The sequence below is a fragment of the Solea senegalensis genome, linkage group LG10, assembly GCF_019176455.1.
Source record: "Solea senegalensis isolate Sse05_10M linkage group LG10, IFAPA_SoseM_1, whole genome shotgun sequence".
NCBI classification, from domain to species: domain Eukaryota; kingdom Metazoa; phylum Chordata; class Actinopteri; order Pleuronectiformes; family Soleidae; genus Solea; species Solea senegalensis.
In genome coordinates this window covers 1,191,689-1,251,631 of record NC_058030.1, presented here as the reverse complement: position 1 = coordinate 1,251,631, position 59,943 = coordinate 1,191,689, and the positions used below count along the sequence as shown (strand labels likewise).

General features: G+C 40.4%; 3 protein-coding genes across 6 annotated transcripts; all 3 read left to right on the top strand.

The window, feature by feature from the left end:
* The first annotated feature begins 3,279 nt into the window (after positions 1 to 3,279).
* tead1a (TEA domain family member 1a) lies at positions 3,280 to 40,404 on the top strand. 2 transcript variants are annotated; one of them, XM_044035279.1, is made up of 12 exons: positions 3,280 to 3,530; positions 22,819 to 23,315; positions 30,964 to 31,028; positions 32,491 to 32,553; positions 33,911 to 34,042; positions 34,190 to 34,239; positions 35,374 to 35,435; positions 35,704 to 35,831; positions 36,827 to 37,000; positions 38,515 to 38,655; positions 39,238 to 39,390; positions 40,245 to 40,404. In XM_044035279.1, exons 2-12 carry the CDS (start codon positions 23,111 to 23,113, stop codon positions 40,356 to 40,358), a joined length of 1,287 nt encoding a protein of 428 aa, XP_043891214.1. In that variant the 5' UTR covers positions 3,280 to 3,530; positions 22,819 to 23,110; the 3' UTR covers positions 40,359 to 40,404. The 2 variants fall into 2 exon arrangements, with proteins under 2 accessions (XP_043891214.1, XP_043891217.1); XM_044035282.1 differs by lacking the exon at positions 3,280 to 3,530 and adding an exon at positions 7,486 to 7,503.
* Positions 40,405 to 46,987: 6,583 nt separating this feature from the next.
* On the top strand, positions 46,988 to 51,661 carry LOC122776379 (uncharacterized protein C7orf57 homolog). 3 transcript variants are annotated; one of them, XM_044036884.1, is made up of 8 exons: positions 46,988 to 47,075; positions 47,228 to 47,265; positions 47,768 to 47,917; positions 48,030 to 48,129; positions 48,983 to 49,091; positions 50,084 to 50,184; positions 50,437 to 50,534; positions 51,119 to 51,661. In XM_044036884.1, the coding sequence occupies exons 1-8, from the start codon at positions 47,065 to 47,067 to the stop codon at positions 51,121 to 51,123; spliced, it is 612 nt and encodes a 203-aa protein (XP_043892819.1). In that variant the 5' UTR covers positions 46,988 to 47,064; the 3' UTR covers positions 51,124 to 51,661. The 3 variants fall into 3 exon arrangements, with proteins under 3 accessions (XP_043892819.1, XP_043892818.1, XP_043892817.1); XM_044036883.1 differs by having other exon boundaries at positions 47,198 to 47,265; positions 50,093 to 50,184; XM_044036882.1 differs by having other exon boundaries at positions 47,198 to 47,265.
* A 585-nt stretch (positions 51,662 to 52,246) lies between these two features.
* Positions 52,247 to 58,497, top strand: dkk3b (dickkopf WNT signaling pathway inhibitor 3b). Its single transcript, XM_044036880.1, has 7 exons — positions 52,247 to 52,602; positions 53,185 to 53,313; positions 53,929 to 54,003; positions 57,037 to 57,129; positions 57,340 to 57,484; positions 57,565 to 57,715; positions 58,281 to 58,497. The coding sequence occupies exons 1-7, from the start codon at positions 52,417 to 52,419 to the stop codon at positions 58,315 to 58,317; spliced, it is 816 nt and encodes a 271-aa protein (XP_043892815.1). The 5' UTR covers positions 52,247 to 52,416; the 3' UTR covers positions 58,318 to 58,497.
* The last annotated feature ends 1,446 nt before the right edge of the window (positions 58,498 to 59,943 follow it).

The window sequence follows — 59,943 nt, the reverse complement described above, 5'->3', positions numbered from 1 at the left end:
ACTGTTAGCTGCTGATAATCTAGATGTTAGCTGATGATAATCTAGATGTTAGCTGCTGATAATCTAGATGTTAGCTGCTGATAATCTAGATGTTAGCTGATGATAATCTAGATTATAGTTGCTGATAATCTAGATGTTAGTTGATGATAATCTAGACGTTAGCTGCTGATAATCTAGATGTTAGCTGCTGATAATCTAGCTGTGATAATCTGATGATAATCTAGATGTTAGCTGATGATAATCTAGATGTTAGCTGCTGATAATCTAGATGTTAGCTGCTGAGAATCTAGATGTTAGCTGCTGAGAATAGATGTTAGCTGATGATAATCTAGATGTTAGCTGATGATAATCTAGATGTTAGCTGATGATTATCTAGATGTTAGCTGATGATAATCTAGATGTTAGCTGATGATAATATAGATGTTAGCTGCTGATAATCTAGATGTTAGCTGCTGATAATCTAGCTGTTAGCTGCTGAATCTAGATGTTAGCTGCTGATAATCTAGATGTTAGCTGCTGAGAATCTAGCTGTTAGCTGATGAGAATCTAGATGTTAGCTGCTGATAATCTAGATGTTAGCTGCTGAGAATCTAGATGTTAGCTGCTGATAATCTAGATGTTAGCTGCTGAGAATCTAGATGTTAGCTGATGATAATCTAGATGTTAGCTGCTGAGAATCTAGATGTTAACTGCTGAGAATCTAGATGTTAGCTGCTGAGAATCTAGATGTTAGCTGATGATAATCTAGATGTTAGCTGCTGAGAATCTAGATGTTAGCTGATGATAATCTAGATGTTAGCTGCTGAAAAACGAGCTAGTTAGTAATTTATTTCTCCACTTTTCCTTGATAACAGAACAACAGAATTGTTATTGTTGTTGTTTTTAAAGCTGTGCTCATGTTTGCAGCACCATGATCACATGAACTCTGATATAATCTCCGATTTACTGGTTTAAGATTTTCATACATTCTCTTTTTATCACGTCACGTTATGTACCTGTGAAGTCCGACAAACTGGACTCCCATGTTTCTCTCTCTCCGTCTCTCTGTCTTTCTCTCTCTCATGTCACACACCCAGCATATTAAATCAAACACAGATTACAGATTGATGCTCAGATTACAGGCCTCCAGTTGCCCAAAGTAGAGCTCCTCTGCTGCTCCACAGATGTATTTTTGTGTGGAGTCAAACTGGATCGTCTTTTTATCGTCACACAAGCCGACATTAAAGTGTAAATCTTAGTGAGTCCATTTTCTTCTTAGACTCAAGTATCTGGCTCTTTCAGAAGCCTGTGAATATTTTTTTGTTTATGTATCTTTGGTATCTCTTATAATGAATTTTACACCTTTATACGCATTTAAATTCCCCGTTTTAGTTGCTAGTGACTTCATAACTTCATATATTTTATCTTTAATGAAGTCACAAAACAACACATTTGACTTTAGATCAACAGTTTCTCTTTCTTGGACTCATTTTATATTTTTTTATATATTCATTGAAGTGAGTTTACATATCCTGATGTTTTCCACTTTTGTATCTGGTTTTTCTTTTCTTTTTTAAAAATCATGTATTATATTTACAGTTCCTCTTTACTACGTCTAAGTAAATAAAATAATGATTTAAAAACATAAACATAAATAAATAAATAGCAGACAGTTTGAACAGAGGTGAGGTCAGATTTGAGGTCAAACTGTTGACCTTCAGGTCAGTGAAGTTTTACCAGCCTGTTCTGAGTGAGTGAGTGTGTGAGTGAAAATAATGACCACACACACACACACACACACACACACACACACACGAGTCAGCTGTGTGTGTGTGTGTGTGTGTGGGGGAAATGTAACTTTGACAAAACACCCACGCGCTGCCAGGTGGAACGCCGGTGCCGGCAGTGTCAGGTGTCGGGTTACCATCGTGGTGTCCCCACCATATCTGTGTTTGTTTTGTGTCGCGGCCCCTCCCTCTGTCTCCCCCTCCCTCCTGTGAGATGTCAGTCCTGCGGAGCCTGAGGGGATGAAACCTGAGAAAGGCCGAGGTTCACAGTAAACAACAACCTCTTTTATGAGGCGGCCGAGACAAAGATGTCCAGGTTAGGGCTGTGGCCGAGTCTGAACGGGGGTCCCTTAAGTCCCCCGGGGGTCCAGCACAGGACCCTACAGGACCCGGGGTGGAGGTGGGGGACAACATGTCAGCATCTAAACACACATTTTTTATAGCCTTGTCACTCACACAGATTTAAAAAAATAAATAAAAAATGGTTGTATATATGCCAGGCCTGTAGGTGGCGCTGCTACAGAATTACACCCAAAACCATATATGTATATATTACATTACAACATCACATTATTTATGTATATTTCCTCAAATTATGACTTTTATTTGATAAGTTCAACTTCATTTTCAGTTTAATTTAATGAGTTTTTGTCATAACTTGACTTATAATTCTTAATTGTGTGTTTTAATTATCAATAATCAAATGTGTAATTATGGAAACAAGGCTTAAATCTGTTATTTTATTCACTTTTAATGACATTTACGCCACTATATGCATTTAAAAGGTCAGTTTTAGTTGCTAGTGTCTTCATAACTTCAGGCATTTGAGTTATTTCTAGTGACTTTGACATCACTTTATATACTGTGTATATATATATGTGTATACATACATATACGTATATACACATATATATGTATACATCTAAAGTGTTTTTGTTGTTAGTGACTCATTCATTTAAAGAAAATATGATTCAGCTGTAAAGTGACTCAATTAAAGTCACTTTACTAAATTTAAGTGACTTTATAAAATAGATACACAGACACACTTCTATTCTTATGTTGTGTGTGTGTGTTTGTGTGTGTGTGTGTGTGTAGTATAGTAAGTTTGTGCTGAAGTGCAGCTGTAAAAGTTGTAACTGTGTGTGTGTGTGTGTGTGTGAAACAAAGCCTTTGTCACTGTAGATTCTGCGTAAACTTTTATTTGATTCGCTGCCAGCTGCTCCTCACACACACACACACACACACGTTTTATCTGTGTGTGTGTGTGTGTGTGTGTGTGTGTGTGAATAGAGTTTGGTCTCTCGTCTCTTTTGTTGTTAAATGCAGCGCATACAGTCCAGACCCTCCCCCTCCTCTCTGTGTGTGTGTGTGTGTGTGTGTGTGTGTGAGTTTCATCCACGGTGACGCCAGCCCCTCTCTCTCTCTCTCTCTCTCTGTCTCTCTCCCTGTCTCTCTCTCTCTCTCCCTGTCTCTCTCTCTCTCACCCCGCCCCGCCCCGCTCCGCTCAGTGGACTGCGTTCATTTCATTCCTGCTCTTCATTCCGCGCATACTTCGCATCCTTGGAGAGACTGCGGCGCATTTAACGCACTCAGCGCGTAACGAGGAGGTTTCGCCAACGGAAAAAAAAAAGAAAATACTCCAAACACGACAGGCGCGTGCTGGAGTTTGCGGCGGCGGCTTCGCAGGAAAAAAAACACGTGGATTCGTGGGAGGAAAAGTGTGGGAATTAATCCATTTAATAAAGAGGCGCACGAAGCAGCGAGGTAAGTTCCACGGAGGAGTCACTCCTCTCTCTCTCTGTGTGTGTGTGTGTGTGTGTGTGTTTCTTCTTCTTTCTTGTTGTTGTTGTTGTTGTTGTTGTTGTTTAACGCGTGCACTGACAGACAGCACTGGTGTCACTGTAGCCGCTGCTGCTGTCGCTGCGTCCGTGGATCACAAACAAGTCCAACAACAAGAAGAAGAAGAAGAAGAAGAAGAAGAAGCGGATTTTCACCGCGTTCGATCCTCACTTTCATTTCATTCTCTCTCTCACTTCTCTGCCACTCAAACAACACACACTCACCCTGTCACACACTCATGTAAGGCGTTAAAAATAGACGGGGAGGCGGATGAAAACATGAATGTTGAGCTTTAACAAAGCTGCTGCCAGTGAATGGAGGACTTGTTGCATCGGCGGGTTTTTCCTCCTCCTCCTCCTCCTCCTCCTCCTCTCTTCTCTCCAGGCCTCACTCACAGGCCACAGACTGAGAACATGACACACACGCACGCGCACACACGCACGCGCACACACAGCTGCCCCTTTACTGAAGAAATCCATCATAACAAGGCCTAAAAATCTGTCATTTCATTTGTCTGTGATTGTCATAAAATGTCCATTTTAGTGCCAATTTATGTCCTGACTTCATATTTTTCTATTTTCAATTGTGAAAACAAGTCATTTAAATCACTTGTAATGACGTTTACACCATTATATACATTTAAAACATCAGTTTAGTTATTAGTGATGTGCTGATGAAATATGTTTTCTCTTTACTCGTGAAAACAAGGCTTAAATCTGTCATTTCATTCACATTTACCACATTATATACATTTAAAGTGTCAGTTTTAGTTCTTATTTATGTCCTAACCTCATATTTATTTATTTTTTGTGACAAAAACGAGGCTTAAATCTAATTTCTGATTAACTGTACGTCACTATATTCATTTAAAATATCAGTTTTAGTTGCTAGTGTCTTCATAATGTCATATGTTGTGTTTAATTATGAAAACAAGGCTAAATCTGTCATTTAAGTCATTTATGTCCACTTTTAACACCCTATATACATGTATTTCTGTTGGATGTCAACCCCATATATATATACATATATATGTGTATATATATATATACGTATATATATACTTTTGAAGTTTAAAATTTCCACTTAAATTGTGAAAACGAGCCTTAAATCTACAATTTTAGTCTTTGTTTTCATTCTTTCATCTGCCACATGTTGGGTTTATTTATTGATGAAATTGTGGTTTAAATTTACCATTTCATCGATTTATGACGACTGAAACGTCATCGTACGCACGTTTAAAAATGATCGCTTTAGTTTACGATGGTTTTAAAGTTGTTAGTGTCAAACAGATCGGTTCCTTTTTAAATCATTTTGAATCGTAAAGCATTTTGTTGAATTCATTAATATTTCATTTTATTTGCGTTATTTTAAATATATACAGAGAAATTAATGGAAAAAAATTTGGTGACCCCAAAAAAAATCGCCAATGGGCCATTCGTGGGGCCCCGACCCAGAGGTTTAGGAACTTCTGATTTTAGAGTACCAGTTCTATGTTCTCTGTGATATCCGACGTTTCTACTTACATTGCAAACATGGACTTATATATATATGTGTGTGTGTGTGTGTGTCAAAAATATTGTACACATTTGTTATTTTATTATTTTTTATTTCGACGAATAATTTTAGGCCACTTCTTGACTTCCTGCTCTCCCCCATTTTCCTCTTTATGTTCCACATATTTAAGTAAATACGGCTAATAATGCAACATTTTATTTAAATTTGTCATTTTATTCACTTTTAATGACCATTATATACATTTAAAGTGTCCATTTTAGTTCTTATTTACATCCTAACACCATATTTGTTTACTTTTTGTGACGAAAGCTTAAATCTGATTTTTAATCAATTGTACGTCGCTGTATACATTTAAAAGATCAGTTTCAGTTGCTAGTGTCTTCATAACGTCACATTTTGTGTATTTAATTATGAAAACTAGGCTTAAATCTGTCATTTGAGTCATTTATAACCGCACACACACCATTAATGGATTAAATCTTTTATTTTACACCATCATACACATACAACAACATCCGATTTGTGGTTCTTTTGGCGACTTTCCACTTTCTTCCTATTTTTACCTCTGTAATGTCGCCATCCTATAATATCCTGCACATGGTCTCCTATAGTTATATGTGTGTGTGTGTGTCATGATTAAAGGGCACTCCTTTTTTATAACATGAGATACGGAGTGCGACTCGGACCAAAAACCACATAATAATATTCTAATGTATATTATAATATATAATAATAATAATAATTGTAGAGAAAACAACGGCGTTCAGGAGTAAAAATAATAAGATTTGAATTGAAGAATAAGACGTTTGTGGGTCATTTTGCTTTTAATGGCTGAAAGATGTTGATGATAATAAGTGAGACGAGCGTGGTCGTGATTTGTCGCAGCTGTGCGAACTCTACTGTCCTCACACATTTATGCTTCTTTTCCTTTGACCAAACAAAACCACAACTGCATGTTTCCTCTTTTAGGCTGAGATGAAATGATTAATGACTCCACACACACACACACACACACTCTTTATCGTCATCTGTGTGTGAGTGTGTGAGTGAAAGGAACAGGATGAAAACAGTAACATATTTGAAGGACTTTATGAAAGAGATTCTGCCCTGTGATGTCGCCATTTAATCCGACGTAGCAGATTTTTACAGCAGAAAGTGGCGCAGAAGTTGTGTTTTAATGATCAAATTGTGTCTAAAATAAGGTAAAAAAAAGCTACTGTTTATTCAGTGAATGGCCTCCTCTACACTAGGTGGCGAAACACCGCCTTCCCCGCAGTAGCGGTAGGCGTCGTCCACTTTGAGTCGATTGAACGTAAAAAAAATTGCGATGTCTAATCCGAGTTTAGCGAGTACAATTTCCTGTATTTTAAAAGCACAAATACTTTTTGACCTCGTCAAGACCAGTAGTCCTCATTGCAGACCCTGCAAAACCTGGTCCTAATCTGTGGGCAGGTTAAAGTTAAAGGTGAGGGTTAGTCATGAACTGGTTATGGTTAAGGTTAGAGATGAGGCTGGTCAAATGAATGTGTGTGTGTGTGTGTGTGTCGGCTGGTGAGTGTACAAAGCTTTGCTACTCACTCTGGGTAAACAGAGCACCCCCCCCCACCACACACACACACACACACACAGTTCCTCCCCTCCTCCACTCCTTCCTTCTCCCTGTGTCTCTCCCTCTCTCTCCAGTCCGTTGACATCTGTTTTGAGTGTTGTGTGCACCTGTAGAGACCGGGAAGTGTGTGTGTGTGTGTGTGCGTGTGTGTGTGTATGGCGGGAGAGAGGGAGGAGGAGGGAGGAGGAGGAGGAGGAGGAGGAGGGAGGTGAATAATGCAAATCCAGGCGTTTGTTCTGGCCTGAGCAACACAGACTGACTGACTAACGACCATTTGGTGTGTGTGTCTCTCTCTGTGTGTGTGTGTGTGTGTGTGTGTGTGTGTGTGTGTGTGTGCCTCTTGCTGTCCAGGCCAGGCTGAGCCCATTGTTGCGGCAGCAACAGGCGTGGTGGATGAGGACGCACCATATGGCCTCTGTGTGCTTTAGTCACCGCCACTGTGTGCGTGTGTGTGTGCGCGCGTGTGTGTGTGTGTGCGTGCGCGCGTGTGCGTGAGAACACGCGCATGTGTTCATCAATGCTGTGACAATATGGTGGAGTTTCGGCCGCCGCCTCCTCCTCTCCTCCTCATCTGTCGTCTCATTTCTTGAGAGAATCCGGCACACAGATTTTTATGGTGATGGGATTAGGAGGCGTAATCCCCCCCCCCCACCACCACCACCTCACCGCCGCCTGGCGTGAAATGACGTGACACGTCGACAGATGTTTTGCTAATTTTGAATGTAGCTGTTGCGCGAGTCGTCTCTGTGCGCCGCTTCAGCGTTGAATCAACAGGTGACGCAGTGAAACTGTAGTAAAGTCAAGCCCTCACTTTCTTTTTCTTCTCTTTCTCAGCAGATTATTTAATCTCCCGCAGTTTTGCAAAAAAAAAAAGTGTTGATTTGCCACCTGTTTGCTGTTTTTAAACCTGTCGCATGTTTTTTGTTTTAAAAGATTTGAAGGGAGCCGGTGTGTGTGTGTGTGTGTGTGTGTGTGTGTGTGTGTGTGTGTGTGTGTGTGTGTGTGTGTGTTGTGAAATTTCAGGAAGTGGAGCCGGTTTTTATTAAGAGCAACAATGCTGAGCGTGTGTGTGTGTGTGTGTGGGGGGTCAGGGGAGAAAGGGTGGGTGTTTTGGGGTGAGGTGGAGAAGGCTTTGTTTAGGTGATGGGGGAACAATAGGCGTCCCCCTGGGTGGGGTGGGGTGGAGTTGGAAGGGGGAGCACTGTCGCTCCGTGGCTGCAGGAGGCGAGTGGAGCCTGTACAGGCTTGTCTGACTGGGCTCGACTCCCCTCTGTCTCCCCCCCGTCTCTCTCTCTCTCTTGTGTGTCCACACTCAGGCCTCTTTCACACTAAAATTAGTGCCCAAGGCCCAGGGTGTTTAAATTCGGTGACGCTGCTAAAAGGCAATTAACACTCAAATGCATCTTTTATTCTTTATCGTTGCGAACTAAACAGGGTTAGTGGATTTGAAAGAAAGATTTCAAGGCTCTAGTCTTCTTTACAGCAAGCAAGAAGACCCCAGGTTCGAGCCCCGGTTGGAACAAGGGTTCTTTCTGCATGGAGTCTGCATTTTCTGAAAGTGAGGGTGAAGGGTTGTTTGTGGCCCTGCGATGGACAGGTGAACTGTCCCAGGTGAGGCCCCGCCTATCACCCTATGTCAGCTGATGCACAGCATCCCCCGTATGACTCTCCGGTGGAGGATAAAAGTGGTAGAAAATGGATGGATGGATTTCAAGGTCTTTGAAAGTGTTTGAAAATTGCCCCCTCAATAGACAGCGGGGTCATTGAAAGAGCTTGAATTTTGTGCCAGAAAGAAGTGAAGTTGTTATTTAGGGTAAATGTGTCACCTTGTTCGTTACGACGCCACCTACTGTTTCACGCCCCCTGTGTTGCTTGATGTATGTAGACGAGGTCTATGCAGGACAGCTGTGGTGTCGTGATTACTAGCAGTGTCCTCTGTCCTCTGTCTCTCTTTCCGCTGTTGACATGAGAGGCAGGTTAGAGACCAAGTTAAGACCAAGACCATCATGGACGAAGACGCTCTAAGTTGTCTTCCCATCTTAAGCTGTGTCAGCACATTCAGTCCTTAAATTTGAGGGAATTGGTCCTGGAAAGTCCTTGAGTTTGAAGGTGTGGGAACCCTGTTACCACAGTCTCACGTTCCAGCTGATGCCAATCAGAGCTGAAGCTGATTAAAACCCACGTTCAATGCAGAGTAAATCTGGTATTATTAGGTATTATTTTTTTGTCCAGACTATATTGTGCTAAAATTAGCATACACAGGATGTTTAATCCTTCTGTTATCGTTTGTGATGTCTAGAAAATAAAAACAACTACAGGAAAGAAGAGAAATAGAGCGCTGCGCCCATATACTTGTCATTACGGTAGAACATCAGGACTTCCGCGGAACGACCGTCCAATCACAGACGAGGTTCACTAGCGTGTCACATGTTTGTGACATCAGCTTCTCAGTACTGTAATTCCTAAACGGTTGACTTCCAGATATTGAAAGTGAAAGAATATCACGATGGACATGAAAGGGTTAAACCCAGGAACCCAGGCCTTATCCACAAGGAACCAGAACTTACCCTACACGACCCTTTTCTTAATCAATCTGACAAAATTTTAGGTAACTTCAGCTTTGCCTGAAACTTTACCCAGCAGCTAATGCTAACAACTATGCTAATACCAGAACATGAATGCGCATGAATGAAAGGATTATTGAAAGTAGGGATGAAAGGATCACTGCAGATGTTAATGCAGATGTTAACAGCGATGCATGTCGCAAATGTCCAGAAATGGTACAAGCAAGCATAAATAGAGAAGATGAAGAAGAAATTGTTGTGTTTACCTGAGTCTTTTGTTCCCAACGATGCTAATCAGAGTGAATGCTGAATAGAAAGACCCAGTTAAACCCGGGATTATAGTGGTGTTTTTTTCCAGTGGGAATAGGCCTACTTTACAATGAAATTACTGGGTATGTCCAGGATTTGTGAACCAGCTAATTAAAGGCGATTAAAACCACTCCCATTGCCAGTGGTTCGTCTGTTTTGTGGTGGGTTTTTTTCCCTCACTCTTGTGTCTCCAGTGTGAATTGTCATGTGCTTGAAACGAAACAAATTCTAAAAGGACAATCAATGATAAAGTTGTGATATATGCGATCTTTTACTTTGGTCCCTCTTTCAAATGAACGTTCAGTTGGAAGCGACTGATGAAATAAAAAATATTAAGCACTGACCCAAGTTTAAAAAAACAATAACGTTTGCTGAAAATGTTCAATGCTAACAGATATGCTAACAGTCAGAATATGGTTGCATGACTGGAAATGTCCACACTGCCCTGGTATTTTCAGAACATCCAATGTTTTAGTCTGGACTGACAAAAAGAAAGACCTTTCAAGCAAGACCTACACCGGATGTATACCGAGACCGAGGCAGGGCAAGACTTGTACAAAGATCGAGGCAGGGTGAGACCAAGTTAAGACCAAGACCAATATTGGACTTGTATCAAGACCAAGGCAAGGCAAGGTTAGACCAAGACCAAGACTAACAATAGACTTGTACCAAGATTAAGGCAGGGTGGGACCAAGTTAAGACCAAGACCAATATCGGACTTGACCAAGACCAACACCAGACTAATACCAAGACCAAGGCAAGGTGAGACCAAGTTACGACAAAGATCAAGACAAAGGCAGGGTGAGACCAAGACCAGGCTTGTACCAAGACCAAGCCAGGATGAGACCAAAACCAGGCTTATACAAAGACCAAGGCAGGATGAGACAAAGTTATGACAAAGATAAAGACCAAGGCAGGATTAGCTCAAGACCAAGGCAGGGTGAGACCAAGTTGCGACAACTTCTATCAAGACTATGGCCTGTTGGGATCAAATCAAGACCAAGGCAAGGTTAGACCAAGACCAAGACTAACAATAGACTTGTACCAAGATCAAGGCAGGGTGGGACCAAGGTAAGACCAATATTGGACTTGTATCAAGACCAAGGCTAGGTAAGACCAAGACCAAGACTAACAATAGACTTGTACCAAGATCAAGGCAGGGTGGGACCAAGGTAAGACCAAGACCAATATCGGACTTGACCAAGACCAACACCAGACTAATACCAAGACCAAGGCAAGGTGAAACCAAGTTACGACAAAGATCAAGACAAAGGCAGGGTGAGACCAAGACCAGGCTTGTACCAAGACCAAGCCAGGATGAGACCAAAACCAGGCTTATACAAAGACCAAGTTATGACAAAGATAAAGACCAAGGCAGGGTGAGACTAAGACCAAGGCAGGATTAGCTCAAGATCAAGGCAGGGTGAGACCAAGTTACGACAACTCCTAACTATGACTATGGCCTGTTGGGATAAAATCAAGACCAACACCAGGCTTGTACCAAGACTAAGGTAGGACAAATAGTGGACTAGTCTCTTGGTCTCTTCAAATCCTCAGGTTAAATCACTATGGTCACTATAATCTTTTAATTGTGTGGTCTGAACTTCAATCACTGAGCAGTGAAAAGGGCGAGACTGCCTGACTCTGCAAGGGAAGTCTGAATCAGCCTCAAGCTTCCTGATCTGGGCAGGAAGTGAACAGGAAGTCTAGATTTCTACTACTTCCTGCTTATGTTCCTGGTTCTGAGGAAGTGACGCGGTGACCAGGGCAGAGCTGAGAGCAGCTGATACTGTAACAGTGGAAACATGTTTCACTGCTGTCTTGTGTTTTTGTTTTTGACGGACGCTGATTGCTCGCTTGTTTGTTCTGTCGCTCTCTGATAGCAGTTCTGGTCTCGGGTGTTTGGAGCACGGCGCATCCTTTCGGAAACCAGAGAATTTACTTTAAATCGGACAAGAATGTGTTCTCCGGTGCTGCCGCTAAAATAAATGATTAATTTCCAGTTAATCTGTTGAACATTTCAGAGAAATCGCAATTAGATTTTGAACTTGAAATCACAGAACTTGACTCGTGAGGAAATGCTGAAAATTTCTTGTCAAATTTTGACATGAAATTAGGAAAAAAAATAGAAAGGAAAATCATAATAAGTCACAGTGTCAGAAGGACAAATGGTTGTTGGATATTTTGCCCCCAAAATTGCTCAGCTCTAATATAATATTTTACACTGTAAAATAACAGGGGGTAGAAATTAAGTCCATGAAATTTAAAAGTAGGGATGTAATGGTAAAAAAACCCACGGTAAAATTCCAGTTGCTTAAGGTTCACTTCAATTATCGAAAATTTGTGTCAAATTTTGACATGAAATTAGGAAGAAATAGAAATGAAAATTGTATAAAAAAGGCAAATTATTAAATTGCAAGGTCTGCTACTCACAAGTCCATTTTAGTTTTTTTCGGTGCAAAGTTTAAAAGAATATAACATAAATCCATTATAGTGAATATTATAAAATCATAAAAAGTGCAATCATAAAATAACAATATAATATTGTTTACACTGTAAAGTAGTAGAAATTAAGTCCATGTATGTAACGCTTAGCGGTGTCACGGTAAAATCTCCATTGATTTAATCACCATGGTAACTACTGTCGGTAACCACGTCGTGGAAAACTCGCAAGATGTTTTAATTTAAACATTTGAGTTACTCATGCAAGGTTTTATCAGTGCAGTGATGATTATTAACATCTTTTTTAAACACATTTTAACAATACTTCTGATAAATCAATAACATCTGGATGTTCCGTGAAAGCTCCAGCTTCTGTTTCTTGTGTTTTGTGTTATGTTATTTGCATAGATATATAACAGCAGGTTCTGTGTATCCTGAAATAAATATATAAACAACCACACACACACACACACACACGACGTGTAGTTCATCATCGGCCACAAAAACTCTCTGCCTCCTGACCTGCGTCTGTCTAAATAAAGCCGGACCTGAGTCTTTAATGGACCGCAGATGGAAAATACAGTGCAGGGGCTAATTCATTTTCTGTGTTTGTGTGTGTGTGTGTGTGTGTGTGTTGCCAGCAGAACAAGAGCCTGTGTTAGATGTAGAAAATGTCATTTTAGTGGTGAGTGGATCGACGGAGAGTTCACTGTTGCACAGCCATACGATGTACTAAGTCTAAAATAGGACACACACACACACACACTCACACACACACACACACACACACACACACGCACACACACACACACACACACACACACACACACTCACACTTATTAAATGGTGTTGGTATTGTTGTAACCCTGGCAGGCCTCTCTTTCTACTGCTGTGTGTGTGTGTGTGTGTGTGTGTGTGTGCGCAGTTCTGCCACCCCCGAGAGGCCAGATAATGGGTCGCGCTGACTCAGCAGAAAAAAAAAAAAAAAAGAACATGTGGAGAACGACAAAGAACAACAGACGGATTGGGGATGAATTGTAGAACTGAAATAGAACCGGGCTTCACAGCATGAGGGGAAAGCACGTGATACGCGTTGGTGAAGATCGTGGATAGTGTTTGTTGATTGTTTGTTTGCCAATAGTTTGCGATATCGAGAAAAGTCTATGGACTGGCCATCTGTCCAGGATGTGACCCCACGCCTTTCACCCCAATGCTAGCTGAGATTACTTGTACTTGTAGCAAGTATTGAGATTTTTTCTCCTACTTCCGGTATTTTCAAAATAAAAGCATTACTTTTGAACAGATGACCTACCACAATAAAAGTAAGACAAAACTCATTTACTCCACTCAACCAGTCATTGGGGTGATTCATCTTTTGATTATTTTCTTGATTAATCGAGTCATCGCTTGGTTCATAAAATGTCCTAAAATGTTGATTGGTGTTTCTCAAACCTCGAAAGGGATTTTCTCAAATGTCCCAAAAATGGTTTAAATGATTTCTTTTGTGAAAATCACATTTAAGAAATTAAAAAATCTGAAAACTTGTTTTGATTTCTTATAAACACTTAAACCGATTAATCGATCTGTCAAAATAGTTGACGATTAATTTAGCGGTGGATTAATCGAGTAATTGGTTCAGCCGCGAATTTAACGACGATTTATCGGCCAACCGAAACTAGCACAAGGAACAACATACGTTTATCGCACTTAAAGCTGACTCTGCGTTATGTATATACTGTATAGTTTTTGTACATGTAACAGTTGCACGTGTTGATGACACTGAGCAAGCTGCAGCTGAAACCTGTTACCGCTGTAATTTCCAGGAGGAAATAAGCACTTCTTCACTCCATCAGTCTACCAATCTGTGACAAATGACTCAATGTGTGTGTGTGTGCATAAATGCTAATGTCTCTGTGAGAAGAGATGGTGAAATAATGAGGAAATAGCGCCGTGGCCTCTTCATTGCTCACAAAGCAAACTTTCTCCGTCTTCCTCAAGTGTGTATTAGCGATGGAGTAAAAAAACAACAAAAGAAGCTTCGCCGCTCTCTTCTCTACTCGTGCTGCTGCTGCTGCTGCTGCTTTTTCATGCACTGAATATGTGTCTTTGTCTTTCACATAAACTCAAGACCTTTTCATGTAGGTGCGATTCCTTTTTCCTCTCGACGAGATAATTGGTAATGGATTAATTGAAAGTGCGATCGTCAGACTTCAAAAGAGCGCAGAGACGTGCATCAGCAGCACCCAGACAAAAATCTTTAGTGATGGAGCACGGAACAGAACAAAGTCTGGCACCAGAGTGTGGATCTGGTTAGCAAAGTGTTTTTTCAGTGGAGACAAACACAAACCTAGAAAACTAGTGAGCAAAGACTGTGCCTGGGTTCCAGTTTCAACGTCATTTGAATGTGAGGAGGAACAGGGAGGAAAAAAAAACAGAACCAGCCGCCAACATTTCCAGGAACTTATTTACCTGCAGGGGAAAGAATTCCCGCTAATCTGTATCTGTGTGGTTTGCGTTTCCACTGCATCTCTATGGGGTTTCATTTGTTCCAATAATATTTGTATATGTGCTGATCCACACGTATTTCTTCACAATTGTAACTTGTATATTGATTTTTACAAATAACATGACATTTGTAAAACTGAAAATTGCATTTGTGAATTGTGATTCTGCATTTGTGGATCGCCAGCACACGTGATATTTGTCTCAACGATGCCTCCCTGCATCAGCAGGTGGCAGTGTTTTACAAGCACAATCTAAGTGACAATGCTCTCCATGGCATAGCTAGATTGTACTTGTGACACAAAGTGACCACACGAGGCAGCAGTGGAGTTTTTACCAACTTTTCTTTGTGTAACGGTGATAGAAACTAACACCCACCAGTGGCGGCTGGTGACGTTTTATTCTGAGGGCATTCGGCAAGTCAGTTTATCAGGCATTTGAATTTTGCCTTCTCTATCACTCGTTTGTTCACATAGTATTTTCCATATGTATCCTTGTTTGTTTGTCTTTATTATTATTATACTTCAGAGAAATGTTTTAAGTCTGTATTACCTGTCTGAATCCAGGCTTGTTCAGTGTCCAGCATCTGAAAGACGAGGGAAAACTAAACATGGCACTGGTCTGAGTGCAACCAGTTAGCCACTCCTTCTTCTCATACCAGCTCCGGTCTTTGGTTTTCTGTTTTATGGTGACGTTCGGCTGCTCAGGTCCAGTTTTTCTGCAGTGACAGAAAGTTGTTTGTAATTTTTTTTCACGATGAAATCGGCAATTAAGCGCTGGTAAAGTTAGCACAACTTACAGAGAAGTGAACGTTCCGCCGTGTCCGCCGGCATGAGGCCGTGGGAAGTCTCAGTGACGCATCAGTGCGTGTGACGAACTCACGTTGGGGCGAGGCCTCCCGGAGCCCATTGAAATGAATGGTAGGGTCCAAAATGAGAAAAAAAGAATCTCAACATGTAAGTCTATGAGAGCGTCTGGGGCCATTTTCAATCTGACTGACATCGTCCCAAGGGGGTGTGGCTACTGGGGGGAGTGAAACTCAGGCTGCTGAACGTCACAGCGATATTCAGGCTGCTGATTGGACAATATTATTAAGAGTTTTTTCTCTCTTGTTTTCACTGTCGCCCACTATGGGCCAGCCGCCGCTGACACCCACCCACATTTATATTGATCTCCTATAAGCCCTGATGTTCACCGTGAAGACAACAATATTCCTCTGTTATCTTTTATGTTTTTAACCTCACAAAAAGTAGCAGCGTCCTCACCGGTGCCTGCGTTTTTACAACAGTAATCAAAGAGCAACCGCTAGGGATATGATGGTCAAATAACAGTTTGTGACTGTGTGTTATTGGAAAGGATGGTGCGTTATGATTTTTTATTATTATTATTATTGTTGTTGTTGTTGTTGTTGTTGTTGTTATCGCAGCCTTGTTTCTCCCGCAGTATTTTCAACAGCTATGGTCTTGCTTCATGGTTTGCTCGAGGCGTTGACGGAGAGAGAGAGAGAGATGCAGTTTGGTCGTAAATGGTCGGCGCTGTCACATGCTTGTGTTGCCCTGTGTGAGAAAACAAATCACCCGGTTATTATCTGTTGTGTGTTTTAGATCTGGCTCCTGCACGCAAATCAAACGCTGCCCTAAAATAGAACCGTGCATTGATTACGTCACACTCACTCCAGAGCTCTCGCTCTCTCTGCACGGACGGACACGTATCCTCATACGACCGTTACCGCTATATGAGGCCATGACAAACCGAACAATGCCGAGGTGTAGATCATTTAAAAAGATTACGTATCATTCCAAAATCTACTTATAGTTCCCAAATTTACTTATAGTTCCCAAATTTACTTAAAGTTCCAATATCTACTTATAATTACAAAATTATATTAATAATTACAATTTCTAATTATAATTTCAAAATCTACTTATAATTCCAGATTCCACTGATTGGTCAGAGTGTGGTCACCCACTTACTAAGAGTAAGGGACCGTCCTATGCATCATTTTTTTGTCAGAAAGGCGTTCCATCCACACGTAGACGGCATTTTAGGGAAAACTGAAATCTCAAAACGCTGGCCTCGCGTTTCTGCGTAGACCGACAATGACATCATATTACCCAGCTCTCTCTTGCACTGTCACTCATTGTCTTGTGTTTGGCGATTGTTTGACAGTGTTACCAACTGAAGTAAACTAAAGTCAGCCTGAAAAGACGCTCGATATCACAAGGACATGTCCTGTCTTTACAGATTTCACACACGGGGCTGAGAATTGTAAAATAAAGAGAGGAGAAAACAAAACCTTATTTTATACTTGAATAAACGAAACAGATCAGTGATTGTTCCACACATAGTCGGTGATGTGTGGATGGATCTCACTAATGCAACAGAATTGTGCAAAGTCGCTAGATTTGTCGCCAGTTGCTTTTTTGAAGCCAGGTTTCTGTAAAGTGACTTTTTTCCCCGTAATGTGTACAACGTCTTCTTCTCTAGTTTTGGTGTAACGTTACAGTGCCACTTACAGTCCTGGCATATGTACTGCAGTGAGTCGCTTTGGTTTTTTTTTTGGTTCCATGCGGACGGAGATATTTCCTGAAACAATGCGTTCAAATACGGTCAAATACGGGGTAAAACTGCTGTTGAAAACAGCAAAGAAAATGATCGTTTATGTTTCGTGCCGTCTGGATGTGGCCTAAGTCTCCTGGAAATTAATGTAAGTCAATGTAATGTCCTCTGAATTCATGGAAACCAGACTGTGTGTGTGTTGGAAGCAGTTAAAACAGATGCCGTTGAATGCTCCAATAGAAGAATGAGTGAAAGGAACTGACCAGCCTGCGATACAAACAGCCTGTCTACCAACGGGGGACCCCCTGCTGACGCAAACACTTATGTTTGCACACACACACACCAGTGCATTTCTTAACAACCTCACTGGCTTGCGTTGGAGGATATCGAGGCACGGAGCCATGCACATTGCATGGGCTCAGGCTCATACATGTAGTTGGCGTGCGGCGGAAGCCTTTAAGCTGTAAGACGAAGTGAGAAGAGGAAGAGAGGCGTCACAGAGGGAGAGAGTGCGAGTCCAAGGCAGCTGCAGGATTGTGGCGGTCTGCCCTGTGTTTTCTCCTGAGTGCTGGCACTGACACCATGAGGCCTGCTGTTCTGGCTGCAGCGGCCCGGGCCTGCCTGGTGAGGGGGGGGCGCAGAGAGGACAGGGATTGTGTCCACAGTGAAGACGAGTCACCCAGTTGTCCGTTGATTGTTGTATCTCTCCAGTGTCCATCTGCTCCTGGGCCCCACTCGCACTCGCTTGTCTCCAAACTGTACAGTGGCTTCGGATATTAATCAACCCCAGGAGCTACTTCTGTTTTCACTCTTTGTTGTGCTTCAGCTTTGCATTAAAGCTGATAAAATTGTGGTGTTGACCCACTTTATTTGGTATACAGTACATCAGCCATAAGAACTGTGAACTCCTGTTTTGAAGTCTTGAGGTGTGGGATCTGCAGTTGGTACGGTATGGTATGTTTCAGTTTGGTACAGCATGGTATTTCTTTTGGGGGGGTTGACCAACAGTTTAAAACCTGGGCAGCCCGTGGCCTAGTGGAAATGGAACTCGGCTTTCTTGGAATACAGACAAGGCAAGGGCATGAGTACCTCTGAGCAAGACACCCAAGTTACCCATTGATTGGCTTAAGTGGAAGGCGTGTTTCCACCAAGTGGAACAGTTTGGCACAGTGCTACTGTTTTACGCTTCCATTAGGAATAGTACCAAATTAAGTGGCCCCAACCGTTCCATTTTTCTGTACCCTTTCCCTGGGGTACCAGAGTAATGGTACAGGAGGGAGCTAGACCCACGACAGTCAGAAACGTTCCACTCCCGGTGTTTCTTCAACGCCCCGCAGTCTATTCTCACACCAAGCTTGACATGGCGCTGGACTGGTACAATGTCACGTTAAGTATCTCGCTGACCGTACCACCAAACTGTACCATGCTGTACCCATGATGGAAACACGACTCTTGTGCCGGTCTCAAACCCCGGATAAATGGGATAGTTACATCAGGAAGGGCATTCGGTGTAAGATATCTCCGTCAAACCACAATATCTCCAAAATAGCAGGTGATCCACTGTAGCGACCCCTTGAGAAGATGAAAGATGAATTTGAAAGAAAAAGAAAAAGAAAAACCCAACAATTTAAAACCAAAACATCGTTTATAAAAGTATTCCGAGCCTTTTCCGTAGCTCTGTTATCAGGTGCATCCTGTTTTCTTTAATTATCCCAGAGCATGACTGGAATGCACCTGTGGCAAATTAAATTGATTGGACATAGTTAAGAAAGTGCATGCTTGTGTGTGTGTGAGTGTGAGGTTCCTTAATTTGCACTACATGTCAGGACAAAGACCGAGCCATGAAATCCTTGAAGGTCCTTGAAGAAAATGTGTCTTAGCGTGTGCATGGGTTCTCCCGGAGCATACTGCTGGAGAGCCTTTGGGGACAGATCTGTCCTCGAGTGTCCCAGCCAAAGAACCAGACACAGGCTGCACCGTAGAACATCTGCAGAGAGACGAGAATGTGGCAGTTCTCACGCGACCCACTCTAACTGACAGAGCTTTGCAGCGTCTGCCAGGAGGAGTGGGATCCAGGTGTGAACAGAGTCAGAGCCGGAGCTGCTGCCAAAGGAGGTTCTGATGCACTGAATTAAGAGGCTGAATATGAATGTTCGGATTTTAACAGTGGTGTGTTGGGCGCGGCTACAGCCATGGTTTTGTTTAGAAAAACATTTTTATCTCACAATCATGACTTTTTTATCTTCCATATTAAACTATTATATTATGTCAGATAGAGGAAACATCTAATCTGCTGCCTGATCTATTTTAACATTTCCTTGTTTACATTTCTGCGTTGTATTGCAGTAGTTTTACTTTATTTTTTAAGAGCTCGTCCACGACCTTCTTTGCCACGTTGAAGTTTGGTATCGCGCACATGAAGAGCGCTGAAGTGCTTCTGCCGTAACGGCAGCGATTCAGCCTGGATTCTTTCCCCCACGTGAAGGTCATTGCAAGCGTGATTGAAAAATAATAATAACACTTTTGAGTGAGCGCACACAATAGAGACTAAAATGCAGCCGCGGGAATTTAAAGTCCCAGTCGGTGGTTCATTGTCGCCCCTTCAGCGTGAGCTTTTTAAACAGGTCAGATGTTTTGTGAGTGGTAAAATGGAGACACATTCAGATCATGTGTACAAGATATATTCTATATTTCGGCGACCTGAAATCATAAAGCGTCCGACTCCGCGCCTACGTCGCCCTCGTTTATTGAGTATCTTTTCAAGGTGATTCCATAAAGATGATTTGAATGTGTCGACTCGCTTTTATGCTCCAAATACATCGACTGAATTACAAAACAACCCCAGCGACTTTTATTTTGGTGAAGAAACTTTTGACACTAGCTCATAAAAAAAAAAAAATAAAGATTTATTGATTGATGTGTTTATGTTTTTGGCTGTTTTTTGATGTGTTTATGTTTGAAAATGGGTGGAAAATTCATGGTAAAATTTCAACATTTTCAAAGAACACTTTTTAAGAAGCAAATACAATATTGATTTAATCATTCATAAATATTTTTTGTTTTTTTGTTTGTTAGATATTTACAATTATTTTGTCAGATGTCGACAGGGAAAACTTGGGGAACGAGTCGTTCCAAAACTCAGTAGCCAATCAGCAGGCAGCTCCATAAGGCCCGCCCACAAACAAAAAACCACGGCGCAAAGAACAAGTGCATTTTCAAACAATAAAATACAATATATTTGAATGATTCAATCTGTATTTTATTTGACACAAATCTAGTTCCATATTATCGAGAGCAGTTACCATGGTGATTAGAGCTAATACGGTAGCCTTAACCGACGGGCATTTTACTGTGGTTTGCACCATTAGTCCGTTGTTAAAGTCTGTAAATGTAGAAAGAGTCTCTGTGTCAAACAACTGTCCTGCTTTCACCTCCAGGCTTGACCTTAAAAACCGGCTCTGAATCACGAGTTGTTTCCAAGCGTTCTCGCCTGTTTTTAAGTATCACTTTTGACTGTTCTACGTGTGACGTTGGATACATAATATACCAACACACCACACACTCTGAAGAGGAAAGGGAGAGAAAATGAATGAATGAATCAGTCGCTGTTTGTATGGAAAACAGCTGGAGCAGAGCAGAGGAAAAAGGAAATGAGTCTAAATGGAACACGGGTGAAGAAGAGAAGCTGAGGACAAACTTGTAAAAAGCAGCGGTCATTACACACACACACACACACATGCACACACACACACACACATACACACACACACACACGCACACACACGCCCGACTCGCTAACAGATGTTTTCCCATGGCCTTGTCGTGTTTTTTACCCTCTGGTTGTAATAAATCCTCACAGTGCGTGGACCGGGGTTAAAAAAAAGAAAAAGAAAATGTTGCCTGCTGCTTTGCATGCTGCATTTACGTGTGTGTGTGTGTGTGTGTGTGTGTGAGAGACACACACGGACACTCACACACTCACACATTTACAGGCTTGTACAAGCTGTGGCAGGCGACAGTGCAGGGGAAGTGTGAACCGTAGAAGACCAGACAAAATGACATGTGTTCGCCCCAGGAGCTGGCACTGTAATTGTGTGTGTTTCTGAAGTGTGTGTGTGTATGTGTGCATATGTCAGAGTGTGTGTGTGTGTGTGTGTGTGTGTGTGTGTGCAGCGCCAACCCTGCTGTTTACCGTGGGGGATTTTAGAAGAATTGTAGGCAGCTGGCAAAAACCCACTCATTTCTTTTTTCTTCTTTTTTCCCCCTCTTCATTTTTAAATTTGTGTTTGTGTTTGTGTCGTAGTCAGTCCGTCCGTCCGTCCGTCTGTGTCCCTCTGTCTGTCTTGTCCCGTTCACCTGTGGATTTGATGCTCTGTCGCTGCAAGAGTTAAACAAAAATAGGCTATTTCATCCATGAAAAGAAGCAATAATGCACCTGGGGACGTGGCAGGCTCGCGACAGAATTTTAAAGCTGGACCAGGGATAGTAAATAAAATAAAAAAATCTATCTCGGTGGACAAAGATCAACATGAATCACAAATAAATGAAGATAAAAGAGAACGACCTCTCTCTTTTTTTTATATGGCCTACTGCAATTTTGAAATAAGATAAGATAAAGATATTTTATTATTCCTGCAATGAGGAAATTTACATTGTCACAGCAGCAAAGTAAGACAGTTAAGATCAAGATAATGAATAAAACATGATAAACGTAAAGTACAATATTGAAAGATAATAACAATACAACTAGAATGTACGGTATAGACAATTACCACAATATATACAGTATAGTTCATGAAAATGTCAAATGATTGACACATTTTAGATTAAATATTGTCCTGATATATAGACATTATTATTATACAGAATGAAGAAAACATGGTTGTTTCTCACACATCTGCACAAATATGACACAGTAACCATTTAAACATGATGAGCGTCTTCTTTTCGCAGTTTCAGTCAAAAATAATCACAACCTTCCAGCTCTACTCTTCTCTAGTTACCTTGATTTTGAAATGGAATTCTGGATTTGATTTTGACCCTGAAACCACCACCGACGTGTACAGCGACGTTTGCCTTGTATCGTCAGGTCAAACTTCTATTGATTGATTTTGTCACAGATGAAGGTTTTATTGATGCTGGCGCCGCAATCAAATGAAGTAAACGCTCTTATTTTGTGATGCCAGTTTTGGTTTGATATGCTATTGTGCATTTAATTAAGGTTCAAAAGTGCAATACAGTACAATTCATTTTAACCTAATTAAATTCAAATACATGATAATGTCAACATTTTTTTTGGATTTAGGGTTGAAATTAATGGTCAAATATTTTTGATTAATTGGTTTGAGTGTTTATTAAAAAACATTTATTTTTCTTAAATGTGAATATTTTCTGGTTTCTTTGCTACAACTAGTCGATTAATTGAGAAAACAATTGACAGATTAATCGACAGATTCGATCGTTCTTTGTTTTATTCTTGAAAATTTATTCCCACAGAATTATTAGTATTCATTTATGTTCGTAGTCCAAGAAGTCACAAACATCTGCCTGTTCTCTCTCTCTCTCTTTCCACCAAATCTGTCCTTTTATTTACTTTTGTGAAGCAAACGGAGCTGAATTCACTCATTTTCGCCGTTTGTCTGTTGAAAACGTAAAAAAAAATACTTTAAAATTCAAATGTTAATGTTCATTTTTGTCTTTGTTTAAATTTCAGGGTTCCCTGCTGCTTGGCGCTGGATGTCCAAACACCTTCCGGACTTTTCTGCAGTCAGACGACAAATTTGCTGTGTCGTCATTGGTAGCTAGCATTTTAAGTCACTGCTGTTGAAGCACCAGTTAGCATTAGCATTATACTTATATTAGCCGACATCTGGCTGCTCAAACTGGAAGATTATTATTATAATTATTATTATTATTATTTTTACTGGTAATAACTTTAATTGAGTAGCTTTTTTTTAGCATTTGTGCTCCATACACGAGTTGGCTAGTTAGCGTTAGCTGCCAGGATGGATCGCAGCAGCTGGAGCGGCAGCGAGAGTGCCGGCGAGGACATGGACAGAATGAGTGACTCGGGAGGTGACAAAACCATGGACGGGGACCCCGAGGGCGTCTGGAGCCCCGACATCGAGCAGAGCTTCCAGGAGGCCCTGGCCATTTACCCGCCGTGTGGACGGAGGAAGATTATACTGTCGGACGAGGGGAAGATGTACGGTGAGTGAGCGGCGGACATTTCACTACATACGTTACAAAAAAGAGGTCACAAAATATAATGTTTTTATGATATAAAAAGCAAAAAAAAAGCGCTTTTGCTCAGTTATCTCTTGTTTTGGAAAGTAGATTTTGAAGTAGTAGATTTTGGAATTGTAAGTAGGTTTTTTAAGTCTTTTTAAATGATCTACAGTTGGACATTGTTGGCTTTGAATCTTGCGCTCATGACTCTTCAGTGATGACACTCTCTGACCAATTTTAGTATTAGCTCAGCTCACTTGGAACCTCATCAGATCAGGTACTAAAAATAATGGAGACCTGGTTTAGAGCTAAGATTTGAATTGTTGTTATGGTTTAAGTTAGAGTTAGAGATTTGCTTACGCTGTCTCAATGAGTGGAAGTCAATGCCGTGTCCTGAGAAGAATAGCTGCGTGTGTGTGTGTGTGTGTGTGTGTGTGTGTGTGTGTGTGTGTGTGTGTGTGTGCTAATAAAGTGATGAACAGATGGTCCTCTGGCTGCCACCAGCTGTGCCTGTGTTCTCTCAGTATACAGAGTGCACTCTCCTGATTTCTTTGCACTACTTTAGTCTTGGGTTTAAATTTAAATCAAAACTCCGCCCCAGTAGCAGATACTTTTTAACCTTCGAGGCAGACTGATTAATCAGTGCCTGTTGCGTCTTCAAAATAAGTGGCACTGATGTCATTACAAGGCGAATAAAAATAAACTTTACATGTAATTACAGATTTCTGTGGATTCTAGCTGTGACTATTTTGGCGAATGAAACATTATTATTTGGACTCTAAAATAAAAGATTTCTTCATGATAAATGTAGGAATGTTTTGTCTGATGAGGGAAACAAATGAAAGGATGAACTCCAGACGGTTACCGAGCACACGCGTGTTGACATATACAGTAGTGCACTCATATAGGAGCCAATCAATGGCTCTCATCCTGTCCTCTGCCTCAGTGGCAGTTTGTTTAGCTTGTTGACTCTGTCTCCGCGCCGGTGACACGTTCATCACCGAGGCCCTAATTGCATTTGAGAGCGCAGAGCAGACGAGCTACTTTACCGCTCTGTGTTGCTCTGAAGGTCCAGCAATCTGTTTTTAAGGACCCTAAATCTGACCTCTGACCTCCAATCATGTGATTCTACATGGAAGGAAACACCTTTGTACTCAGATGTGACCTCCTCCGTAGAGTTCCAGTACATGTTTAAATCCAGGGGTTTTCCACCTCTGAATAAGGTCACATGACTGATGCTACAAACACGTCTGTAGTGCTAGTTAGCATAGTTTACGCACTGTGGTTTTCAACAAAACTCACGGGGGAACGTGGAAAATATTTCCACACCGGGGGGAGGGGTTCGAGTTCAGTCGATGTGTGGCCACCCAAATCTGCAGTTGCCGTGACAGCAGCTTTGGGTTAGCAGGAGGAGCTAATGTGTAGTCGTGCTACGGCTAACGGCTACAACCACAACAGTGCGGTTTGTTTTTTTGTCCCCTCTGACACGTCTGCTTTTAACAACATTGTGAGAATCTGACGTTCGTTAACAATGTGTTTGTAAATAGAAAAAAAAAAATGCCACAGGAAGTCCAACATGACCGACTTCCTGTTTAGTGAAAAGACAAAGAAAAAGTGCTGTGAAAGGTTTTTCCTCAAATTCAAGTGACTTAACTTCTCTCCAGATCTTATCCCTGTGCCAGCATGGCTACATTTTCTTCTACACACACCGTCAACTCAGCTCATCTTACTCTCAACCTGGCCTTCAAAATAAGAGCCACTGACTTCACATTTGTACTACTTCCTGTTCAAAGCTTTTGACATAACAGCAATAAAAGACTAGATTAGTGATTCTTTTCTTAAAAAGAAAAGATGTTTTCATGTTACCTTTTTAGTTTAGTAGTCACTACACGACTGACGCAAAACATTAGCGCTAACAGGAAGTAGCCACACTTTTGCACATGCCCAGAACAAATTGTGTTTCAGGTACGGATCGGATCTGTTACAGAGGGAAACAGTTTCTTCTTCTTTTGTGGGTTGTTGATTCTAATGATGCCTGGCAAACCAGTTAACAGGTGCATTACTGCCACCTACTGAACTGGAGTCTGGATAAACAGAATACAGTCAAAACAGAAAAAGTCACAATCTTGTCATATTTTGATCGTAACACCCTTTAAAAACAGCATCTTGTCACAGGCGGGAACAGGATCACATATATTGTCTTTTGACTTTGGATGAAACATAAATGCCTTTTTGATGATTTGTTTTTGAGTAGAAACTGATGCAAAACCCAACCTGTAAAAGACGTCCTCACTGCACACTTCAAACCTTTAATTAAGCAAAAAAAAAAAAAAGGGCGGCTAACAGGTGAGTAGTGCTGCAGAGAAGAAAGAGGTATAATATTTGATGGGGCAGGGAATCTGCGTTCTTCTAAAAATACCCCCCACCGGCTACAGGCTAAATGGGCTGAAATGGAAAAGAAGAAAAAGGTGCGCGGGATGAATTCACATGTAAAAGGGAGAATTGAAAAGGTGCATAATAGCACTATTATCCTTGGCAAAAGTACACGAGGTGTAGAAAGTAATGGGCAGTGGCTATGTCCCCTATACAAACATGGTATGGATTTACGGGACAAGTTAATGGCACTGAACCTTCGTCTAAACGTCTAAAGCAGCAGATCAGGGACATGGTCCAGAAAACAGACACATTACGTGAAGTCTACAACATACTGTGACTGTTAATGGAGGGAGAGCAGGCTGCAGCATCGACATAAACCACAATTATTATTCAGTAAGTGCCTTATTAAAGTGTTTTATTCTGCGTCGTCTTATAAAATATTCCTAGTTTACAGAGAGAAGTTTACAGACGCCGCCTGCAGCCACGATACCAACTGTCAATTACACTGGTGACCACCAGGGGTCAGAATCACAGCGCAATATGATACATGGTCTATGATACCAATAATATTACGATACGATACATCGTGATGTCCGATACCAACGCGTTAGCGTGAAAAGTTAAAAGTGCAGGATCTTTATTGTTTATTCACAACATACAGAACAGAGGTCATAAAGTCTACGTATTAAACGTGGATGGGGTTACCGTAGCTTTCTTCACCCTTCATTCATTTGAGCAGCGCCTTCATGAGGAGACATGAAGTAGCGACTGTTTTACTTTTGAGCGCCTTCATTTGTTAATTAATATTGTTGTTTATTACAATATTACCATGTCACCTGACCGAACCCAACCCCGAAAACCAATCGATTCCCAGGCTTTGCTCTTCAAACCAGAACCCATTCTTTTTCTTATGGTTTTTACTTGCCAACCCAAACTAGGGATACTGTTTTTCTTTTAATGTCCAATGCTGATATCACAAACCTGACCCTTGTAATCCTCTTATGACCATCATGATATTCAGGCTGCCTGGATGTATCTGGATTTTTATGGCTGTAGAATTGTCCAAAAAAAAAAGGTTCAGTGAGTGAGTTTTTCCAAAGATAACTTTCACTTTTCCATATCCGGCAGTTATTCAAGCCTTTCGGAATTACGGTACTGAGAAGCTGATGTCACAAATGTGCGGCACGCTGGTGAATATCATCTGAGATTCTACCGTAACGACAAGTGTATGGGAGCAAAAAAAGCTCTATTTCTCTGCTTTCCAGTATCCATCCGTCCGTCTTCTACCGCTTTCTCCTCTACACGAGGGTCGTGATCTCAGCTGACATACGACGACAAACCCTGGACAGATCGCCAGTCCATAGTTTGTGAATTTTCTACGATAATGAGAAGAACGCATGCTTGTTGGCGACATGCTAACAGAAGGGTTAATCCGCTCAAACAGGAACATGTCCTAAATGTCACCCAAAGGGAGTCCAAAACGCTTGAGGGGGTGCTATAGAGCCAATGTGCCATGCCCAATGATCTTGACCAGTATCACCCTGACAGTGATTATACCGAGTATTGTATATGATCACTTCTTCTCCCACTGCAGATTTTAAGGTTGTTTTCCAACAAATAAATCATTATTTGTGTTGAAAAAGACAAAGAAACAAACAAATGAAGGACACAAACCCCATCGTCCCTGATCGAGCGCCCGGGCCTCCTGTGGTCTCCAAGGTCTGTCCATGCCACACAACAATGTCCATCCACTCCACTGCAGCCTTGTTAGCGAGCGCAGTCCGCAAGGCTTTGACCTTACTCTGAGAGAGAGAGAGTTTTCTGTGTAAAGCAGCTCGGGCTCTTAATCACTGCACTTAACTGAGAGTGGTGAGTGAAGGTAAACCACTGGAGCGCTGGCTGGCTGGCTGGCTGCAGGAAAAGTGAAAAGAAGAAGAAAATGGTTTCCACACAGTGAAAAAAAGTGCTTATTTGCTAAGTGGTCGTTTGTCTCAATGCTGCCTCAATGACAAGTGACAAATGAGATGATAATTGGTTTCTAATGCTGCGTTTTTTTCCTCGTGCTCTCGGCCTCGTCGCTATTACATCGTTCCAGTCAGAATTCCATCGCTTCATTTGTTTTTAACTTTATGTCATGTTGGGTTTGCAACCTGTGATTAGTTTGTGTCTATAAAGGCTGGGACGTAGGCTGACATCGTTGGACGTCGGTCAATAGTCATTTCATTGGACTTTGTTGGACACTATGCCGTGTCCTGCATGTTAGGCGACCTTTGGTTGTCTTTTTAGAAGATTTGTGATCTTGAATTGTTGGCGGGGAACTTTGTAACCGATTACCCTTAGTAAACGTTTTACTCCTGTTAAAAATTATTTAATTTCTGTCCATAAAGAATTTTGAAAACACAACTATTTGGCTTCTTCAGGTGATATTTTATCCGGGTATTTGTCAATGCTGGTTGATTTGAAAGGGTTTTCAATGGGGATACTGGTCATTTTTGCTTGGTCTTATATTGAACCTTTGTTGTCAAAGACAATACCAACATATATTTTACAAGATCTTGGTCCAAAGTTGCAAAAATGTAAATGTTAATTCAGTGTATTTGGAAGTGTGTTATCATCTCACTCTGTATCTGCTCGCACACAGAGTAGCTACAGCTTGGAGAAATGGGGCAGTGTTCGGTCACAGTTAATGACCATCTGACTTTGGCCTTGAAGTCTTTCACTGGGCAAAAAGAGAAAAGAGAGGGAGAGACCAAGAGGAGAAGAGGGAGGGGAGCAGAGGGGAAGCCCATTCACTACAAGAGGGACAGAAGAGGGGAACAAGGGATCAGCCAGAGGATGGATGGATGGATGGGGGTCATCTGTGTGTGTGTGTGTGTTGTTGGAGAGTTTTGGAGGAAGAGGGAGGGAGAGAGAGAGAGAGAGAGAGGGATGTGTGCCGCAGGGTTAGTGAAGGATGATAATTCACCGTTAAGCCTCCTAGAAAGACCAGCTGGCCCCTCTGGAGTCAGATGTCAGCCTCCGCAGCCAGGACCCACTCTGTGTGTGTGTGTGTGTGTGTGTGTGTGTGTGTGTGTGTGTGTGGCACATGCGTGTGTGTGTGTGTGTGTGTGTGTGTGCATGTGCCTGCGTGTGCTGTCGCCAGTCACGGCTTTGATTGCTAGAAGGAAAACACCTGCACGAGCTGTAGATTTTATCACTGTAAGCTCCCTATCTCTGCGAGAGTGGTCAGAGCACACACACACACACACACACACACACACACACACACACACACACACCATCTGCTAGTTAGTTAGGGCTATTGTTGTGAGCCATTTGGGTGGTGAGTAGAGGTTTTGGCTTTGTGCTGATCTTGACCATCAGTTGGCCAGCTGGCCTGACTTTGGTTTTCCACTTGGTTTGGAACAGAAAAACAAGCCAAAAAGAGACAAAACCAAAGTAAACGGAGCCACAACAAGAACAACAAATAATAAACAAATAATAAATAAAAGCAACAACAACAAAAAAAATTTTTTAATTAACCACATTTTTACAAGTTGGGAGTCATAACCTGTTTACAATATTAAACCTAAAAGAAAAAAAGTCTATGACATTTAAATTACTTTAAATGTTTTGACGTTAGCAGCTATGCTATGCATGCCATGACATTTGTGTTTGATGTTAGCTTTGGTTGCTACACTCTGTGGCATCAAAAAAAAAAACAGCTATGGTAATCAGATACCATGGCCTGAGTGTTAGCGGCTAGCCACACAATCATAGCATCAATATTTGATGTTAGCAGCTATGATAGCCACACACCATATAATTAGTGTTTGATGTTAGCAGCTATAATAGCTACACACTGTAGCATTCATGTTTGATGTTGGCAGCTATAATAGCTACACACTGTAGCATTAGTGTTTGATGTTAGCAGCTATGATAGTTACACACCGTAGCATCGATGTTTGATGTTAGCAGCTATGATTGCCACACACCATAGCATTCATGTTTGACATAAGCAGCTATGATAGCCACACACTGTAGCATTAGTGTTTGATGTTAGCAGCTATAATAGCCACACACTGTAACATTAGTGTTTGATGTAAGCCGCTATGATAGCCACACACTGTAGTATTGGTTTTGATGTTAGCAGCTATGATAACCACACACCGTAGTATTGGTTTTGATGTTAGCAGCTATGATAACCCCATACTATAGCATTGATGTTTGAAGTTAGCAGTGATGATAGTATCATGCCATAGCATTGATGTTTGACATTGGTTAGCTAACGTCACACACTAGGTAACTAAATGCAGTGGCTCTGGTGTTTGACGTTAGCAGATATTGACATTTAGCTACGATAGCTGTAACTGTGATTCCACAGCTGCTTTTGTGTAGCAGTAAAAGTTGCTTCATCTTCAGGTTTTCACCGCCGATAAACAAACAAACAAACAAACAAACAAACAGTCAGACCATTGTGATGACATCACCTTGTAAAGATGGCTGCAAATGTCATCTCATTTTTTTTGTTGTTGTGCCAAATCTCATTTAAGGTAAAATAATAAGAACAAACCGCAGTGGTTATTGCTCGGTGCTTCATCTCCACTTAAGCAACACTGTTAATCTGTTAACTAATCTGTGTGTTCACACTCACACACACACACACACACAGTGTATTACAAAGCCACGTCTCTGTAACAGGTTTTCTGGATGTAACAGCAAGGTTTTCTTCCTCCTCCTCTGCCTGACTAATCTATACTAGCCAGGTCATGCTGAGTCTGCTGTGCTCCCCATTGAATGGGTTGAATTATTCAGCATTGTAAGTGTGTGTGTGTGCGTGCGTGCGTGCGTGGCTGTGTGTGTGTGTGTGTGTGTGTGTGCGCACACGCATGGGTACAGCTGGCCTGCTGGTTCCTTTAATCAGGGGACAGCCAGTCTGCATGAATGCCTGTATTGTTGGGTCATGTGTATTCAGGGCCTTAGCGTACGTGTGTGTGTGTGTGTGTGTGTGTGTGTGTGTGTGTGCACACATGTGTAGAGGGCTCAACAAGGGGCATCGTCACAAGGTCGCTGGGTCAACAGCAGTAAATCAGACCCAAAGTTGTTTGTCAGTTTCATATGATTCATACTTGTGTGTTTTATGAGGAAGAAAAGACAGAATAACAGTTTTGTTTGTGTGTGTGTGTGTGTGTGTGTGTGTGTGTCTGTGTGTCTCTGTGTGCGTGTGTGTACAGAATGTTTCATCAATATGGTCTGTGTTTTTTTCCCCCTCCAGGTCGAAATGAGCTGATAGCCAGATACATCAAGCTCCGAACAGGAAAGACGCGTACGAGGAAACAGGTAATTATGGGATTGGACATCAAATCCAGTCGCACCATCGAAAGGCAGATCACTTAGAATAGAATAGAATAGAATAGAATAGAATAGAATAGAATAGATTTATGAGGATATAAGGGATGCACTTTTTTCTGTAAAATGTCAGGAGTCACAGGTTGTATTTTTCAGGCCTTGTGAAGACAGTCATTTAAATCTGCAAAATAAACATTTTTTGTTATGAAATTAAATGTAATGAATTATTGGATGAACTGCTGTGACTGTAATCTGTCATGTATTAGTAGTAAATCAGTCAAATAAAATAAGATTTATTCCAAAACGTGGTGTTATAAAGATCAAGAAACATAGATTAATACATGTTTGTTACCCTCAGGCGTCAGTTTGATTGACTACGCTCTTAAGTCATTAAGGACAGAAATGTCCACGTCCAAAAACACACTTATAAACATTACAGATTAATATTTTATTTTTGCTTTTTTTCTACATAAATCTCTTAAACAATTTTCGGCCCTGGTCAAAACTGTCAAACATTCAATAGTTTTGAGGATTTTAACCCTTGTTATTTTTTCTCTATAAAAAATATTGGGTGGCTGAGGGATTTTTTTTTTATATCAGGCTAAAATATGGACTTTGATGCATTATTCGTTTTTGTGTCGCATCAGATTTGAAATTCACTACCCTCTTTAGTTATTAAGGACAAAAATGTCCAATTCCAAATACTGCTATAAACGTAGTCCAGATTAATTTTTTCTGCTTTTTCGTGTAAAATCTTCTGATCAACTTCAGTCCTGACCAAAACTGTCAAATTTTGAATTATTATCAGGATTATTATCAGGATTTGAACCCTCACCGTCATTTGTGATTACTTGTCACGACAATTTTTATTTTCCATATAACAAATGTCTTTTTGTCAAAGATTAACCAAAATATTGACTTTGATGGATTATTTGTTTTTCTGTCGCATCAGATATCAGAATCCTTGTCCATTATGGATATTTTGCCTGAGGGTTTTTTTTTGGTCAGAATTAACTGGTGATGATAAGAGAGGCGAGAACAGCTGAATCAGTCACAAACATGTCAGCCAATCATTTTCTAAGATAAAGGAACATTCTGTGTATTGACACGTGGACTTAAATGCCGAACAGAATTATTATAAGTTGAAAGTTAATCAGACATTAAATACTTAATGTCAGAGCGATAAATAAGGAGTTACATACGTACTGTATGTGTTGATTTTGTATAACATCAATGTGTGAGTTCTTGGCCTGTGTTTCCCAGGTGTCTTTTTTACTCCATATTCAGTGTGTGTTTGTGTGTGTTTAAGCCTTTCCAGTGTGGCAACAGGCTTTTCATAACCATGGCAACTCACTGTTTGGTCCTTCCTCCTCTCTTTACCACCCTTCAACTCCCCCTTTATTTTACCCTCTCCTCTCCTCTCCTCCTCCTCCTCTTCCTCCTCCTCCTCCAGGTCTCCAGTCATATTCAGGTCTTAGCCAGAAGAAAATCCAGGGAATTTCAGTCTAAACTAAAGGTAAAGACAGATGCAACGATCCATCACATTTAAAAATGTTACCACTGTTGAACACAACGAGGATTAGCACTAATTACCACCGTGAATGAACAGGTAGGAAAGGCGCCACCTGCAGACCCAGAAAGAGAAAGACACACACTAATAAAAAAGACAAAGTTATATAAGGAATGCCTTGATATCACTCTGGTGTGTCATGTGATACATGAACTGTAGATACAGTTAAGTAAGAATATACTGAGTTTGCCCAATATGTGGTTTATAACTTCATTTAAACATTTTAGTTAAAGGACTAAGTCACTATAGTCTAGGCTCTTCCTCAACAGAACATGATGTTAATAGATGATAAAGTATGGACCATATGAGTGGACACCAGTGTGATTGACAGCTGGTTACCGTCCAATAGGAGCCTGGTTGCACGTGACATCTGTGAGTTTTTGTTTTCAGTCGTGAAAGACTTCAAAATAAAAGACTACATACACAAACATTTTAAATACAAAACACTCAAACAACTATGTAGCAAATATTTAACATAACATGGTTAAAATGTTGCTGATTTTTAAAAAATAATTAAAAAAGAGCAGGTCCTGAAAAAACTGTCACTGATGGAAAACCAGAAAAATGAGTGGATTTGAACGGAGTCGAGCTAGAACTATCTTATGGAAGTGCCACGTGTTTCTTGTAACCACTCACCAAAAAAAACTCTCACTTCAAGTATTAAAATTCAGTCTGATTTCAGAGTCACTGCCTCTGTTAATGTTATTAACCTCCCCGAGGAGAAGCCATTTCTCGCAGTGCCAATTAACTTGAGCGAAGCTGCCAATTAGTGAGTTCTGCAGTTATTGCACAGCCTGTAATTCCATTTCATTCAGCTGTTTGTTGCTCTGTGGTTCATATAATAATAGACACGGTCACAACTTGCACTGACTCTGTCGCCTTAACAGCCCATAACGGCGTTCAGTCAGAAACTCCGGGCGGTTTGACCGTCCAACGCCAGTGCAGCGTTTTCCTGCTGAAGTCTGAAAACTTCTACAAAACCAGTAGAAGACACTGCTGCACAGTTTATTTTTATGTACATAATAATCCAGTAACAGTATAGTAATAGTATAGAAAGAAAGGAGGTAGTTTTGTGATAATATCTTCTTTCTAATGCAATTAGCTTTTAATAACACAGTAATAACACAGTAATAACCATGTAACAGCTTGGTAATGACTGCAATTAATGTAATATCTTCACAGTTAAATGTATGGGAATCAGAATTTATCGTTTACATTGACGTCGGTCAGTTTGATGGCCAGTTGTTTTGTGAGATTGTCTTGCGTCTCATGTCATGTCTCTTGTGTTTTGGTGGATGTGTAGGACCAGAGCGCCAAGGAGAAAGCTCTGCAGAGCATCTCCTCCATGTCCTCGGCTCAGATCGTCTCAGCCACCGCCATCCACAGCAAACTGCTGCCGGGAATAGTACGAGCCAGCTTCCCTGGTAACGCACAGGTAACACGCAAACAGCCCATTTAAGGTGTGAGGACCGGCCAAATGCCTCCGTGTTGGTTTTAAATGTTTCTCTGCAGCACCTTGAATCTACCTTTGTGTGTTTGTGTTTGCAGCCTCGGTTCACTGTGTGTGTGTGTTTATTTTCAGCTGTGGCAGGGGATGATTCCTGGGGGACAGTCCAGCTCCACCACAGAAGAGTGAGTCACATTCACCTTAAATAACCTCGTCTCACTTTTCACAGTCACTGACTCTCAGCCTCAGAATAATAAGTCCATTTTTAAAGGTCCAGGGTGTAAAATTCAAAGTTTAATTGTTCTTCCTTTGGCAGAAATAGAAATTTAAAAAAAGAAACTTAATTTTTTCAGTGTACAATCACCTGATTGTATGAATTGTTGGAATGAAGCAGCTCTGTTTAAAGTACATTTGGCTGGACATTGTTTGCTTTACTGCCACCTGGTGGACGGGAGTGGAATGGCATGTTGTAGCCATCAAACATTCATATTCAATAGGTTAATTTAATAAACAAGTGATGAACTGTGGTCTGCAAGAAACTTTAAAGTGTCTCCTGACAGTGAAAGTTCCAGGTACTTTAGTGCATATTCATATGATGTATTAAAAGCAGGTAAACTGTTGTCGGTAAGAAACATTTCAGTTTATTTCAGTGAATAAACGTTCCAGTTTACACTAGAAGTACAAACCCTGCTCGAAACCCAAGTGATCGATGACCTGCAGGAACCTTTCAGTTCTTTAAAAGAGTTCCAATTACTTCTGTTTGAAATGCAACTTATTTTTGAAACCCGTGCTAAACGTACAAAACCCTAATCGATCTGCAGGTGACCAGTCGTCCGCAAGAACCTTTGGTGGACTTTCAAAAAGTTCCAGTGAAGAAAAGTTCTTTTGTACTGAAAATTGTGCTTCAAGTCCAAATTCTTCTCAAAACACAGATGAACGTTGATCTGCAGGACGACGACAGTTTGTTTTAAGAGAAGTTCCTGGTGCTTATGTTTTTTCAAACGCTTTCTGTGCTTTGAAAAAGTTCCATTGAATGAAAAGTTTTGGTACTTACTGTAAGAATCATCAGGCGGTCGTTGATCTGCAGGAAGATGATAGTTCTTAAAACCCTGAAGCGTATTGAATAATGTGCTACCCTGCTCATTACGTTGCTCATCTCTATGACACGACCATATTATTATGATGATGATGAGGATGATGGTGCTCATGCTCTTGACCTTGGCGCTCATAGAAGAGAATTCCTCTCTGTGTGACCGTGTGTTCTTGTCCTCACTCTCAGCCTCTTCACCGCTGTCCTCTCTGTCTTCTTTCTTTCTCAGTATCAAGCCGTTCTCTCAGCAAGGCTACAATGTGCAGACAGCAGGGACCACCACAATCTCAGGTGAGAGGGAATATGGTACAATTATCTCTTTACTCTCCTGCCAGTTCTGGCCCCGCCGTCTCTCTACAGGGTGGTTCTTGACTCCTTTTTGGCGGCGGCATCTCCGGTTTGCCTCGAGGTCGAGAAGATGTCTGAACTTTGTCGATTTAAAGGGATATTTCATGATTTAATGGTGTTCCTGTGTGAATATGAGCCTCCGTGTGTCACTCATAGTCTGATGTAAGATATACTGTGTGTAATATATACAGTTTGTGTGTGTGTGTTCTAGGCTATGAGCCTCCTACTACGGCCCAAACACACCGAGAGCCGGCGTGGCAGGGTCGCTCTATCGGCACCACCAAACTACGACTGGTGGAGTTTTCGTCTTTCCTGGAGACACAGAGGGACCAAGAGGCAGTGAGTGTTACACACACACACACACACACACACACACACACATGGACACACACTTAACCACAATTCTAACCGCTAGTTCCTCAGAAATGAGGTTCTGCCTCATTAGGACCGGGTCTTAGTCTCCATGAGGACTACTGGTCCTGACAAGGCCAGTGTTCATGTCCTAAAGTGGTAACAAAACAAGAACACGCACACACACAAACACACACACATACACCGCCAGACAACAATAAGCTCGCCCTATTGTCCTGTACAACAGGATGACCGACGACCCCACAGAAGAGAAATGTGTTGCAGGCCTTCGTGTGTGTGTGTGTGTGTGTCTGTGTGTGTCTCTCTCTCTCTCTGTGTGTGTGTGTGTGTGTGTCTCTCTCTCTCTCTCTCTCTCTGTGTGTCTCTCTCTGTGTGTGTGTGTGTGTGTGTGTGTGAGCGCTCAGTCTCTCTATCATTCTGTCACTCTCTGCCCGGCGTGTCGTTTTTCTCCAGCGTCTCACTGACAGCTGACATCCATCTTTGTTGTCGTCTCTTTTAAACGGTAGAAACAACAACAAAACAAACGTTGAACGTTAAGTTTTCTCACAGTGATGTAAATGAGGAAGAGGAAGAAGAAGAAGAAGAAGAGGAAATGATGTGAATGTAGAGACTACAAACTGACAGGAAACTGCTACACTGATAGCTAGTTAGGTAGTTTAAAAAGGTGCTAGTTTGCTAGCATGGATGGATGGATGATAGATAGATAGATAGATAGATAGATAGATAGATAGATAGATAGATAGACAAATAGAAGCTAGTTAGATGGAACTTTACAGGGACAAAGATGTTCCTCCTTTTTTTTCTAATTGTGTCACAAACAGTGAATCCACCTGTTATCTGCATTTTCCCCTCATTTTAATCAACCTGTCTCTCTGTCTGTCTCTGTCTGTCTCTGTCTGTCTCTGTCTGTCTCTGTCTGTCTCTCTCTCTGTCCCTCTCTGTCTGTCTCTCTCTGTCTTCAGTACAACAAGCACCTGTTTGTCCACATCAATCAGAGCAGTCCGAGCTACAGTGACCCTCTGCTGGAGTGTGTGGACATCAGGCAGATCTACGACAAGTTCCCCGAGAAGAAGGGCGGTCTGAAGGAGCTGTTCAGTAAAGGTCCGCAGAACGCGTTCTACCTAATCAAGTTCTGGGTGAGTACACACACACACACACACACACACACACACACACACACACACACACACTCGTCACATTTGTTTCCCCGTTTCTGAGTCGAGATGCTAGTTTTTCCTGTATTTTTCACCCAGTGCCACGCTTTGTCTGTACCTGCAGGTGTGTGTGTGTGTGTGTGTGTGTGTCCAGGTATTACTAATGTTGTGGGGACCTAAACCCACAGTCACATTATGGGGTCTTCATTTTACAGTGAAGATATGTTTTAAGGTTAGGTTGAGGTTAGGGTTAGGATTAGGATTAGGCCAGTAGTAATTGTGGTTAAGGTTAGAGTAAGTCTCCAGAAAATGAATGTAAGTCAATGCTATGTCCCCTCAAGTCATGAATGTCTAACATGTGTGTGTGTGTGTGTGTGTGTCCACCTGGGATATGGAGGTGGTGGGTTGATGAAAGCACAGTTGCTTTGTTTGAACACCTGCTCACCTCCTGACTCGCCGCCTCCACCTGTGTGTGTGTGTGTGTGTGTGTGTGTGTGTGTGTGTGTGTGTGTGTGTGTGTGTACACTGACTGAAGGACTTTCAAATATCCCGGCAACCTCACACGTCACAGGTCTGCAGGCACTGTGACCATCAGGTATCTGAAATCTGGACGGAGATAGTTTTAAAATTAACAACAATAATACATTGATTATTATCATTATTATTATTATTATTATTATTATTATTATAATAATATCACATAACATAATATACATATATATTTTTTGGACCTCACAAAGATATAAATACAAGTAAACTATAAAATGAATTAGTTTCAATTTTCAATTTAAAAAAAAGGGTAAAATACCTGCATGGACACAAACTCCGACATTTAAAGATAAATAAAAGTGTGAATTCAGAGTAAATATCTTCGGCAATCTTTGGTTTAAAATACCATACAATTATGTACACAATTGTCTGTTGTGTTATTGTGTTATTACATATTATATTGTACCCTAAAGGTCAAGGGTCAGCTTCTATATATCATCTTGATCTGCAGAAAAACACCCTGACCCAAGTTTGTCAGGTCAGTGTGTTTCTCACTCCCTCAAAACATGCATATAGACAAGTGTGTTCTCTGTTATTATGTGTGTGTGTGTGTGTGTGTGTGTGTGTGTGTGTGTGTTCTTAGCCCAGAGACACACAGTGTTCCTCAGAGAACCCATTATGAATAGTAAAAACCTTCTCCTTCCTCCTCCTCCTCCTCCTCCTCCTCTTAGCCTGTGGTCCAGGTGCAGCATGCTCTCATTGTTTATAAATGTTTGTCATGTTAGCGCTGCAACAATTCATTTATGACTCATTTACAAGATTAAGTGGCAACTATTTTGATCATCGATTCATAGGTTTGTGTATTTCTTAAACAATTAAAACAAGTTCTTAGGAATAATCATAAGAATTCAGTCCTAATACACACATGTGGGGTTGTTGAAGACCTTGTTTATCAGATGTGTGCTGTAGAGCTACATAAGCTTTGTTCTGTGCTGTGTGGCCACCAGGCGGACCTGAACTACAACGTGCAGGATGACCCTGCGGCCTTCTACGGCGTGAGCAGTCAGTACGAGAGCTCGGAGAACATGACCATCACCTGCTCCACCAAGGTCTGCTCCTTCGGCAAGCAGGTGGTCGAGAAGGTGGAGGTGAGCACGCATTTATCATCGTTTTGTATCACAGTCCGTCAAAATATAAAGATATACTCTTTCACATCTGTCAAATGTATAGAAATACTTCAAAATCCCATGTTCAACAGGTACTTCAGGTATTTTGAGGTGACACATAAAAAAAAAACAATTGGAACCAGCTTGAAATCATGGCTACCACTAGGGGCACAAGAAATAAAACAAACACACAAAAAACAGATATTAGCCCCTTGACAAAAGGCTAACCTAATATAACCTATGCCTGCTTTATTGTACGATATATGTGATTGTTTGACAACCTTAAGTTTGTGAAACTGGCCGAGTCAAAAACTGGACTCTCGATTAGCAAAGGCTCTGTGTTTGTAATAAATAATAATTACTTAAAACTGAATAAGGGTTATGGTTTTCCCTCACAACAAGTCTCAGAACCTCATACAACCACCCTTCAAGAAATCTGAAGTACCCCTTTAAACGATAACAGTCACTACTTTAAATCTGATGATGCTTGACCTGTGTCTCCTCTCTCTCTCTCTCCTTCTGTCTCTCTCTCTCTCTCTCTCTCTCTCTCTCTCACACACACAGACGGAGTACGCAAGGTTTGAAAACGGGCGTTTCGTTTACAGAATCAGCCGCTCGCCGATGTGTGAATACATGATCAACTTCATCCACAAGCTCAAGCATCTGCCGGAGAAATACATGATGAACAGTGTGCTGGAGAATTTCACTATTCTGCTGGTGAGCGTGCACGCCACACACACACACACACACACACACACACACACACACACCACTGCAGTGACTTCATGGTCACAAACCTTCTATCTAGTTCTGTGAAAAAGAAATTCAATTTAACCTTCATGCAACTTTTTTAAAAAAGTAACGCTCTTTACCTTAATGCCATAAATGTCCACTCACCTTAAACTGCTAGTTTACATAATAAACTACTCAGTGATTTATTTATTTTTTCACTTTCAATGGATTTGTTTTTAAAGCAACATTTTATTTTCTATATGTATACTCTATGATATTAACATTTACGTAACACAACCTAGGATTTGTCACCAAATACCAACAACACAGAATATTTTACACTGTAAATTGATCATTCTTTTTAGACATCAGTTCGTAAACATCTAAATCTACACATTATCTTGTTATTTTTCTTTACTATAGATATAAGTGATATATGTGATATAATAAGGGGATTAACCTTCATGTGACATTTCAAAAAAGTAACTTTCTTTACTTTAAGAGCAAAAAAGTTCCACTCCCTGAATACAGCTATTTAACATTATATTCAAGTTGTTTTTCTTGAATTTTTCAAGCAATATCAAGCCTGACAAAAAATTATTGAGAAGAAAAAATGTTGCTCTCAATAGTTTCTGTATAGAATTCCTCTGGCCACACTTATGTTACAATGCCACCACCTGCTGGATTAGCAGGGAAATTACAGATGGATGCAATGCGTTCAGGAACATATTGGCTCTTTTTCACAGCAGTTTTTGGACTAATTAAAATTGTTATAATATTACGATTATTATGAAACTGACTGTTTTTTCCTGTGTGTGTGTGTGTGTTTGTGTTTCCAGGTGGTGAGCAACAGAGACACTCAGGAGACCTTGCTGTGTATGGCGTGTGTGTTTGAGGTGTCCAACAACGAGCACGGAGCACAGCACCACATCTATCGACTTGTCAAGGATTAACACACACACACACACATACTATATAAATATATATATACAGCATACACACACACACACACAGTCTTTTTTTTTGTCAAAACAATTCTGCGAAACAATCTCATGAAGAAAAGAAAATGGCCACAAATTTAAAAGAAAAACAATTGGAAAATGTACATTTTGCTGCAGAAATTCTCCCATTTTAACACAAAAACACAAAACTTCTTAGGCGAGAAAAGCACAGTGGCAGTGCAGCCATGGAAACACATGAATACCAACCTGTGGGATTTCGTTTTCCCCCCTCCAAGAACATTGTGACTCAAATATCACCAGGCGATATCACGTCTCCTGCTAATTGGTTCCTCGCAGCAAATCTGTGTTATTGAAATGAAAAGCAAAATTCTGTTGCGTGTGTGTGTGTTTGGAGAAACAAGAAAATATGTGTGTGTGTTATCAGACACTGAAGGTCAGACCCTGTGTATCGTCAATAACACTAAAAGGAAGTAACACTACTGTATTATTATAGTATCGTTCTGCGGTGGATGTGTAACCACTGCAAATTGTGCGAGCTGTATTCTCGCACTGAAAAAAAAAAAACATGAATAAGAGTAAAAAGGTTTGTCCCAAAGAAGAAAAGATCAATTTTTTTTAACCCTTTTTGTATGATTTCTTAAAAAAAATATGAAAGATTAGCTTCTAAACTTTGGGAAATTGTTTATTGATAGTAGCATATAGACTATATTTTAATTCCAGGAACACTATCTAAAATGTATGTCAATAATAGAAAAAAAAGAAAATTATAAGTAAAATTAAACAATTCAGGTAACTTTCTGTGCAACAACAGGTGACTCTTCATATAGATATAAATAAATATCAACAACCTTGTTTAAGTTATAATCCTTCAGAATTCAGTCCTGCTTATATATTCCCAGTGTTTCCTCTGACCCTTTCACAGTAAAAGCCTCATCATTTTCAAATTTTCTCCTTTTAACCTTGGAGTCCCTCGCCATGAACTGACATGTGAAAGTGAAGCTAATGTTCCCATAGACTCTCTTTCAAACATTCAAGCATTTGTTTTGCCACTAGTCGGTTTGCCCCCTGGTGGCTATTTGACATATTCTTTCTTCCAGCTGACCCTCAACTGGCGGACTTTTTATGTACGGTCAGCACTTTTTAACTGTTCTGAGTAATGTGCAGAAAATTCTGGAGAATCTGCTCCGGAGATTCTCTGGAGTTTATTCAGACATTTTCCTGGAGAATATCCAGACTTCAAAAACGTTCCTGAAAGCAGTAATTATACCTCGGATCTGAGTATAATTATACGGTAACATTACATAAAAGTGTACATGTTTTGTTTCCCTGTCCAAGCCAGAGACTTGTTTCTGAGGATTATAACTTCAAACACATCCATTTGAAAACACTGTGACTCCATACAACGGTTCATGGTGTTGAGACGTAAATAAAATAAAATCAAATAAAAAATAACTTAGCTTAGTTCAGAATTCTTCTACCAGCTAACTCGAGCTTTAACTAGCCTGAAACGTCAACATGTCCACGTTCAAACTGAAGGTTGCCCCGACAGAGGACTTTTAATAGGGTTGGAGACACATTCCCCTTTAATCAGCAGCAGCAGACTGGTTTTCTACCAGTTAGTCAAAAATAATGTTGGTGTCGTTTATGTCAAGTTTATGAAACACAAACCAAAAACTGTTGAAGTGTACATACTGTAGCAGGTGTCATGCTCAGCAGCATGAAGTGCCTTTGGTTGGAAACAGACCTTGTTGCTGTTGTTGAATTTTAGTGAACATACAAAACACGCGATTGGGTATCACAGTCAGACGAGACAGCTTTTTGTAAGATTTGACTTTATGTTTCTGTATGTGACAGATTCATGTTGAAATGGCTCGTGTGACGGTGGCTCATTCATCAGATGCAACTCTCGTGGCTTGTTTCTCCAACAGAAGGACAAATCTGATTTAAAAGTCAACAAACATGCGAGATTAAAGATTTGTTTTTTAAACTCGGGAACAGGTTGACAATTTGGAAAATGCACTTCATTTTGCTTTCTTACAGAGAGTTGGAGATGGTGGAATTAGCTTAGTGTGGAAGTGGAAGCAGCTAAACATAACTAGCATGGCTTTGTCTGAAGTTGGCAAAAAATTAAACAGCATCAGATGTTGTTTAATCCACTGATTCCCAAAAACTGGGTCATGTTTTTTGGGTGCCCAAACAAATTGGCAGGATCTTCCCAATCTTTTAGTTAATATTTCTTTGTATAGTGTATTCATTTACCAAACATCTCTTGGAAATAATTAATTCACAAAGTTGTGGCTCCTAAGTCAGGATTTCCACATATAGAAAGTTTGGGAGAAACTGGTTTAATCAATCCAACTCTCAAAAATGAAGTTGTTGTTTTATAGTTTGCTAACATGGTGGTTCAATTATTAAAAGCAAAATGTGAGAAAAGTGCAATGGAAACATTTATGTTTAACATCCCACCAGCATTTCTGGATGTATCTGGAAAAACAAGACCATGATGTTCATCAAAATCTCTTGAAAAGTAATTGCATTTTGACGAATGACACCCGTAAAAATGAGTTCATTATCAGCATATTGAGAGATAGTTGTGTGATTCGGTGGTGTCCAAAACATCCAGAGACAGGAAGTGTCGAGGGGCAACTGTTACTATTTTATCAGCGCCATGTTAAGTCAGAGCTGGCCAACTGTAAATATTTGGCCTCCGCGAATAATGACTCAGATCTGACTCAGATGACTTTCTACCTTTGTGCCTAAAAGTTTCTAGATTTGCCATCGTCCAAACCCCTGCCATGTTTTGAATACTTGTCCAAAAGACCTTGTGGGCGTCTCCAGAGAAACGCTTCCTTCAGCTTTCCCACAGTTTAGTCTCACACCACAACAATTTGTTGTTTGTACGCAGACCAGTCAGCCTTCACACCAGGGTGCGAACACGTAACGTGTACGTGATGATCTGATTCTGCTGTAATGACCCTCTGTCTGGATCTTATTTTACCACCTGCTTACCAAAGACAGTCACCATGCAACACAAAAAAACAGAGGAAAAGTGATTTATTACAAGAAACTTAGTAGCTTCTGCCAAAAAAAGACTTATCAATTTAGAAAAGTCTGTAGCTCACACTACAGCTACACTGTAAAACCAGACTGGTCTCCCAGGAAAGTGTTACTATTTTTACTTTTCTGCAAACCATGGTAGTTTGTTATATTAGTGCAGTAAATATGTCTGACATTTCGACAGGTGTTTCATTTGTTTTATCAGCATTTCTTGTGGCACAATTGAGTGAAAAAGGACAAGCTAGTGTTTGCGAGTAATTAAAAAAGTCTGTAGATTTGGGTCAATTAATCCAATGTTTGCTGTTCACAATGGGAAATTTGAGCGAGTGACTCGCGTGAACGTGGTTAAGATATTGTCAACCAAAGTTGACGTCCATTGTTCTTCTCGTGTGTCTCCCTTTGGTGGCCTCGTTGTCTGTGTGAGGATGCCTCAGTGTTTCAAGCTGGTTCTTGGTACAGGGGTGCGCTCTCAAATCCATCAACAGGGACTATGTAGTAGGGCTGCCATTTTATTCCCCCAAAGACAAAGTAATATTACGTGACACACCGTTTAAAAGAAAAAAACAAAACATTCTTCCACATGCCGTTGTTGATGCTGTAAAAAACAACATCCATGCTCTGCTGGACCTTGTGAGTATTACCACAGACAGTCTGATGTACTTGGAGGTTGTATATTTAGGGTCAGAGTGCACAAACTGCAGGAAGGACCATATTGTAACTGAAAGAGTTATTATAAGTTTGGTGGTGGGAGGACTAGTCTTTGCTTTTTGCAGACGATCTGGTCTTCATCGAACAATGTCCTTCAGCTCTTGCTGGGGAGGCTTCCCAGCTGAGTGTGAAGCAGTTGGGATGAAGATCAGCACCTCCAAATCTGAGGCCAGGGTTCTCAGCCTGGAAAAAGGGTGGATTGCCTACTCCAGGCCAGAAGCTGGATTTTGTTCATGAGTGAGGGAACGATGGAACGGGAGATCGACAGGCGTATCGGGGCAACCGGTCTGTTGTGGTGAAGAGGAAGCTAAGCCAGAAAGGCGAAGCTCTGGATTTACCATTCGATCTACGTTCCAACCCTCACCTATGGTCATGAGCTTTGAGCGATGACCGCCAGAACAAAATCACAAGGCTCAGCCTTAGAGATAGGTTAAGGAAGCTGGACATTTGGGCTGCTGGGGAGCCAGCTGGGCTGGTTTGGGCATCGGAGTAGGATACCTCCTGGACCCCTCCCTGGGCAGGTGTTTTCGGGCACATTTTCAGGGCCGACCCAGGACACACTGTAGGGGTTATATCTCTTGGCTGGCCTGGAAAAAGTGGCTGGGGGGAGTGCGGTCTGGGCTACATTGCTAAGGCTTGAGCCCCCGAGATCCGGAACCCTGATAAGCGGATGACGACAAAGTTCGAACAGATATCAAAATTTCGGATAAAAAGTAACTATGTAGCAATGCCTCATACAGCCACATTGAAAAAGTTCCTGAACACTTGAAACACCCTCATATTGATATTTTGTCGTAATTTTGGCTCAGAAATTGAGTCTGTGTATCTGTGGTTTGCAGAAACGTCCCATAGCGACGTATGATCCCGGCTGCTGGGTTGGTTACATCTGTACAGCGTAAAAATAATACACTTTTCTTAACAAATATGGACATTTGTAATCGTCTTGTTGGGCAAGACTGCGAGAAGAAACTGTGATTCTGTGATTGACTTTACTGTCGCCACGTCTGTTCGCTATAATCAACGGAAAATATGATTACGAAAATCCTGCAAAGGGCATTGTAGAACACTATTGTTCAAAGATGTTTCTGAACTGCTGAGTTTCTGCTGAGTCATTGTTGTCCGTGTTGTTACTGTTTTCTTGTACGTGCGAGTTTGGATGTTTCTTGTTTTTTTGGGGGTTTTTTTTATCGAAAAAACCTTTGTGTGGCACAGAAATCCTGTCAATGTAATCGATCCCAAAAATGGCCTTGAATCTTTTCACTCCAGTGCATGTGCGACACACGTGTGTGTGTGAGTGTATGTGTGTCAGGTGTGTGTGTGTTTGTGTGCACTGAGGGTCTTTTGATAAGGTGCTTTGTATAAAAGTGACAATAACGTTTATTACAGATGTTGTGTATATCTTTGATATTCTAATAATTATCCTTATTTTGGCGAGAACAGAGAACACGTAGACGCGTGTGTGTGTGTTGTTGGTTCTTCACAGGGTCTGATCTTTGCTTTGTAACGTTTATTTTCTCTCCCCTCATGGCTAAAAGTACGTTAGATATTTTCTAGCTTTGTAGAGACTTTGTACGCATATGCTATTCAATTTAAATAAATGGTCAGTTCCAAACTCTGCTCTGTTGTTTTTCTCTTCATTCATAAACGCACTGCAACGTTTTTGTCGTACTTTACACATTTTATGTTCTATTTTACTGTGACATTTGAAATATTGCGATATTTTTTGTGATATTATATCACTTTTGAGACACCAAGTATCCATTTTTTTTAGCTCATATAATTTCTCTGTTGGGTGAGTATATTGAGCATACATACTGTACATATATTGAGCATATATATATACACAAACATATGTGGTTTTGTAAATAGTATTTTGCAATATCATATTTTTTATATACCATAGCATTTCTGTTTAAAAATACAGAAGTGCATTGCATTCATTTGAATTCCTATTCATTTCCGAGTCATTTTTGTTCTGTTTTTCGGGCTAATCACCCGAATGAATTACGAGAACTCTCACAAGAACCTACAGCCTGGAAGTGACTCCCATATTTTCAACAGTACAGTATTTGTAGAACTTTCTAGCAGGCAAAGCTATTTGTCTTTCATTCTATTTGTCTGTTTATTGTTGCAATTGGTATCAAAGCACTGTTGCCTTTAAGGTGCATCGTCAAAGCCATGTTTTGATATATATCGCCTTCGTATGCGCCTTTGTAAAATCTATCTATCATCAGAACCTGTACGACGTGTCGGTTTTACAACCGGACTGACTGTCTAACTGACTGTAGTTAGTAGCTAACAAACTGCTAACTTCTAATTTCTAACTGTCTAACTGCTAACTGACGTCTGCTAAACTGTGTATGTGGAATAAACCTTCAGAAAGACAGTCGAGTTGTGCCCGCTGTACTTGTTCTGGTCACCCTTTCCAGAAGGGAGCATTGAGCTGGAAAGACCAGCCAGCAGAAATCTGGACAGTATTCTTATTGTATCATATTTCCGTTCAGTAGTACATTTTTTTGTACATTTTATCATGTACTATGAATTAATGAGGCCTTACTATTCTGACATTTGTAAACCAAGGATTCAAGCGGTTTTTGTTTATTCAATGCGCTTTTTTCATATGACCCTAATCCTCTTCCGTACTTCTGACCGTTTAAAACTTATTTTTCTCTAATTTTACAAATGTTTTACGCTCTGTGCCTTTAAGTCGGTGTAGCGTTGTGAATATTAAATGTGTACAATTTAAAAATAAAGAGAATAAAAACGGTTGAATTAGCTCACGGCGTCGATATGAGAGCTCATTTCCGGTGAAGTTTAATACTGGTGGGGCGGGGCGTAGTCGGCGGTCTGTTCCGGTCCGTTTCCGTAGCAACGAGGTCAGCGGTTCCAAACAGAGCACGAGGCACGAGCTTTCATCACCGCCGAAGAAAAAATGGAGCCAGAGTAAGAAACTGCTTAAAACTTACTTTTAAATACTTACATACATATGTCGTGTCGTGACGTCAATGCAGCTCGTGCACGTAATGACGATGATGATGGTGATGATGATTGTGTGTGGTTGACAGTGACCCGGGTTTTGCTTCTATTTTCACCAGAAAATCCACAGAAATCGATCATCAAGCAACTAAACCTGGTAAGAAAAACTAAACTAAACAATAACTGTTCACTTAACTGTTCACTTAATGAGAAACTTTAACTTTATTTTTCCCTTAAAACCGTTACTGTTTCACCACACACACACACAAATAAACACCAGTAAACTCTGTAAAATAGAGACTATGAAATATAACAAGTGCAAAATATGGACAATATAAACATAAATATTTGTAAAAATGTTGACATAATCAATGTACATTAACAATATGGACAACATATATAAAGTGTGCAAAAACATAAAATATATGCAAAATGGGTATTATATAAACACAAATGTGCAAAAAATTGTCAATATTAAATTAAATATGAGTAAATATAATTAAACATGTGCTTAATAATGTAAATGCAAACTGTGTGATCTAAAAAACTGTTGTAAAATATGGATAACATGTCAAGTGTGCACACAAATACAAAACAAATACAGAATAGGGATTATATACATATATATATATATATATATATATATACTACTGTTACAGCTGCCGTCGGCGCTCACATCTCTCAGATCCCTGGACTGTCCTCCTCCATCACCTCTAACGTCCCAGAGGAGAAGACCAGAGGACGCAGAGTGCGAGTCCTGGACTCAGACTCGGACTACGTGAAACTGGCCAAACAAGGAGGACACAAAGGTGAAGAGTCAACTGTCCTCCTCTCGGCCGCTCGTGTCAGACATCATTGATGAAGACATGATGAAGACATGATGTTTGACCTCCACTCATTTCCATCTTTGTGTAAATACAGGACTTTTGTGTCACGACGAGACGAGTCCGTCTCCAACCGACGATTACAAACGTCCAGACTGGTTCACGTCTTCAACAGAGGACGACGGCAAGACAATAAGGTACTTTACCTGTAACCAACTACCACCAACTAATACTTCTAATACTACTGTAGTACTATTACTCCTTATGCTGCTGCTTTCTTTACTTCTTCCATATCTACTTCTAAGTCTACTACCCCTACTACTACTACTACTACTTCTACTACCACCTGTACCTTCTGTCCTACTACAGTCTTTACAACTTCTTCTAGTACTTCTATGTTCTCTTCTACTATGACGTGTTTCTTAGGAAGACCACACTAGTTTAGACTTGACGTGGACTAGTTTAGATGAGTTTAGACTTGACTTGGACTAGTTTAGATGAGTTTAGACTCTACGTGGACTAGTTTAGACCTGACCTAGACTAGTTTAGGCTTGACTTGGACTAGTTTAGATGAGTTTAGACTCTACCTGGACTAGTTTAGACCTGACCTAGACTAGTTTAGACCTGACCCAGACTAGTTTAGATGAGTTTAGACTTGACCTGGATTAGTTTAGACTTGACCTGGACTAGTTTACACAAGTTTAGACTTTACTCAGATGAGTTTAAACTTGACCTGGACAAGCTTAGATGAGCTAAGACTTGACTCAGATGAGTTTAGACTTGACCTGAACTAGTTTAGACTCTTTAGACTTGACTCAGATGAGTTTAGACTTGACCTGGACTAGTTTAGGCGAGTTTAGACTTGACTCAGATGAGTTTAGACTTGACCTGGACTAGTTTAGACAAGTTTCGACTTGACTCAGACGAGTTTAGACTTGTCCTGGACTAGTACAGTAATCATATGACAGAGGACATCAAGGACGCAGGTCTCCTGAGACACATGACGTTTTATATTGAACGTCATGTGTGTCCATGTTTTGTCTCTAACAGTGAAAAGAAGAAAAACCCTGGAGCTTTCCAAACACTGGAGCCTCCCTTTGGGACGGACAACATGTCCACCTGGGAGCGCGAGGAGGACGACAACTGCAGCACTGAGAAGGTAAACAGAGGAAAAGGCTGTTCACACATGTGTTCATGTGTTCATATCATGTCTCCACACACACAGTTAGAGAAGTCATGTGACCATGACTCAGCCTTTTTTATGTGTCACTGTTTTTACCAGAGGCTGCAGAGAAAGTTTACTACTACTACTACTACTACTACTAATACTACTATTAATAGTACTTGTACAACTAGTGCCTCTTCTACTTATTCTACCACCACTACTACTATTTGTCTTCTACAGTACTTACTTCTTCTTCTACTATAACTACAACTACTACCACTACTTCTTTGACCATTACTTATTTACCTTCTACTACTATTACTACTATTACTACATCTTCTACTTGTACTTCTACTTCATACACTACTACCACCACTATTGCCACTTCTTCTTCTACTAATTCTTTTACTATTACTACTCCTACTATTACTACTACTACTTGACTTAGACTATTTAGTCTACTAGTATTACCTCTACTGCAACTATTTATTATAATACTACTTCCACTACTTCTTCCTCTACTACTACTAGTGCCATGACTTCTTCTTCTGTTACTTACCTTACGTCTACAACTACAACCAATACTCCCACCGCTACTACTACTACGATTACTACTACTTGTACAAGACTACTTCTAAGTCTACCACTATTACTCTTATTTCCACCTCTTCTTCTACGGTACTTGTACTTCTTCCTCTACTTCTACTAAAACTACCACCACTTCTACTACTTCTTTTACGTCTACTACTCTTACTGCTACTAGTACTTGTACTAGACTACTTATGCTACTAATACTACTACCACCACCAGTTTTTGTACAGTACATGAATGTCTTCCTCTACTACTATTACTACTGCCACAACTACTTCATCTGCTGCTTTTATTACTTCGACTACTACACCTACTCCTACTCTTAATTGTACTAGACTACTTCTAAGTATTCTACTATTACTACTGCCACCATTACTACACTGACGCTGTTTCAGGATCTGCAGAATAACAACAACAACAACCTTCACCACAGTCCGACAGAGAAACCTCCGTCACTCAGCAAACAACAACACGCAACCGGCCAATTCAGGAGGATGTAAGTTCATGTGGGCACAAGAGGGCGCTGTTGGTCTGTAGTTACTTTGTGATCAAATTCAGTTTGTTCAAGTAATATTGTAAAGTTTTCCTCTTATAATCTCTCTGGTTAACATAAAATATGATGAAAACATTTCCTATTACAAAACAACCATTTCTCATTTATTTCATTAAATGCATCTTTTGTTGAATTTTTATATACATTTCTGTTTTCTTTCTTTTATAATATAATATCATTTTTTGTTTCAATCAGAGTGTTTGATAAGAAACCAGCTCCAGTGGACATGTCCAAGCTGCTGAGCTTTGGTTACGCAGACCACGACAAACCGACAGCCGACAGCGATGCATCAAGTATGTGGTATTTAACCAAATGATGACATTTCACATTTTGTTTAATGAATTTTCAGACTTAAAAAAAGTATTTTAGCCTCTCAAACAAAATCAACATCAGCTTAAGTCTACGGGGTCTTAAGAACATGTTTGCTGCTTTGTTTTGCTTTTTCAACCACCTTTTCTGAAATTTGTGTCACTTTGTAAACCACTCTATTTCTCTACACCAAACTATTTCATGACTTCTGCGTTTGAAATCCTGCATTTGGATCAACCCAGGTGACAAAACCTGCCAAACAAAGTAGGTCGACAGCCTTTTTCTGTCAGAAAAGGCCGTCAAAGCAGCAAGAAAAAGTGGAAAACACATTTTAAACAAAGACTTAAAGTGGTGTAGATTTTATCAGCTGAGCCTTTTTTTAATCGGCTAAAATCAGTTCTTTTTTTGTCTTCAGAGAAGAACTAGCATGCTGTTTTATGCTAGTATTTAGCCCAGCATTAGCCAAAGTGTCAGTACTTCATGTAAAATCAACATTAAACCTATAATTATGATTTCTGTGACTGAGTTATGACTCGTGCTTGTATGTCTTTCCATGTCTTTCCAACAGATTAGACGACACGGGAAAAAAACCCAAAGGCAACGGGATTATTTGCCTCTGAAAACAGTTCATTTACTCTTTTTATGCCACTTTACATACTTTACTTGGTTTTAATTATGTTTATTTAATAAATCAGATGTTATATCTAAAATGGATCACAGACACAAAACTTTCAAAAGCACTTTCAAAAAAAATAAAATAGTTTCCTGTTTGTTTTTTGTTTGTTTGATGTGGTACAAAAAAATTGCAATTTTTAGTATGAATTTTTAACAAAAACAAACATTTTCTGCGACACATAAAAAATGTCAAATATCTGCCGCCACAAATATTTGATTTTTCATCTGTTTGTTCATGAAGTTTGCTTCTCTGTGTGATTTTTGAGCAACAATGTTTTAGACTTTGCTGTGGACTTGTATTTATTGCAGGTGTAGAACATTTATTAAAGGAATAGTTTGTTTTTTTTAAGTGCACTTGGATCCAAAACCAGTGGGGACATAAGGAAAAACATGTACAAAAGGCTCATCTAATAAAATATGTGTCATCTGAATGTTATTTTTCAAACTTCCTTGTCTTTTCTAACTTGGTTGTCACTTTGTTCCCTCACAACAAACTCCATAGAGAAAATCAGTGATTTAACATGACAACACACAGGAGTTGTTGATCCTCTGCTGCCTCCATCACTCAGTTTAAATGTCTTATTTTGTGACTTATGGGTTTGAAATCCTCCATCAGTGGCATCATTTTACCACATGAGGCAGCAGTGGACCAACGCAGGTTTTCTCTATGGACTTTGGTGAGGGGGGAAATGGGCAGTTGACAAACTTCAGTGTCCAGTTGTTCAGTTTCTTGTATTCCTTGATCCTTCCACGTCCTCCAGACTTTCGTCCACTTACACTTGTGTGTTTTATCTTTTACACTAAGGTTTTATCTCATGTCTTTGTTCACATGGATGGATGAAATGTTGACATGGATGGATGATTTATGTTTATGAATGAAATATGTTGACATGAATGGATGAATGGATGAAATATGTTGACATGAATGGATGATGTTTCTGGTTTCTCTTTGTTTCTTTATTGCGTGATTAGTCAACTTAATGAAAGCAGCAGCAGCTTCAGTGTGATCCTCCTCCTCCTCTTCCTCCTCCTCTTCCTCCTCAGACTTTCCAAATAAAACAGGTCCAGCTGTGAGAGTCTGCAGTGCACGCGCCCTCGGCGCGTCACTGCTCTGCTCCTCACACACACACACACACACACAGAGAGACAGAGGGAGCAGGGAGTGAGTGAGGAGGACGCAGAGAAGGAAAGATGTCCGGCCTCACGCTGCTGTTGTCCGCCTCTGTGACTCTGTGTCTGCTGTGGAGCGGCGGTCGCGGGGCGCTGGTGCTGCGGGACGCGCTGGAGCGAGGCCCGGTCAGTCTGAACGACATGTTCCGGGAGGTGGAGGAGCTGATGGAGGACACTCAGCATATCCTGGAGGAGGCGGTGGATCAGGTCTGCGTCACATTTGATTCCCGTCTCTAACTTTTCTTCTTCATTTTTCTTCACTTGTGTTTCAACTGAAATCATCCACGACAATGACAAGTGACAATGTTTGCGGTGAACTCGCTAATAAAGCTAAAAGAATTCGCCTGTATAGATACAAAAACTTAATTTTTAAGTTGGAAAAGTCTGTAGACCCTGCACTTATAATAATAATTAATAAATAAAAATATTAATAATAATAAAACTAAAACTAATAATACTGACTTTAAACAGATATAATGATCCCAATCCTGAGCCAATGTCTGGTTCAAACCATCTGTGAACTCTGGACAACTTTTCCCTTCATGTCGTCCAAGAAATGAATGGCACGTTCCATTCACATTGGACGTTGGTTCGTTTGAGCTTTGTCAGGGTTGATCTGACTTTCTGACTTAGGGGGCGTTCTGTTTGACACTTCTGACAAGGAACTCAGGAAAATCCGACTTCTGACTACAACTGAAACGTGAATATGGATCAGAAGCCGTGCTGTATGTCACCAAAGTTATAATAACCACCACGTTAACAAACGTATGCTCACATTTAACCCTACAGATAAATACGGAGAGCGCCAAATCGTCTCTAACGTCACCCGACCTACGTCCCATATTCAGCAACGGAACTGCTGCGGTTGTCAAGAATAATGGACACAGAGCTACCCAGGTCCTGAATAGGACGGACGAGGTAAGGATCCACTTTGTGCTAATAATTTAAAGGGAAGGATGTATGTAAGAAATGTATTATATTAAGACATACAACTACTAAAAACTGTCACCAGACGTTGAGGAAACGTGTTCAATCTGAAAATAGCAACAGATAATTCACAAGATGTTAGTTTTTCCGGGCCAGAGACCGCGTTCTTGTTTTGGTCTGTTGCTCCGCCCACCATCAACCTCCCAATAACGAAGTGCACATGCGTCTGTGTAGATTCTTATTCATTCTGTAAACGTGGCAAAAGAACAAAGAGGGAAATGTCTGGCGGAGAAGTGGGCGTCCTCTGTTTATTAAATATGGCGTCCCTCAAGGCGCCATTCTTGGCCCACTGTCATTGTCAACAAAACACTTAATTAAGTTATTTACAGTCTACTGTTAATGTCAGAAATAATTGATCAATGACAGTTAAAGCCTAAGTGCCTTATTTATTCTGTAAAGTAATTTCCCCCTTAAATGGCAATTAATGTATTATTTCCGGTGTTTCCACTGTCGTGTTTCCTTTAACTAAAGTTGTGCAGCTCCAACAAATTACCACCGCACTGCTGCTGATGTTGTGGATGTTTTTTATTTTTTAACCATTTACAGGAAACAGATAACACAGCTGGAGACACTCGTCTGTCACATGTGGAGGTTTCTGGTCCATGGAACAGCGTGGATCACGTGAGTCCTTCACCGTCTCTCTCTCTCTCTCCATCTGGTCTGAGGTCAGTGACTCAACGTGAATATATAATGACTCATGACTCAGCAAATATCGGAGGATTTTGTTTGAATTTAAAGGGATATTTGAGGCTTTTTGCAGCTGTAATAATAATAATGAAAAATAACAGATAACATTTTCCTACTAAAAACTCCTCTGCACCAAGGCCCATAGAGAAGATCAGCATTTTAAGGCTGCCGGGCCTTCATCAGAACACTGTTAAGTGTTATGTGTGTTATTTTGTTGACTTCAGTACTTTGTCCTGACTTACATCAGTGGCACAAACGGGCCACACGAGGCAGCGGCGGACCAGCAGCTCCTGTGTCCCGTGAGCTAAAATCGATGAGTTTCTCAATGGAGTTTGGTGCCGGGAGAGTGAGCAGTTTATAAACATTGGTTTTTAGGGAGAACACGATATCAAATGGTCAAATAAAAGCAGTTAAGATACTTTTTAAGATGCTTTGTCAGCGCTGATTGTACCTCATCACAAAGCAAAACTCGTTAAGTCTCAACTGTTTCACTGTGTTTATCTTTCACTGGATTCTGGAAAAACAAACAAATGCCCGAGTCCTCGGCTCGTTACATTCCACTGAGAATCAGTCATGAAGGAATTTTATTTGGAGGAAGAAAAAAACAAAGCTCAAAGCTCTTAATCAAGAGTTAGAAGAGGTCTGAACAGGATCATCCGTCACACACAGACCCACCGTGTACTTATCATACTTTTGTCAGACGGGATGCCAGTTTGGATTGAGGTCATTATTTCTGCCCGCTTCACTGTTTTTCTTTCTTCTGATCTTTTTCCCCCTTTTCCTGGCAGCAGCAGCAGCTGCCGCACAGAAAGTGGTCACGTTAATGCTGGAGCTTCCTGCTTGGAAAATTAAAAAAAATAAAAAAATCCAGGAGAGTGAGTGTAAGAGTAGAGCCAGTAAAAGCAGACAGGATGATGTCTGCTCCTCTCACATGACTAACAATGGAGACATTCAGCTCCCACAGCGGAGCCACAGTGGAATTATACTCACAGGAGTCACAGTGAGAGATGAGTCACTCAATAAACTTATTCATGTTCAGGTTATTTCAGTTATTTACAGTCCACTGTTAATGTCAGCAATAACTGTTCAGTGACAGTAAAAGGTTTAAGTGCCTTTTCTTTAGTCTGTAAAGTCACTTTTTTTCTGTTGCTCCGCCCACTATCAACCATCCAATTACGAAGTGCACATGCGTCTGTGTAGATTCTCATTCATTCAGTAAACGAACAAAGAGGGAAACGTCTAGTTAGGAGAAGTGGGCGTCCTCTGTTTATTAAATATGGCGTCCCACAAGGCTCCATTCTTGGCCCACTGTCATTGTCAACAAAACACTTAATTAAGTTATTTACAATATCAGCAGTAACTGTTCAGTGACAGTAAACAGTTTAAGTGCCTTTATTTATTCTGTAAAGTCACTCCCCCCTCTTAAATGACAATCCATTGATGTATAATAGCAATGCGATAATCGTCACTTAACCCTGGTAAGAATTACTTAAGGATACACTGTATAAAGGCACAATTAGGGTTTTTAATAAAGGGTCATAAATAATCGTGAGTAAATGCTAATTATGGGATGTTCATGTTTCACACTTTACAATAAGGTTCGCAATGAGCATTAGTAAAGGGGAAAATGGACGACAAACATGAAAGTTTATTTTAACTTAAGTTATATAAAGACAAAGTGCTTACTTTAGTTTCTTTGTTTCCCTTAACTTTCCCTTTATTATTGCTCCTTTGTGAGCCTGATTGTAAAGTGTAAAACATATACATCCCTTAACTATGACTTAATAAACATACAGAATAAGCATCACTTAATTATAATTAAGTGATGCTTATTCTGTATTCCCTCATAGTTAAGGGCTGTTCATGTTTTTAACTTTAGAATTATTGGGCACAAAGAGCATTAGTAAAGGGACAGTACACTGAAATAAAGAAAATATTCTATAACGTTACTTAAATGAATTAAGTTTATTCAAAGTAAACCTGCCAAATTATACAACCATATATATATGTATACCAATTAAACTCATAGTTAAATTAAGTTTCCCTTAATGTTCCCTTTATTTATGCTCTTTTGTGAGCCTTATTGTAAAGTGTAAAACTTGTACATCCCTTAACTAAGACTTCATAAATGTACAGAATAAGCAAAAAGACTTCACAGTGGCAGTTACATCACTTTTTGTGTGTTTTCACATGAAAGAAATTATTTAAAAAGCAAAATAATGTCCGTCTTAAAACGAGGGACAACTTCACAGTCCACAACAATATCATCAGAAATAACTTCACATGGCGTCTGCTCCTCATCCCAGTGGGTAATCTGGGTTAACTTTCATTCCCCCTTAAGTAATTTGTGGAAAAATGTCTTTACAGAGAGGCATAATTCACTCGCGGGCTGATGGGAAGTAATAATAGCCGCAGTCGTCTGGCATTTATTAAGATAATTGCCGGGTTGTGAGCAGTGGCGCTGCCCCTGTTTGTAGTCTCCAGTGTCTGTGTCACCTCAATAGTAAATCCACTCAGGACGAGAACACAGTTAAAAGTTCAGCCTCCGCTGCACATTTTCCAGGACTCTGTGAAACTGAACTCACCATTAGACAAAACCTCTTTGGACTGTAAACCTACGTTTGTAAACTGCTCACTCGCCTGCACAGAACTCCACAGAGAAAATCACAGTGTTTTCACAGTGGTCTGCTGCTGCCTCTTGTGTTAGGTTTGATTTCAATTACACATTTAAACTTACATTACTCATTTAATGGAGGCAGCTGTGGGTCGACTCCTTCTGTGTGCCATTCATGTAAAATTGTGGGTTTTCAAGGAGAGTGAGAAGTCGACAATTTGACACACACTTCTGTTTTTAATCATGAAATAAAGCAGCAAACATAAACACACATTTCATCAGGTGAGCCCAATATTATTTGTCATGTGTTCATTCTTGTGTTGGGTGTTGACGGTTGTAATCTGTCCTCACAGGAATGCATGGTGGACGAGGACTGTGGTGACCTCAGTTACTGTCTCTACGAGATTCACAGCTCCAAGTGTCTGCCCTGTTTAATCACTGACATGGTGAGACATGCTATCTATCTTTCTATCTATCTCTCTATCTCTCTATCTATCTATCTATCTATCTATCTATCTATCTATCTATCTCTCTATCTATTTGTAATGCACAGAGCAGCATAATAACAAAATAATTGTTATTGACTGATAACTAAAAAAGACAAAAATCTGTGTGTGTGTGTGTGTGTGTGTGTGTGTGTGTGTGTGCTGACTCAGCCCTGCAGTAAAGACGAGGAGTGCTGCTCAGATCAGATGTGTGTGTGGGGCCAGTGCACGGTCAACGCCACCAGAGGGACAGAGGGGACGATCTGTCAGGGACAGAACGACTGCAGGGACGACCTCTGCTGCGCCTTCCAACGAGGTGAGCTTTAACAGAGACGCACCGCTCACATCACAGTCATGAGTCTGAGTCTGAGTCTCTGCCTCGTCTTCTTTCTCCAGAGCTTTTATTTCCAGTGTGTAACCCCAAACCAGGGCAGGGGGAGTCCTGTCTCAACTACCCCAACCTGTTGATGGACATGCTGGCCTGGGACGAGGAGGTGCCGCGTGACCACTGCCCCTGTGCCGAACACCTCCAGTGCCAACCTCATGGGTGAGGATGCAAATATGCTGTTCTCTGCAGATTTCTCACTGCTGCGGCTGCTGCTGAATGTCAATCCAGCAACATCACCACAATCAGCAACATCCGGCAACCAACCGCTAACCTACAATATCATTGTAACCAACCACAATCAAAAAACAACAACCAACCAAACCCGTCGACTTAGCTACTTTTTTTAAATAACACCTTCAGTGAGATGTAGCTTGGTGATATAACATGAACAGTCGTGGCAGCAGTGAAGCAGCTGCTCTTGTGTCCCCATGACCTAAAAATGTCCAATTTTCTGTATGGACTTTGGTGCAGGAGGTAAACAGTCAGAGAAGACTAAGTCTAACCGTGAGATAAAGTGGCAGATACATGCCTAAGACTTTATAGACATATACAGGTGTAGATGTTATTATTAGATCATTTCTATTGTTATTATATTGTTTTTCCGCTGGAAGCCACACAGGTTTCTTTTTTAGCAGAAGGTTTCCTTCAAATGCACCTACTGTATTTTAGCATTTGTAAAATGTATTTTATTTTATTTGATGTCTTTTCTTTCTTTCTCTTTCAGACGCAGATCTATTTGTATGGAGTTGACTGAAGAATGACAATCGTGAGGAGGTTTATTTTGTACGATAATTATTTTTTATTAAACGTCATATTCCTGTCCTGAAGGACACGGGTCTACGTGTTGCACTGTTATTTATCTGTATGTGTAAATCATGACGGAAATAAAAGACTGGTTTCTTTTTGTCTTTTGTTTTGAAAAACCAAGAAAAGAAACGGAACCGCTGTGATGTTTTTCATTAAATCGTCTCAGGAACTGCAGCAATGCACAACAGTGACCACTAGAGGGCAGACTTCTGCTTCTGGTTTCTTTATGGAACACGTGAACCATGGAATGACATGATGTTCTCTCGACATTTTAACTTTATTTGTGATGTAAAAAATTAATTATTCAATCCTATGAGGTTCTCAACTTTTTATTTATTTATTTCAAAAATAATTCCTTGACAATTTACCTTAAAAATTACCTTGAAAATAAGAAAAAGATTCCTCAACTGCTGCATTATCATGAGTGGATTTCTTTATATATTTTCCCTTCATTTATTTAATAATATCATTTTATTATTTTTTAGTTTTGATTAGAAATATATTTAAATAGAGAGCCACTATCTTGCTGGTTATCAATCAAATTAAAACTAAAAAAAGAGGCAAATTAAATGTTGTTAATTAGATATTTGGTCACTTTTAGTGCAATGGTCTGATAACTGGTCATTAAACTACTAACTTCAACTCAGTTACAATTAGAGCAGCTTGATTGAGAACTGCAGCAATGCACAACATTGACCACTAGAGGGCAGACTTCTGCTTCTGTTTTCTTTACGTAACACGGAAACCTTGGATTTACAGGATGTTCTGTCAACATTTGAACTTTATTTGTGATTCATATTCAATCCTGTGAGGTTCCAAACATTTGTTTTTATTTATTTCAAAAATGATTCTTGACAATTTACCTAAAAATAAGAAAGCTATTCCTCATTATTACCTTTAAATTAATTAATTGTAGACTTAGTTATTTGAAACTTTTGATTATATTCATGGTATAGAAAAAAAATGTAATAGTATCTTCTTGCTCAAATTCTAGACATTTTTATTTTACTTTGAGTTTTTATAATCGTATTTTATAATATTTAATCTTAGCATTTTGAGTGTAATCTAGACATTCTGACTGTCATATGAAACTTGATAATTATTTTATTCTATACATTTTGGGCTGTGTGATATAGCAAATACTTTCCCTGACGTTTCGTCCTTATTCCCAACAAAAACATCAAAACATGATTTAATTCTACTTATGGAAAATAATACATTTATTTAATTTCTTTTATTTTATTATGAAGGAGTGAGACCTCCTGTCCGTCGTCTTTCCCATCTTTGATTCAGAACAGAGCGCTCTCCTGTGACGTCACGGCACTGCCGCCGCTTCGCTTCCTGTTTAGTCTCCGCCTTCTTCTGCTGGTAGTGGAACGCGCCACAGCTGTGTCGCGCGCACACACTCACTCATTGATACACACTCTCACACACACACATACGTATACAGTATATTTACATATACATACACACCGAACACTGTGAAGTTCTGGAGCCGGGCGGAAGCTTCAACATTACGGGTACGTATTGTGCTGCGTCCGTACGAAAATTACGGATGTCACTCGGCGGCGTGGAGGAAA

Bases quoted from the DNA above. Each gene is read 5' to 3' on its own strand.
- tead1a (XM_044035279.1), top strand. From the start codon at position 23,111: ATGGATCGCAGCAGCTGGAGCGGCAGCGAGAGTGCCGGCGAGGACATG. The intron at 23,316-30,963 runs GTGAGTGAGCGG...TTCCCCCTCCAG, and splicing joins GGACGAGGGGAAGATGTACG to GTCGAAATGAGCTGATAGCC. The intron at 31,029-32,490 runs GTAATTATGGGA...CTCCTCCTCCAG, and splicing joins AGACGCGTACGAGGAAACAG to GTCTCCAGTCATATTCAGGT.
- LOC122776379 (XM_044036882.1), top strand. The intron at 48,130-48,982 runs GTACTTTACCTG...TGTCTCTAACAG, and splicing joins GACGACGGCAAGACAATAAG to TGAAAAGAAGAAAAACCCTG. The intron at 49,092-50,083 runs GTAAACAGAGGA...ACGCTGTTTCAG, and splicing joins ACAACTGCAGCACTGAGAAG to GATCTGCAGAATAACAACAA.
- dkk3b (XM_044036880.1), top strand. From the start codon at position 52,417: ATGTCCGGCCTCACGCTGCTGTTGTCCGCCTCTGTGACTCTGTGTCTG. The intron at 53,314-53,928 runs GTAAGGATCCAC...AACCATTTACAG, and splicing joins TCCTGAATAGGACGGACGAG to GAAACAGATAACACAGCTGG. The intron at 54,004-57,036 runs GTGAGTCCTTCA...CTGTCCTCACAG, and splicing joins CATGGAACAGCGTGGATCAC to GAATGCATGGTGGACGAGGA.